Source organism: Gopherus flavomarginatus, chromosome 4 (genome assembly GCF_025201925.1).
Source record: "Gopherus flavomarginatus isolate rGopFla2 chromosome 4, rGopFla2.mat.asm, whole genome shotgun sequence".
In the NCBI taxonomy this organism is placed as follows: Eukaryota; Metazoa; Chordata; order Testudines; family Testudinidae; genus Gopherus; species Gopherus flavomarginatus.
Window position 1 is genome coordinate 167,173,194 of NC_066620.1, and position 72,089 is coordinate 167,245,282.

Here is a 72,089-nt window from a genome sequence, read left to right on the forward strand (position 1 = left end):
AGAATTGTTTCGTATTATTCCTTTACAATTCTTTGATACTTAGTTCCCTTGAGACTGGAAAAAAGGTGTGTTTTTATACAGAGCCATGTAGTGTTCCTTTACATTTTCAGTCATCTTTGTGACATAAGCTCTAATTTAACATTAGAGCTACTTCAAACTTGATTGCTTCCTAAGGGCAAACAAACATTTTATTTGAGAAAGAGTCCTGTGGCACCTTATAGACTAACAGATGTATTGGAGCATAAGCTTTCGTAGGTGAATACACTTTGTCAGATGCATGTCTGTTAGTCTATAAGGTGCCACAGGACTGTCGCTTTTTACAGAGCCAGACTAACACGGCTACCCCTCTGATATTTTAATTGCGTGTCAGCAGCAGCTATTTTGTATGAATGTGTAGTATACATTTATTAATATCTTTTATCTTCTTACAGAAGTGAGAACACTTGGGCCAAGATAAACAAATGGGTGCCTAAAGTTAAGCTCCTGAATCCATATTTAGGATTTCTGATTGAGTACACAGTTAAGTCTTAAAAACCTCTAAATATTTCAGCAGACTCACTAAGTGCATTTCAGTATTTATTTAGATGTTAAAGCTCTCGCACTAGACTTTACAAGCTGGTGAACACTGGCAAAATTATTTCTCCCACAGAACTATAACCACACATTCCCAAGACAGTATAAATATATGGTTGAACTAACATTAGTACACACCACCATTTTATCAATTACATAATAAAACAAATTATCAAGTATCCAAATATTAAGTTACGCAGCTCAAAAGGCAAAATACAAAATATTACAGGTCTGCCCAGTTGATAGCAGAAACTCAAGGGGAAAAACAAAACAAAAATAATCACACTTTCAACAAAGCAATAGTTGGTAAACAACTTTCAAGAGGTACAGTAAAAGAAAATACAAGATCTTCAGAAATTTTATGATTAAGAATTGTTTTTGCTACAATAACTAAGCATTTCTACATTTTAAAAAAATATTTACTAAAGTAAAGTAAAGGGCATATTCTATACTTCCTGCACAAGACAAAGGCAACATTTTACTAGAAATATTAAATAGCCCCTCCCATCTTTTTCAGGCCCTCTGTTAAGTTGCACATGAAGTGCCAAGATTAATTTAAATGTAAGGCTTTTTGTCAGGAGACATTAAAGACTGTGTGCTTCTGTACAATGTAAAGAATTATTTTCTACACGAGTAACCAGAGAATTGATGTATTTGTAAAATGCAGAGGTTTAGATAATGGAAAGAAAGGGTTATCGAAAGACATCAAAAAAGTCACTGTAATCTTAGTAAAAATCAAAGATTGTGCAAATCCTGATATTCTAGTGCGATTGTGGGAGACAAACATACTGTGAGAGCAGGCAGATTACCATATAGGCCCTATCCTCAATATTGAAATGATTGTAGGAAAAAGGACAATGTAAGGTCCAGATAGTTGTAGTTCATGCATCACAAGAACCACCACTGTAATTTACAGAAAAAAATATAGATATTGTGCTGGGTTTTTTTGGCACCTAAACTCTCTACACTTCATATTGAGACAGATTTTATTATTGGGAAATAGATTAATAAGACAACTACATGATTCAAAGATAATTCAGTTGATACAAATTATGACCAAGGAGACATCTCAAAGACAGCATACAGCAAAACATTTACTAGTTCTCCAAACAGGTGGATATTAACCTACAGACAAGTTGCATTTCTGCCATACTTTTAACCTATAAAGACTCCTAAGGAAGCTTCATTTAGCCTATTTATCAGCCCTACTTGTCTTTCTGCAAGTAGTTTCCCTAATTCTAGTTTCCATCCTCTAGCTCCAAAGCAGCAGCTCCAAGGCAGCCTGGCTTTACTGAATACAACAGTTGTTTCGGTGACCATTGGAGTCTTTAAAACGCAGGCGCATTTTGGGACGATATTTCTCCAAATACAGAAGTTGCTTGCTATTAAAGGCTCCACGTCGCTTCCTAAATGACAGAGATAGTTATTAGAAGATCATCTTTAGAAACAAAAGATGATATTTTATTTCAAAAAGTGACATTTCCTGAAATAGGCTGACCAGATAGCAAGCGTGAAAAACTGGGACACAGGGTGGGGGGTAATAGGCACCTATATAAGAGAAAGCCCCAAATATCATAGAATATCAGGGTTGGAAGGGACCTCAGGAGATCATCTAATCCAACCCCCTGCTCAAAGCAGGACAAATCTCCAGAGATTTTTTTATTTAAAAAAAATATCTATCTATCTATCTATCTATATCTAACACACTCCAGTTCCCTAAATGGCCCCCTCAAGGATTGAACTAACAACCCTGGGTTTAGCAGGCCAATGCTCAAACCGCTGAGCTACCTGTCCCTATAAAATCAGGACATCTGGTCACCCTATCCTGAAATAACCTTCATGGGCTGGGGGGGAGAGAAGAATCATTAAAAAAAAACCCAATCTTTAAGATAGTTGAGGGCAAACAATAGTTAATGGCATGGTAACCAAAGCAAGGGAAATTTGTGTATTTCTTTTTAAGGTGTAGTACCAAGTTGCAGTCACTGTACAATATGGTTACATAAGATCAAAAAACTAATCTCCTTTTCAGATGGCATTTGGTGTTTCAGCAGATGTACTCTAAGGCGAGGCTTTTGCACACTGAGCATTCTCCTGCATCTCGGGAAACCCTCAGGAGAAAAGTTTCATGTAGTAGGAGGCACTGTCAAAGCTGTTTTTTACTAAAAGAACATTAACTACACTTGCTTAATATGTCATTGATAAATTCATTCAAAACACAAAGTTATTGGAAAAATCTTTTACTTTGGAAAAAGTGTACTGCATTTGAACCAGAAGATGATAGTAGTGATAACAGCACATTCCGTTTATGCAACCCTACAAAAAAGTTGCCACAAATGTGGCCTTTTAAAGAATTTTGAACATAGTTATTTGGAACCCAACTTTGTCAACCTTCATAGCATGGTTTAAGGCTGACCTATAAAGCTTTTTCCTTGAGGTATACCAGTAGTATTCTGTTTTGTTTTAGGTGAGTACAAACCAGGAAGTTTGTGAAAATGGACACAAGACAGACTCAAATTAAAAATGTACAAACATTAAGCTGTCAGAGTGTTAAGAAAAACCAATTCAAAACTAGACTGAACTGTGGCAACATCTCTCAAGTGTAATTAAGATCAAAAAATTGGTAAGTGAAATCATGTGTCCATATTTACTCTTGAACACTTATGAAAACGAAATTTACAATTCAAGAGGAATTGTTTCCAGCTATCAGTACTACAGACTCAACCAGAGTTCCAAGTGTATTATTTCTCTTGCATACCTGCCACTCTGCAGATATGACTAAGGAAAAGTATGTATTAATGGTGTTCTGTTTGGAAGCTTATCTTTGCAATTATGAAGGCTAAAAAGTTTAAAAACTGAGAGCCTGAAGCTAACATTAACATTTCATATGGCTTATGTAAATACATCACGTAGGTGGGATCTGGCCTATGAGCCACAGGTTTAATGTCACTGATTTAAAACCTTTAATTTTTTTTCATTACTACTTTGGAAATAAAATGTACTGTATGTTTAAATCTCAAAAACAAGTATAATAGCACCATATTCTCTTTATTGTCCAGATTTCTACACAATGCCCTTGTGTATATGGGTTATGTTTGATAGAGCAGTCTCTCCTCACTATCTACCTCAGCCTTAAAAAGAATAAACAGACACTGGTTTAATACTTACTGCCTTATAAATTGCACTGCATCTTCATACTTCATTCCACATTCAATCAGTGCAAGGGCAACTAACACTGGAGCTCTGGAAGAACAAGAGAAATCTTTAAAATGTACATGGCAAAAGTTAAATTTTAAACCTCAGCAGATCCTTTTCAAAGCATATAAAATGGCTTTTCTATATGGATTTAAGTCATTTATGTCTTCTTGATTATGACACAGTATACCAATTGTTTTTGAAACTACTCTAAAAAAATTAGGAGAAGCAATATGTTAATGAGATTGACCAAAAGTGACATTTCAGGAGATGGAGGAATATGGCATGAGTAAAGTGGCTACATTTTTTAGGCGTTCATTTTCAGACTCTGCAATTTTTGCAAAAAATCTCTTTGGAGACCACGTTTTCCTCATTTGAGTCTTCACTGACTAACTGACACTTTCAACCCATTTCCCAACTCAGTTTTGTTTAACAATTGTAATGATCACAACTACTTAGAAACAAAACTTCAAATTTAGTTGGAGATAATTCTTCTCAATGAAATCTATGCTCTAAAGCAAATTTTTAAAAGATGCTGCAAGGTGGAATACCTGGGAAGTCATTACTGGTGAAAGTCAAATTATTTATGCCTGAATATCATTAAACAAGAGACAATTTTTCCTGACTTGCCAAAGTGTTCAGGTTGAGAAGTATGAGATAAATCAGTCCAAACTGAAATGTTTTCACAGTTAAACAGTCAAAAATACAAATTTATAATGGAATATGTAATTATGGCCGAGAAGTCACTTTCGTATCCAAGAAGTTGAATCATAAGTAGTGAAGTCAAACAACTAATATTTGGCATTCCTGTCAAGGCTTGAAAGTCCACTTACATGTCAAAGCTTTATAAGCAATTGCTGTTAACTTCTGCAGAATATGAATTCAATTAAAAAAAAAGTGAAAAAATGAAACTTACAAATGAAATAAGCCTTCAAAGAGAAATAGAATTCTCCACACTGCAGACAGCTCCAATGCTTGCTGATGCTGGATACTATCTTGGGCAGCAGAAAGAAAAACTGACTAGTCTTATCTGTTTTCACTGTTATTCAAAAGACTAGGCAGTAACTGAAGTTGACAAGAATTAGGTCCATTTCACTCTGCTATTGTTTGGGAAGGCTAGAAGCAGCAAACACACATGGGAGCTAGTCACTTGGGAAGACTTAATACCCAGAGGCCTACACAGGAGGAGGAGAACACCAGAGACACCCCCTCATAGCAGTCAGAAAACTTGAGTAGTAGACACGCACAACCAGAAGGCTCTGGGGTGGGAACGGAAAGGGAAAAAGGTACCCCTTCCAGTAGGCCAGAGAAGAAAGTCTTGAAATTTAATCATTTATATGGTAGCCTATGACTAGTAGGAATAAGATGGAGTCCCCAACAAGGATCTAGGGACTGAGCTCTGAGACAAAAAAAATCTCAACACTTACACTCTTTCCCAGCTACCAGTAGGCAGGTGCTTGATTCTCACCAAATGTTATCTCTGGACAGTGCCATCACCCTCCTTCTCACTATCTCACATTCATCTGTGGCTATAGTTATAAGTCCTCTAGCTACTAGGATTCTGGCAATATTTCCAAACAGGAGGAATGGAAAAAGATAACAAAAAAGGCGTGACACTGGGAACAACTCAGATACTTTAAGATCATTACAGAGCCAGAAAGGAAATGACAAGAGCAAGGGACGTAGTTAGTTGAACTAGTCAGATAATACTGTGAATATATTCAATAATTTTCACTGGTATTTTCTGAATAAAGTATTCAACAAGCTTTTTTGTACTGTTTGACCAGTTCTATATGCTGGTCAGGTACTATTCAGCAAATAGACTAAATACATTTAAAAATGCTCTGCTATTTGACCAGCTCTAGTAGCAAGTTAATATATAAAGAAAAAAAAGTTGATAAACAAGGTTAAAGTTAAAGCATATTGCTGTTTTATTCCTTTAAGTATCAAGAAACAGTTGAAAAGGCATGAGAGCACAGGTATTTTCACACTATCTACTAGGTTTAGGGCTTGCCTACCATGGTGTTATTCTAGAATAGCTATTCTGCTTTAAAATTCACATCCTACCTTAATCCAGATTAAGGGCTGGTGTAAACATAAGAACTAATCTCCATCTTCCAGCCTATAAATTCCAGGTAAATTCTGAGGCTTGACTGCTGAGCACTTATATTTCTACAAAGAAACATTTATGCCAAAGAATTGAAAAAGCCTTAGGGCTTGGCTACACTGGTGCTTTACAGTGCTGCAACTTTCGCGCTCAGGGGTGTGAAAAAACACCCCCCTGAGCGCTGCAACATACAGCGCTGTAAAGCCTCAGTGTAATCAGTGCCGCAGCACTGGGAGCGCGGCTCCCAGTGCTGCAAGCTACACCTGTAGAGGATGTGGTTTATGTGCAGCGCGGGGAGAGCTCTCTCCCAGCCCTGGCGCTGCAACCACACTCACGCTTCAAAGTTTCAAGTACAGCCATACCCTTAGCTATCTCTGTTCCAAAGGGTTATGATTGTTTTAAAGTTTCACTTACCTCCCAAGACCAGCAACACAGTGTACAGCAATACAACAACCAGGTTCTTCACGGAATTTAACTTTCAGGAGGTTTAGCCAATCATCAACAATCTGGTTGGATGGTGGAGCACCATCATCGAAGGGCCAATCCTAGAATGAAAGGCAAATTTCTTTCACATAAAGAATCTGATTGTACTGTAACTGGGAACATTAGCCACTATGAGAAAGTAAAGTAGTCTCCTTAATTGTCAATCCATCCCTCAATATAACCCCTTAGACTAAAGATCCTGTCATGAGACTTAATGAAATATAGCTGAAAGGTATGATTTGTATTAGGAGGTAGTTGATTCAATTAAAGACTGACATCTCTCTGTCAAACACAAGTAGCTTTATTCTATGTTTACTTATATTGGTTACTGGAACACAATAAAAAAGTTTCATGCATTATTTTTATTCTCTTGTAACGTACACCATACCCCCCTTCCTCCTTTTTTGGGGGGAAAATCTCATTTTAGTGGCTAATACCCCAGGGACAGTTCTTGACAAGTTGGTAATACAATACCAACAATAAACTAGCTTCAGTGGATATGTATTTAAAGTTTTCTGAACTATCTACTTTTAATAACTAAAGTATATATTTTCTTTTCAAAATTAAGGTAGCTGACTAGCTACCCTGCTCTCCAACTTTGAGATTTGTACATAGTTTCAAGAGTGTACAAAATCAGATGCAAAGAGGGATAAAACAGTGCTGCTAGCTCAGCATAAGCAATAAAGAAAAACAGGCTTTTCAATATGCATACATACGTAATAAGATACACCCTATTTTGAAGTCTACAGTATTATTGTTTGCACAGCAATGCTTCATATGGCCCATCACTGTACTGAGCCATTCTCTGCTGTGCCCCAAACTCACACTGAAGCAATTTAGAGCAATACGTGGGGTTGCTCTGAACTACACCAGCTGGTAACCCCGCCACTCACCAGCTGAGAATAGGCAGAGCATTGTAGCACTCTGAACAGAGGGTAAGAGGGATGTGTGGCCAAATATTCAGTGTTTCCACTGCCTAGAAATCCAAGGACTGCTCCACACTAGGGGAATTCTCAACATGAAGATTAGGTGGCACCTTGGCACTCCTGGAGCAGACATCTGTACTAGCTTTTCTAGTCTCAAGTTTTCACCATTGCTACAATCAGTTCAGTTCCTGCAGTAGCAACAATGGTGCAGTGGTTTTTAACTTTTTTACACAGAGACATACCCCTGCCACCTTTGTAACTAATATCCAACCAGAACTCATCTCCCATTTAGCCATATGGAAGATCTTGACCATCTTGTCCCCAGCATCTGTTCATATCACCACATTAAAAACCCATGCAACAGTGGAAGGGCTAGTGTAGGAAAGTCTCCAAAGTTCAACACTATTATCTAACCATGCTCAGATAGGTCTTAACAGTTCTATGCTTGGCACTGAAGCAGGTGCCAGTGCCTTGTCTACATTAGCACTCCCTACCACTGAACTGCTAGGAAGTTGAACCAGAGTGAGCAATTGCGGGAAATTTTGGCTGTGTGTGTCTCCCCAAATTCTGTCCTCTCCTGTTTTCGTAGCAGAACCACATCAGTTCCAATGTTAGGGGACCCTCTACTTCCACTTACCGTTGCCCCAAAGACATTAGACCAAATTTAGTCCCTAGATAAGTATGATATTCCTATTAAGTTTTTAATGCAAAAAAAGGCTAAACAAGCCCAAATTTCCTGTGTTTATAAGCCAACTTTTGGGAAGGGATAAAGCACTATACTGCAGTGCACACTGGTTATCTGTCCACCCTAAGCACTAAATGTTGCTCCCACCAACTTAGCTGAAATAGTGTTACCAAGTGGATAATTATTCCAGAGTTTCCCTAGCATTGCCTGCAGATTGTTAATTCCTTAGCATAGGCACATTATACTGTTCTATGTTTATTAAGTGCCATCTCCACCTACCAAGTACAGCTACTCAGGAAGCACGCTTGCAGGATGATTTGGGCTTTTAAGTGATATGTCTCACCTTTCAACTCTTAAGTGCCAGGTTCTCCTTCTCCCCCCTGCCAATAAAGTTAAAGTAAGGAAGCTCCAGGAGAAATCTTAAAATTAAAGAGTTTAGGTCATTCATGAACTTGCAGTAGACATTAAGGGCTTGTGAATGTTATATGTCTGATAAAGCCTTAAAATGGGTCTTTTTAAGCCACTCACCAAAACCTGAATGCCTTCTTTTTCCACTGGTGCGGTGTCATACGTGGCTTCACATACTCTTACTACTGTGGTAACGCCGTACTTCTTAAGTTCCTAAGAAGGAAAAAATTACCTCATTTTACAATCATCTGACGTGACTCTCTCAGGCTACGTCTACACTACAGCATAAAATCGAAATTACTAAAACCGGTTTTATAAAACCGATATTATAAAATCGATTTTATGCGTCCACACTACGGCACATTAATTCGGTGGTGTGCGTCCATGGTCCTAGGCTACCATCGATTTCCGGAGCGGTGCACTCTGGGTAGCTACATTAAAGGAATGAGACCAATAACTTCGATTTCCGTCCACACTAACCCTTAATCGATATAGTAATATCGATTTTAGGGTTACTCCTCTCATTGAGGAGGAGTACAGAAATCGATTTTAAGAGCCCTTAAAATCGATTTAAAGTGCCTTGTAGTGTGGACGGGTACAGAGTTAAATCGATTTAACTGTGTAGTGTGGACCAGGCCAGAGTAAGGCAAAGCAAAAGTATTTTTTGTACTTTAACAGTATTAACATCTTTTGGAAGTTTCAAGAAGATTCTCCTCTACCCATCCACCAACTATCTTCCATTTGGTAAACAATGTTTAAAGTGTAGCTCTTGTTATTTTGTTTACTTCATTGTAAATCAGCATCAGATGCTGATCCTTAAAAAAAATTCTCACAATTTAAAGTTTGCGAGTTCCTTAAATTGGTTGTACCTTTGGTAGCACAGAGTTCTAAACAATGCATTGTGTATTACAGTATTAACAAGAGGCTCCAAACACGATCAGGATCCCATTATGCTACACACTGGACAGATTAAGAGATGGCCCCTCCTGTAAAGAGTTTACAGTCTAAACCAGATTAGTTTAAATTTTAAGCAACATATACTTAAAATCTCAACTGGCATTTCCATAGTTAGTTTTAAGACATTACAGGAAACACTGATATGCTTCTCCCTTTGATGCTTTGGGCAAATCACTTAATTTTTGTGACTCAGTGTCCAATCTGAAAAGCAAGCATTTTAAGCACAAGAGAATGAGTATTGACATTAGTGTTACTCCCAACTGGCCACTGCAGGAGTGCTGCTTGCCTACTGCCAGAAGCATTCAGTGTAAAGTTCGTTTTTACTGATCATCAAGTCAGTAATAATCTACAGTGAATGCTTCCAAACTGTCAGAAGGTAAAGAGTTAAATTACTCTAGTCATATTTATTCTTTATGGTACGTTAGGAGCTATGCGAAAAATTGATGCAAAAATAAATCCATATGTTGCCACTGAATGAGAACTGCTGCTGTTATTTTTAAAGTAGTTTTAGGGTTCCCCACTCTAATGTTTTAATCAAATGCAAGTACCTGCATCTCTGGGTTTTTATTATTCAGGAAGCTGTAGTTGGCCTTTCAGCCTTCAGCATTTTAGTTGTCTTTAGTTAAAGCAGGTTTCTGTTTGTAACTGGTCGTTATGGAAGCTTTATCTTGTATTGCTCTACGATAGCTTTTTCTTTGTTAAGTTTCACTGCAATAAATCTTCAGCTGACTCTGTTCTATAAATCACTCCCTGGGTGGCAAAGATTATAACTGCAGATAGGAAAATAGTCTTCATCTAACTAGCTTCAACATCCCCGGTCACTATGTTCAGTACAAAGGAAACTAATGTGAAGAAAACACTAGGAGATATGGTTTTCTATGGAATGCTTAAGTGATAGCTAAACGTTAAGTGATCTGCAATAACTCAGGTACACACATTGTCAGCCTGTGTAACTCCATATTATGTTACCTCTTCTTCCATCCCACTATCGTTTCTTACATTCATCTGTCTTTAAACTGCAAGCTCTTTGGTGGAAGGAACTTGTCTATTCCTTTGTTTGTATAGTGCCTAGTATGACTGGGACTTTTGAACACTGCTGAACTACAAAAGTAATGGACTCATGAATAATCCTGAACTAGAATTCCATGATGAAAACTAAGATAATGAGCAAATTAGTAAAAGAGCCTTAGCTTCATAGTAAAGCAACTGATGTTGCTTGCCTGTTAAGATTATTTCTCTTATATACTCAGGATCTTATTCAGTGATTAAAGCACAGGAATGAGAATCTGATCTTGGTTACATACGTCTGCCAAAAGTTGCTTGCATGATCAGCAAGACTAAACTTTCCTACAATGTAAAACGAAGACAAACACCTACTACACTTTGAACTGAATTGAAACCATGTGACTTTGACCCTTTGGAAGGAAGACACCATTAATTGTATAGAAAGTGCACATACAGTACAGCTTGCAACCACATTGCCCTGGGCTGTGCTGTTACTTATGCAGGGCCAGACTTCCATGGGAAAATCCAAATACTTCAGCTGTGCTAGTAACTTGGTATGTGGCAATTCTCCCTCAATGTCATGAATCAGTGGCAGTGGAGAACTATGCTGCTTAAAATGAGACAAAGCTAGTGCCCTTACTGACTACTCATTAACAACTTTTTCAAACAAGGAGGAGATAACCTAGACACAGTCAGGGTTCTGCATTTCTTCAGTTAGATCACATATTCTCTGCTTCCTGCCTGTTCTGCAACTGTTTGTTGATGACAGCATCACTATGTTTCAATTCAAAAATGGATGAGGAATGATCTCCATATTTATAATCTGAAATTTTTTAAAGCAATGAGGCATGCTTTACACGTTTTTATTTCAGTGGTTTTCAACCTTTTTTCAATTGAGGATGCCCAAACATTTTGAATAGAGATGCAGACCCCTTTGGAAATCTTAGGCAGTCTGCAGACCTCCCAAGGTTGAAAACTGCTCTATATTAATTAAGTCTTAAAGCAATATGAAGAGTAATTAAGAGTTGAGTTTGACAGGTTAAAACAGATTACTATTAAATATGAACTAGTCTAAGCATTACATGTATTGTAAATAAGCATTCCGTCCAACAGACCTTACCTCTATAAATTTGTTTAAGGTTGCATTGGTCGGATTGTGTGTGATAAGAAATCTCATGTTCTTGTAGGTGATTTCCACAGGAGCTGGGCGATTCATTCGTGCCATATTAATTTAGTTAAAAAACATGCAACAAGATTGTGAAAGGGTTAAAAAAATTCTAATACAGAAATGATGTAGTGAAACTGAAGTCTAGTTCAATATACTCCACTTGAAAATTTTCAGTGCTGGCAAGTATGAAATTGGGAGCAATGGGAAATGAAATGAACCTCCTAACAAGAAGCAGCAATTCTTCAATCCAGTAATACTGAGGCAAAAAGGCAGTGCGCTGAGGTTTACCCCATCCAGGTCTGAACTCCTTTGTCAAATGCTCTGCCAATTTCAATTCAACACTTCTTATCCTGGTTAATCGCTCTTAGGGGGGCTTCTTGGTGGAGTAGTAATGAATTTCTACAGTTCACTTGTCTGCATAGAGGTCGTGCTGTGCCTGGCAGTAGTCTCCACTGCCCTTCAGAAACTCCATAAATGTGTGACCAAGAACACCACAGAACTGCTGTAAAGAGAGGAAGGAAACAAAAACAAGAAGTTACTTCTGTCACTGTCTTAAAGTACAAGTTACTAGAAGACACTTTAATAGCTATACAAAAAAGTATTCTCACTTGGAATATCTTACAATCTTGCACAACTAAAGCTGTCAAAGAAATTACTTTTTATTTTTTTTAAAATCCTAAGTATCTCAATAATACAAATGAGTAATATTTGGACTTCAGAATTATACTTGCAAAGATCAGGGTACAGAATCATATAACTGGAAGGAAAGATCATTTATTCCAGTCCCCTGAACTCATGGCAGGACAAAAACGGCATTTCTAACTTAGATAATACACCAACATTTTAAAAGTGCCATAAATGAAAGAGTTCTAACCAAACTTTTATTCAACGGTTGTATTTTCAGAAAAAGGCTACCTTTAAGAGCACCCAGAACAATCTGAAGATATTCTTGTCTTGATTTAAAATCATATCAGAAGCAGACACTGAAATTATATTCATTGGAGATTAGTGACTCTTTAAATCATTAACTTTATCTCGTGCACAATACTTCCAGTTATCTGCTGTATATACTTTCCAGTTTACACAGAACGTCCAACCCCCTAAATGGAATTTACATCCTTTAAAGGATAAGGCAAAAACAGAAGACTTGTTACTATAACATATGTGCTTTGAGTGCAAGCATCACTAATTCCCATTCAGTAGAGCCGTTGTGAAACAGTGCCTATTACATAAACTCAAAACTTCCACGTGTTTCCATATGTAAGAAAACATATGACCCATTAATGTTTCCAGAAATAATATAATATTTTAAAAGATAGGAAAATTAAAGTTGTCTAATGAAGAGTAATGTTGCAAGACGAACATATGCATTTCAACATTACAGATGGAAGTCAGCCAGACTGGGAGTCCATTGAAGAGAGGTCTAAAACTGAAGCAAGGACTTCACGTTAGAATGGATGTACACTGTCTGTTTTGTGGGTACCTGCTGGATTTATGCCTGTGTTAGCAAGTTGTATTAGTCTAACCACCACCACTTTCTTCACTGCCAAATCATTAAACAATGCACAACAGGTCTACTAAAGTAGCATTATTCTTGGCCGCTACACTTGCTTTATGCTTCAAAGTGAAGATACCTTATGGTATATATTGCATTGTTGGGCAGCAAAAAGGGATGTAAGGATACCCTGAATGCTGCTTTCAAGCAAATAAGCACTCATATGCAAGCAGGGATACTTGAAAGATGCAGTAATGTGATTTTAAAAACTTCAGTTACACCACTACCTCGATATAACACCACCTGATATAACATGAATTTGGATAACATGCGATAAAGCAGTGCTCTAGGGGGGCAGGGCTGCACACTCCGGTGGATCAAAGCAAGTTCAATATAACACGGTTTCATCTATAATGTGGTAAGATTTTTTGGCTCCCAAGGACAGCATTGTATTGAGGTAGAGGTGTATTTCATACTTAGTTTACTGTGGAGCCTCATTGCAAGGATCCGCTTAGTGCCTGAACTACAACATTAACAATGCATGTAAGGCTTAATTGACCCCTCTGGAGAACTGTTAAAGAGCTATCATGATTAATGTGACTTTGTCCCTTCTGATCCCGCATAACGCTCTGGGAATTAGAGGAATCCGAGGGAAAGCACACGAGACCATGATATAAGGAAGGCATCTTACAACAAATCCAGTCTCATGCTTCCCCTGGAACAAAAGATTAAGCATTTAGTATTATCCTTGGTGGCCAACAGGCCTACAACAGGATGTCCCCGCAATGGTGGAATGTCAGCTCTATGATGGACTTCTTTGGTGACCATTCATGACTGACTGCCTGCTTAAAGAAGTCTGAGACTGTTGCTGACCCAAGGGAGGTAGAGAACTATGGGGATTATCCCACATTGCTGACACCATGTCCATAGCTTGATGGCTTCTTGACACAGGTTGATGAATGAGTGCCTCTCTACTTGTTCATGTAATACATCGTAAATGTGTTTTCTAAGCTCTGGCCTTCTAAATTTTGTAGCATGGGGTGGAATGTTTGTAGTTCCAGGGCATATATGTTGAGAGCCAGAAGTCCTTTTGAGATAAGGGCTAGATTCGGAAAAGGGAATTATGCATTGTAATACTAAACTTTTAGGTGCCCTACCGCTTAATGGAACTCACAACCCTAAGATAGGCCCCCAGAGCCCCAAGAGAATACCTGGGGAAAGTTGAGCACCTTAAAAAAAGATTCACAGAAGCCATCAAAGGAGCCATCAAAACTAGCCAGCAGGAAATGCAAAGAAGAGGGGTGTGACACAATCTTCACTTCCTTACCACTCAGGATTCACAGCCATGAATCTTCTCCTGGAGCTAGGTGCCTGAATCAAGTCAGCACTTATACTTGCCCTCTGTCCCAATGGTCAGTGCACTCACCCAGGATATAGGTGTTCAGGCATGAGTTAAGTGGCAGTGCACCTGCCCACCAGCAGAAATTTAGACACCCAGAGAACTTCAGCAGTGGAAATGTATGAACCTACAGGGTTAGGCAGCATCTGAACAATGATTTTATGAATACCAGTAGAACCTAAATGTTGGATTTGCATGCAAGTACCCCCCACACCAAGGTACCTTTAAACTAGAAAACTCATGTCTAATCAGTGTCATCCTGAAGGAAGGGTAGAAAAGGGTACCCCTTAGTGAATGTTTTCTGGAACTGTAACAATGAACAGGAATCTAATTTAGTTCTAATTTGCTAGCAAGACAAATCACCACCAGGAGAACACGGCTAGTTATGGGAGCATGACGACACAGACAGTAAGCGCACGTCCAGACTAACCCGCAGCATCGGCGGGTTAAAATCGATTGCTCGGGGATCGATATATCGCGTCTAGTCTGGACGCGATGTATCGATCCCCGAGCGCGCTTACATCGATTCCGGAACTCCATCAATCCGAACGGAGTTCCGGAATCAACACGGAGAGCCGCGGACATCGATGCCGCGCCGTCCAGACGGGTGAGTACCTCGATTTTAGAAATTCGACTTCAGCTACGTTATTCCCGTAGCTGAAGTTGCGTATCTAAAATCGATTTTAATACCTAGTCTGGACGTGGCCTAAGAGGGAAATGAAGAATGGTTATGGCCACCACTAGGAAGAGAGGCATGGGGGACTAAGGCCTGCACCCTCCATGACTGGTCCCAGACATTGCTGTTCAAAAGATTTCAATCTTCATGTAACCAAAGAGAGTTATCCATACTAATGTACATGAAGAAGAGATACTATCCATGCTTTTCAGTCATAAAATTGACCTATTCCTTGGAAGAAAACTTGTCCATATATCACTTCAAGCAGAAGGTTCCCAGTGCCTGGAACACAACATACTATATGCTGGAAATGCTTCAAGGAGGAATGATATTCTTGTGGTTAAAGCGTAGGACTGAGCTGGGAGACTGCCAGACTTCCTGTATGACTGACCGAGACAAGTCATGTAACCTCACAAATAATCTGTTTCATTATCTGTACAGTGACTTCCTACTTCACAGGTAAAGGATGCTTAATTTATTAACATGCAAAAAAAACCCACATACATGTCAACAGTCATTCATTCTCTAATGCTTACAAGACATGCGTCTACTCAGATACTCTCAGAGAAGTTAGTCCCAATTAACTGAAGATGTGAATTTAAAGGGTCTTAAATAAACCCCATTTAATTCTTGCGAGGATGCTCTCATTCAGGCTATGTTAATTCTGAATAAATGTCCACACTGATGTTAAATATGATTTAACTAATCCGTTTCAAATTCACACCTTCAGTTAATTTAGACTAACTTTCCTGAATGCCCCCATGTAATCAAACCCTAATTTTAAGTTACTCCTTTCCTCTTAGTTGTCCAGTGCTTCCTGTCCACTTCTCCAACTGCAAAATTATTCAGGGCAAGGACTGTTTTTTGTCTTGTACAGTATCATCTAAGCATATTATTGATAGTTAAACAGCAAGCCACTAGAATCTTGTTAGCTTAATTAAGCATCTTCCATCCTTTTGAAATGAGAACATGTTACATAGACATGGTGATACATATATTTGCAGATTCATGAACCATAAATCTTTGTAATAGCAAGATTCTGCTTCTCAAGAGTTAAAAAAAAATAGGCAAAAATTCTATCAAATACTGTATTATCTCACTTCTGTTAAATTAATAGTTAAACTGCATATTTGAATACACACACATCGGAGAATTATAAGCATAGCCCTTTAGCAACATGGGCTGCATATGTAATATGTAATTAACTAAATCTTAACTAAAATTTGTATTGCTGATATAACAGGATAACTTGCTTCACTAATTTAGAATTAAGTAATTATCAAAAAAAACCCAAACATTTCCATATATTCAAAGCAGTGCACTATTTAGTGAAGAGCCTGTAACTGGGGCCCATTCTGAAGAGAGGAATGAATTTTGTTTAGTTGTGGTCTGCGGGTCAGAATATAAACTCAGTACTCCCTACATACCTCAATCCACAGCAGATCTCCTTTTGACACCAGAGTGAGCTAGCACAGAGACCAAAGAGAACAGAGCTTTTGTTTTACAACTAAACTTATCTATTTAGTATTTTATTGACACATTCAGCATCACTCACTGAAGAAATATGCTCTCCTTTGGTCTGCTGCTATTTTTCTGCTCTTGGTTTCTCTCTCTTTTACGGCCTTCTCTCTAATTTCCTTCCCTCCCAACCCTTTTCCCGTTCCATCTGCTAAAGGGATCAGCAATGGAATAATTAATGTTGCACCCTAAAGTGTCATCACTGGGCTTCCAAGTTGACAGCCCAATGAGATTAGTAGATGAAACAGGTGGAATTATGACTGCTGAGTCATTGTTTCTGTCAGTGTGCAGATTCAAGTAGACATAACACTGGAAGGCTCCCTCTGGAGCCATGAGAGCTAAAAACACTTGGAAAAAAAATTAGAATCCTAATATGTCACACAAGTCAGAAATTTGACTACTTCTATTGTTTGTAAAAAATACAGCTGGTTCGCTATCAACTGACACATGTGCATAAAGTGTCACTGCTTTGACTTTCAAAAATTACCATCTGCTAGTTGCTTTGTTTAGCTTTTGCCTTCCCCCAAGTACTCCCTCTCTCCCCCCCTTCACAGTCTTTCCTTCTTTATTAGTGATACTTAGTCTCTCATCAGAAGTCTTAATTAATGAATACCTTGTGAAGTAGTAAATATTAAAATATTGTCCATTATACTGATAAGGTAATGGAAGCAGAAAAATTAACTGACTCAGTCACAGTAAAGACAGACAAAGCTCCTGACATTAATCTTTTCATATACTCACAAGACAACCCACCTTGATATCTCTTGATACTAGATACAACTACAACAATAGGACTATAACAGTGTTTAAAAGGGAACTGGATTAATTCATGGTGGCTAAGTCCATAAATGGCTATTAGCCAGGAAAGGTAAAGAATGGTGTCCCTAGCCTCTGTTCATCAGAGGATGGAGATGGATGGCAGGAAAAAGATCTCTTGATCATTGCCTGTTAGCTTCACTCCCTCTGGGGCACCTGGCATTGGCCACTGTCAATAGATAGGTACTGGGCTAGGTGAACCTTTGGTCTGACCTGGTAGGGCCATTCTTATGTTCTTAACTACAACAGTCTCAGTCAAGTTATCTGGTACATTCACAGTAGATGTCTAACTAACATGCTCTGTAATTTTCACTCCATGCATCTGAAGAAGTGGGGGTTTTTTTACCCACAAAACCTTATGCCCAAATAAATTTGTTAGCCTTTAAGGTGCCACAGGACCCCTCTTTGTTTTAACAAACATTGAGCAAGTTGGGTATTTTTGAGTCTGCAAAGAAGCTACTGGAAGTTGACAATGCACTTATGAAAATACCTATATTAATCCGTGTTTAAAACAAGGCTATCTCCACTGACATCCCCTCTCAAACCAAAAGAATACAAATAACAAAGGGGTTCCACAAATCTAGTCGGAAGCAGACTAGCTAGACACTTCAACAGAGAAACAGGCCTCATATTTCTTGGACAAAGGAGTGCTGCACGAGGAGTCTGCGGCTTTGGTCTCCCAGCCTGAGGCAGGTATGTCTCTAACAAAGGCAGTCACTCGTCGTGTCTGAGCGGGGCTATCCATGGGCCTGGCAGTAAGTTGCACACAGCCACGACTCAATCATGACTTTCTAGCGGGGCTCCCCCTCCCGCGTGTAGTGAGTCACTTTCCAGCCCTCGGCTCCCTGCGACACCGCCCGGCCGGCAGACGCCCACGCCTCGTCCTCGGACAAGCCTCGGCTTGTCTCGGCGCTTGCCCAGCCCGGATCAGTGTGACACCCTGGTCAGTCACCCCGCCCTGGTACCTTCCACACCGGGAAGGGCACCAGGGGGGCGGAGGGACTCTCGCCCCCGGCGAATGAAGCGCGCCAGCTGGGCCGCACGAGGCGTCCGGGGACGAGCTGGGTCGATCCCGGGCCTGAATCACGCTTCCGTCAGGCTCCTGACACGAAGCCATTTTGCTGGCGGGGACCGGTCGCCTCCCGGGGCTGCGGGGCGTTGGTTGCGCTCGGCCGTTAGGGACACGGAGAGAAAGCAGCGGCCGGACACGCACCGAGGGGAGGCAGGTGGGGCCGGCTGCAGCCGCGCTCACAAAGCGGCTTTGTGTCGAGCCGCCTCCTTGGCCGGGAAGGGAGCCGGGGGTGGGGGCGACCAAGAACTCCGCCATCTCCCTCCTCTGCGGCCGGCCCGGCTGAGGAGGAGCCGCCGCCCGGCGCGGAAAGGACTCCAGGAGCCGCCGGAGCCGGCAGAACAAAGAGCCAATATGGAGGAGCCGGGAGGAGGCGAAGCGCGGGTGGCCCCGGAGGCCAGAGGCGGGGGCGGCGGGGCCGGTACTCACAGGAATATGGTTACTCATTGAAGACTGTAGCCTGATCATACAGCCGGGGTGCGGGCGCCACCGCCGGGGGCAGGAAGAGCAGAACCAAGAGGAGCTGGAGGCCGGGGAGCTGGCGGAGGGGGTGCGACGGCGGCGGAGCGGCGCTGGACCATACAGCTGCGACGGCGGCAGCAAGCGGGCAGCTCAGCAGAGCGCGGTGCCAACGCGGAGGAAGCTGGAGGGGCGGGGACCCGCCAGCGCCGCCTTCCTCCCGCACAGGCGTTTCGTGACACACACTACTCCGTAACGGGCGTCGCGCGCCACCAATCAGAGCTGTCGCTTGGGCACCAGGGGCGGGGCCTAAAGTGGAGAGGCGGGGGCGGGCGGGTGTCGAGTGACGGAGGCAGCCGGTGAGAACCGGTTAGTGAATGAACCAGCGGTGGCCGGGTTGGGAGCCCAGGAATTGCCTCACAGCAGGGTCAGAGGAGAAGCGGTCACTGCAATGCCTCGTGTCTCCCTCTGACTGGCCGGCCCCAGTGCTCCAGGGGCCAGCGCTATGACGCCTGTACTGGCCTGACCCGCCCCTGGCGGGGGGTTGCGCTTCACCGACACTCATTGGTGGAGGGCTTTTAGCGCCCGTCTGAAAATACCCCCTCTGTCTCCCGTACCTGAGGCGCAGGGTAAATTGGAGCTGACTGGGAGCGGAGGCAGCTCGGGCAGGGGTCAGTGGAAGGGCTGGGAGGGAAACACTGCGCAGGGCGGCAGAAAGGTCACTTTACTTTGGGCCTTTTAGCTAACAAAGGGGTAGTTACAGTCCCTGCGCAGCCCACTGGGTGCCAGAGTCCTGATTTTTGTTAACAAGCCTGTGCTGATCCCGTATGTGAAGAACCACAGATCTGCAGGTGCGAGGAGAACATCCTGCATTTCTATAGCTCCTTTACTCCCGGAGGAACCCCAAAACCGCTAATGAACTAATAAACTACACAGAGAGAGATGGCTTCATGAAGCATTGAAAAGCAGCCATCTCTCCCGTGATATTGTGGGAAATACCTTTAGAGAGACAAGATGGATAAGGTAGTATCTTTTAATTGACCAACTGTGGCATCATTAAATCATGTTACTGATAGAGGAATGTGTAGCACAATCCGTAGCTAAATACTACCAAGCAGGGAAAACACCTTAACATATATACCTTTTTGTGTGCCAGCTCCACCTTTATACATAATTGCCTATTTTAGCTTCATGGTCGCTTCTCATACTGTTCCAGGTTAAACTAGTTCAGCCCTCCCTCATCTGTAATATGAAGGTGTGACCTGCATAGATTCCCAACATATATGAAGCTTCATTTTGGACTAAGAAACCAGACTGCTCAGATTTGTGTTTAAAACTCAGTATTTTCCACTGCATTATCCAACAACTCAGTTGTTTTGCCACATTTTCCCTATGTCACGGGTCGGCAACCTCTGGCACGTGGTTTGGCGGGGTAAGTAGCTCCCACTGGCCATGGTTCACCATCCCAGGCCAATGGGAGTGGCGGGTAAGTAGCTCCCTCTGTCCGTGCCGCTTCCCACAGCCCTAGCGAGCCACGTGCCAGAGGTTGCCAACATCTGCGCTATGTTGTACTGTCACCTGTGATGCTCTACCAGTGAGAACATTAGTACAGAGAAGGCTTTGGTGGCCCCTGGCACTTTAAAAACTGTGTCATATAGACCTGTTCAGACCAGGGTTAGACAACGTGATGATTAAAAGGCCAGCGTCCACCTGAAACACTCCCCCACTGTAGCCACTCCACTCCATTGGTGGTAGTTACAGTTGAAAATTTTAGGGGGAAAAGATTGGAATAGACACAGACACTCTATATCTTGGGTAAAAATGAGGAATTCAAAGTAGAGTCCTGGGAAGGATCAAACAGGCCCTATCCTATGCTGTTTTTCCTCTAACAATACAGGCTTTTGTTTACTGTTTTCACTGCACATTAGACTGATCAGGGCTTTAGGGATCAAGTTACTTTCTTCCTTAGTATGTTCCAGCACCATTATGGTATTATGGTAGCTTATACAATAGGTAACGGTCACTGGCTATTCCTTTGAAAATCCCTAATTCCCAAAGTAGGAAGAGGTTAACCCACACAAACATCTACTGTTGGAACTATTATTATGTATTATTTTTGTTATAGTGCTAGTCATGGACCAGGATACCATTGTGCTAGATGCTGTACAAACACAGAACAAAAAGACAGCCCCTAGATTTTAGCATTTTGGCAAAAGATGGATTGTGCTATTTTAAAAATGAATTATTTGTGTAGAATAGCACCTAGAGGCCTCAGTCAGGATGGGGTTTCTGTTGTATTATGCACTACATAAACAGACAGCTACAATCTGTGTTCCAAGTACGATCTGAAGTCTGATCTACATTTAAAAGATTGGCATAGATACAGTGCTCAGGTCTGTGAAAAATTTACATTCATAAGAGCTGTAGCTATGCTGACCTAACCCCCAGTACAGATATGGCCTAGGAATGCTTCTGTCAACGAAGCTACTTCCAGGCCTGGAGGTGGATTATCTATAGTGAGGGGAAAAACCCTTCTCCTCACAGTAGGAAGCATCTAATGGCTTTCTAAAAAATAATGAAATAAAAACATCTCACTATACCTGGCTTTTCCTGAGCCTGTACTTTCTTGTTGATGTTGCAGAAGAGGTGGATCGTGGAGGGATTTGAATTAGAAGACAGTTTGGGAAGTGCATTTCATGCATATTCATAGCATAGAGGAAGGTGCAGAAATACTTTTTGGAGGATGCAAGTGACCACAGCTAATATAATTTATGGAACAAAGCAAGTGTAGAAGGGGTGACACAAAAAGAAATAGAGAAGATAAGTACAGAGGGGCAGAGCTCTGAGGGCTTTGAAGGTGAAAAGAGGGATTCAGAGGAGGGTGACATGGTTGGAATGACAGGCAAGGATCTCTGCAGCTGCGTTTGAGTGAACTGAAGTGTAGACAATGTGGATATCAGAACGGGCAGTGAGAAAAAGGTTATAGTTATGGTATTCAAAGACAGGAAATGATGAAGGCCTAGACAAAAGTTTGATTAGATTTTAGAGATATTATGGATAGGGCCTTACCAAATTCATGGTCCATTTTGGTCAATTTCACGGCCATAGGGTTTTAAAAATAGTAAATTTCATGATTTCAGCTAATCTGAAATTTCACAGTATTATAATTGTACTTGATGCATTAACTTCATGAAAACTACTGAAAAAATTGTTTGCTATTACATTACCTTTTATATTGTGTATATCCCTGTAATTAAGTTACCTATCAAACACAATTGGAGCCTTGGAAATGTAGATGAAGAAGAGTGCTAAACTCAAAGCAAGGGCCACTCTGTTTGACAATGGAAATTCACTGGCCCACATGGATGAAGACATCATTCAGATTTTCTTCTATGAGCAGAAACTACAAATACTGATTCAAAGGAATAATCCTTATCTCTGACTGTTTGAATTTTTATAGGGAAGATACCAAATTAAAGTGGAGATCCCCAGAAACATCTGTATTCCCTGAAAAGACTTTAGGGAAACTGAGAGATTACTACATCTTTGCTATCATTTTGGATTTATGAACTTTGACTCACCTGTTAATGTAGTTTACCTGCTTTACCCTTTCAATAACTCTCATTTCTTTTCATAGCTAATAAATCTTTAGTTAATTTATTAGAGAATTGGCTGCCAGTGTTGTTTTTGATGTGAAATCCAGAGGACCAAATTGATCCGGAGTAAGTGACTGATCCTTTGGAATTGGGACTAACCTGATGTGGTGTGATTTTTGGTTTACATAGCCTTTTATCACCAAGTTCAGTTTTCTGGGTGGCAAGATAGGCTGGAGGATCTAAGGGGACTGTCTGTGACTCCAAAGTAAGACTTGTATAGTGATCCAGGAGTTTACATTTGTTACTAGCTTGGTGAAATATAAGTCTGCCCTGAGATAGACACTCAGTTATTAGCCACTTCAGGCAGCATGACATTGGTATTCCTATATATATATATATATATACACACAAGTTATACCAGTATATTTCGGCATGCAGACAAGACCTTATTATTTACTGTAGGATTCCCATTCAAGACAGATTCCTTTTCAAGACTCAAACATTTTACAATTATATTATTATATTTTGAGGACAGATTGATTTTTTTCTCACTCTGAGAGGTGGAAGTCCAAAGCATGCTTCTTGCTTCATCCCTGCAGCACAGAATGATGAGGGAGAAAACTGTAGGATGTCAAGATTACTAACATTATCAAACAATGCTGAGGAAGTTCACCTATTTCTGTGCACTACGTGGCTGCTGCTCGTTTCTGTAATAATGTGTAGTGAAATGTAAATTGGACCTTTATAATAAGAGTAATTGACCACAGTTGATGGGGAAATTTAGGATTTTCTTGCATAATGAAAACTGTTTCGGTTGACGATGACGGTGACTTAATAGTATGATGATATATATTGTAATAGACTATTTCCTCTCCTCCCATCAGAGACACTGGGCCTCTTTTGGGTTAAGCATTGTATAAAAGCATCTAAACACAGAGCTGAGGAACCTTTATGATACCCTCAAATGAAAAAACAAAGAGGTTGAGCACATATTAAATATACAGAGGATAAGTAGATTGGGTTGTCATTTATTCAAGATCAAAGTACAAGCACCCCCAAAAATAACAGCACTTCTATCCAGTTTTTTTGTTTTTACTGTTAACATTTGATAAACATGTCTGGTTTGATAAATTTAAGTAGTTTCATTAAGTTTAATAAAATCATTAGAAACAACACATTCTGGATGGTGGAAAGAGGTTCATTCAGTAATATGGTAACACCCTGTTAAATAGAGGATTTGATTATTGTTATATTACTCCATAATATTTCTTAAACCAAAAAGTAAGCTTATTATTTCAATTATTATAATTTTGTTTCTGATATTTACATAGCAATTATTTCTAAACTTGTTGTAATATCCTAAATAAATAGTTTTGGGGCTTTTTGAAAAAAGAAGAGATAGTATATATGTCAACTTCTTTATCCATTTTAACCATACAGGGCCTGATCCTACAAGCCCTCTGTATGTAGAATTCCAGTTGAAATCAGTGGGAGTTCCTCAGCATCATATGAACTTTACACCAGTGTTGTCAGTGTAGCTGTCATAAACTACAGCATCTCCTTCCATTGCTCTTCACAGTGAGAAAAGGAACCAAGAATTGTATAGTCTACGATAACTGGTTTTGAGCTCCATTAAATGTACTTTAAATATAGTACATATGTTTATTTCAGGACACTTTTGAAATTTTGGCCTTAAAATGATATGCCCAAATTCACACAGCAAGTCAGTGGTAGACCCTATCCTCTAAAAGAACACAGCTGAAATTTTCTCTGCTGTAACAATGTCAAGGTGGATGATACATTTTGTTAAGAACACTTTAGAATGTCTTGCTGAGAAACTTGACAATGAGATTTGTAATACAAGAAGGCCAGGGAGCAGTGGTAGAGTGTGAGAGGGGAAATATATAAGCCCAGGCTAATTAAGGTGTGGTTCCCTGGAGACTAGGGTGTGTGGCTACAGGTTAATTGGAGCACCTGCAGTCAATTAAGGTCCTGTCAGGAACCTAATAAAACCCTCTGCTCCAAGCAGTTGGAGAGAGGACTGGAGCTTGGAGGTGTGCTGTTAGACTTGAAAGATCAGAGAACTGAAATAAGGGAGACTCCTTCCTCCAGCATCTAAGGACCAAAGGTACCCTACCTAAGGGGGAAGAAGGTAAGAATCTGCAGGGGTTGAGAGGGGCTGGGGCTGGGGCTGGGGCTCAAAGTGAGGAGCAAACCCAGACCCCTCCCCCTGCTTCTCTCCTTTACCACCTTCCTAGGCCACTAGCAGGGCCTTCAGTGTCCCAGGAGCAGGGGGTGGCATTTTAGGCCCTGCCAAGAAAGTGCAGGACCCACCATACTAACATTGGCCATCTTGTCACAGTGTTTATTGCAGGCCTACAAAAACCTGTATTGGTTGAAAAGTGTCTTCTGTATATTAGCTCTTGGAACTCTTGTTCTCTGTAAACTAAGCAAATCCAAAGATTCATATATTTCTCCTTGAAGACTGATTTCCATACAGGTACCCAGTCTAATTCTTTTCTTGCTGTTTAACCCCTCATGTACCTCAGTGCTCTCCAGAGTGCTGGATGTAGCCACATTTTCTCCTTCTAGACAAATGGTTTAACCCAAAACTACACAGTTGGGTAACTCTCTCAATATAGCAAATGCCCTGGCATGATCTTCCTCTTGAAGCATTCAGAGTCCCTTGCTATCTCCTCATGATGAATTCTAGAGCTTAATCCTTCCTCACAACTGTCAAACTCTGATATAGTTCACAATAAGGAATTCAGAAAATCCAAGATTATGTTCACAACAAAGGCAAGAAGGATGAAACAGCTCTCACTGACTTCAGTAAGGACAAAATTTCATCTAATCTCTCAGCCTGTTGTAGATAATTGACACACCAAAAGAAATTCAACATAGGTTTTCTAGATACGTACAGGAAAGAAAGTCACAATACAGACTAGATTAATTTCAACTTCTTAGATGCAAATAAATAGAAAAGTAAGTCCACAGTCCTTCAGAGTAACAAAAAAAGTGACACAGGCACATGTGTTAATTCCAGAACACATCTAAGAAACATGCCACAACTTAAGAGTCAATTTTGTGACAGGAGACATACCGAAAATATCAGAAATCTACACAAACTACGGTCTGAGAACAACTTGCATGACAAACTTTGACAGGAAAGGATTTGAAAGCAGACACATCATGTTGTTCAGTGGACACACAATCAGAACAAAGCCTAGAACTCTTTGCCATCAATGTTTATGCTACCATAAAGAAATCCATGAGCCATACAATTCAGGAAGCCGCTTTTCAAAACTCTATAACAATTCAGCAAGTCCAGCCTTCAGTAGAAACTTCCAGAACCAGTAACCTATGAACAGGACAAAAAGGTACAACAAAACATCTCCAGCTTTAATAAACCACAGCAAATGATAACTATGAACATCTGAGTTTCCAATACTGTGTTTTACAAAACTTGCTGCAAATACTGTTTTGTGTTTTCACATGTTTGGAGAACCACCTCATTTTCTACTTTTGATGTGCTGTTGCTACCCTTATTAATAAAACAGCATATTTCTTATTTTAACACTATTCATTTCAGGCCACATCCTGAGGTCCTTATCTAGTTTTTACTCAGGCAAATTCTTCATTATGTCCAAATAAATCCAGTTCATTTGATGAGAATCTGCCTGAATAATGACTGAGTAAAAACTTCAGGAGCTGGCTTTTAGACAATTTAAAAGATTATGGGTAAAGTTTTCAAAAAGTACCTAAGTGACTTAAGAGCCTAAATCCTATTTTCAAAAGTGAGTTAGGTTTAGACACTTCGGAGTGGGATTTTTGAACATTTTATCCCATGGATATTTATAACATTTCTGAGCAAATCCTGTACCTTCTGCTGTTGATGCTGATAGCCCATCAGGCAGTGGGAATGATGCAGTTCTGCTGTGTCTGGCAGGATCCAGGATGTGGAGAGCCCCTACAGAGTGTGCAGACTCTTTACATGCTGTAGAGCTGTGCTTCATGGGAGAACCTTCTGTCCTGCTAGAGAAGGGAGTAAGCTATTTGGGAGTGTGGCATAGGAGGGGTAGGGGCCCGGCAATGGAATCATGACCATGTGGATCTCCTGACTGAATTCTTCACAGAAGGCCAGGGTGTAAAGTATACATGGAGTCACTCCATTACAGCACAGTGGCCTTAGAAGAAAGATTCTCTCACCACCACCAGCACAGTATATCACCCCAACATTCAGTTACTTGGGTTTGTCTCTTATTCTTTAAAGTCTGTTACAAATTTGAAAGAACATTAAAAAGTAATTTATCACAGTTGTGAGCAGGTATAATAAAGAGTGCCTGTTTTTTTCAAGCAATGATAGAAAATGACTGAGGGTGAGACTGTGACCATTATGCTTAATCTTAAATCCAGTGCCTGGAGCACACCCTCTTCTTTTCTTCTAAAGAGAAGGCTGGTCTTGTGCTCCAGGTGCTGAACTCAGATTCTAGATCCATCTCAAGTACAATTCCCAGCTCTCTCCCTGACAGCCTAGAAGACCTTGGGTGAGTTACTGAATTTCTATGTACCTCAGTTCCCCAGCTGTAAAATGGAGACATTTCCTCTCTCTCACCATTGGTCTGTCTTGTCTATTAGACTTTAAACTCTTTGGTGCAAGGAAATCTCTTTTTACGTGTTTATATGGCACCTACTGTAGTAAAGCCCTGACCTCTGTTAGGGCCTTTTGCCCCACTGTAATAAAGGTAATCAGTAACTTCTTGATCCTTTGGTCAATATTTTACAGCTATTGCTCTCAAAACCAGATATGTAATTAAGAAAAATGTTTAATATAAGGCCAACATGAAGTCAATGGGACTCTGCACAGGTGCAGGGATCTGTGCCAACAGATCCACAGGCAGGATTAGGACCAATAAGGAGTGAATTTGAAACACAACCACAATCAAAGAACAAAAACAGTGGTGAAGAAAATAAATATATACAGTTGCTACTAGTGTCAGTTCTTGGACTATAAAAACAACTAATTTTGTAATTTAAAAATTATTCTGAGCCCTGTGTTCCTCCAAACTTGCTGAACACTGGGGAGGGAGAGCGCACCCTTGGGTAAAACAGTGGTGGGGTCATGAAGAGAGAGGAAAAGTGGTTGCACATGAGATTGTGGAGGGGAGACAAGTATCTGTATAGAAATGAACAAAGTGCCCATGTAGCAGATAGGTGAAAGAGAATGTGACCAGGGAAAGGGGAAATGGCTGCTTTGCACAACATTTTCCCATACAACTACTTTCCAGCCTGAGCAGAAAGAGGAATATTAAGTTCCACTACTTGGAAGGAAACTGCTTGTGAGTCACACGGTGGAATGTATATGTGGATAACTGTTCAAACAAAAAGCAGTTATTTACCTGTATAGCAACTGTTTCTTGATGTGTTTTGCACATATACATTCCATGACCCTCTTGGAGTTAGGCACCTAAGCCAGATCAGTGTTATTTCAAGAAAAATATGAGGTGATGTACCCCACCCCACCCCCGAGCCCAGTTTAGGGCACTCACCTAGGTTCATGTCTACTCTCCACCCCACCCCCGACATGGAGCAGGGACTTTAACCCAGGTTTTGACTTCTCAGGTGTGTGCTATAAGCACTGGAGTATTCTGGGATGGGTTTCTCTGTTTTGCTTGTTGAAGGTGTTTCACTTTGAATATTCATTGCCCAAGAACAAGTGAGACTGATTTAGTCCAGTGGTTAGGGCACTCACCTAGGATATGTGGAACCCAAGTTCAAGTCCCTGGTGTAATGTATATTTAAGTATTTGACACAAAGGGGAACAGCTTCAAGAGGAGAGCTTGAGAGGATACCCATTGCAGGGTACTCAGCTGGTATTCAAGTGCCTGGTCCACATCAGGCAGAGTGGAAATCTGAAGTGGGGACTCCCACATCCTGTGTGAATGCACTAACTACCAAGCTACCGGATGCAAGGAAAGCACCATCACCTCTGGTGGCTGTTCTTTCTTTGTGCATGGCCTGATCTAGTAGACATGCTTTTTGGCAGCCTCTGAGCATTTTTATCAAATCGGAGCCCCCTCAGGAGGCAAGCAGGGGAAAGCCTAGCTTGTGAATCCCACTGGGACTTTGGGACGAATTAGGCACCAAACTTCTCAGTAATGTCAGGACTGAGGCAGTTGTGCATATGCCCACTGGCAGACATTTAGGTGCCAGAAAGACTTTACCAATGGAAACTTAAGCACCTACAAGACTAGCAGCTGAGCAAACATTTGAAGCATCTACATTTTGTATGTATGCGCCTGATACTTTAAGCACTGAAGTCCTTTTGTGAATCCCACCATATGTGTTTGCTATACCATACATCCCTCCTCCCCTGAGTCTTTGGGCACCTTTTTTATATCAGGTTGTCTTTTAGACTTCTTGTTTTTAGCAGACCTTGCATAATGCAAAGTTGGTGGGATGACAGAATAATAGTTCCTACAATACAGTTCCCTAAGGCAATGGCAGACAGTTGCTACAGAGACAGGATTCTAGTAAATTTTATTTTGTTGCACATAATAGTGTGGAGAAGCCGGAAGAGATGGCACAAGAAAGAGGGTACAGGAAGGACTAGCATATACATGGTAGGGTAGGAGAAAATAGCTTAGGTCCAGAGAAGATGTAAAGATAAACTATAAAATAAACAAGGAAGAAACACACAGACTATCCAGAAGGGAAGAAGATGAAATAAACTGTTTTTATGACTAAATGTAAAACTGAGGTCCTGACCACTCTGAACAAAAATTGGCTATAGTAAATGTGTCCCTTCAGTTTCTGAGACTGAAAGAAGTGAATCTTGAGAAATGACCTGAAGAAGATTGAGGTTGTCTCATGCACAGGATCAGGGAGAATATTGTAGACAAAGAATAATGTGAGTAATGTGCAGACACTTGTGGAAAAAGGAAACCAAAAGATGAGCAAGTTGACAATGTCTAGGGCTGAAGAAAGGAAATGGTGGAAAGAGAAAGAGGAGATTGAGGAAAAGACAAAGCTATGCAGATCCTTGAAACTGATAATGAGGAGTAAGAATATGAAGTGGAAAGAGTTTTTGGAGTCAGTATAAATGTTAAGTGGGTGGGAAGATGACATTGCAAACAATGAAGATCAGATGTCTCATAATGAATGGACTTGAGTGGTGCAATGTGAGAATTGGGGAAGTTACCTTGGAGGACTGCAGTAGTCAAGCCTCCCTCACTTCTGCATGCTCATGGTAAATGAGGGCTTTATTAGTAGGAATGGAAATGGTGGAACAGATTTTGTATTCAAGCAGTATTAACCTCAGGTTATTTGAAAAGGGACTGCATCAGCAACATGCTGAAGTTTACATCAACTCAGGAAGCTCGAGTAATTGTGTAATCTGGAGAAGGTACATACCGACAACCACATTGTTGCTTTACAAATGTCCACTATATGTGTGTTACTGAATAAGGCTATCAAAGTGGAATGAATCTCAGTAGATTGGGCTGTTATCCTTAGAGGTGGAGGAGACTATAACTAGATCATAGCAGAGATTGATACAGTCAGAAATCCATTGTGATATATACTGAACTGTAACAGGTTGCCTTTTAATCCTTTCACCACAGTCTACAAGAAAAAACATCTAGGAGATGACCTGAAAGAATTTTGACAGTCTGGGTAAAAAGGATAAAGCCCTTTGAACATCCAAGGTATGAAGTTTCTCCTCAGCCTCATTGAGAGTGAGGTTTCAGAAAGAACACTGGAAGATATATGGTTGGACTGAGGTGGAAACAACCTTAGGCATACACTTAGCGTGTGGCTTGAGAGAGACTTTGCCTTTATGAAATACACTTGTAAGGAGTGTCAGTGCTTAGAGACTGAAGTTCTCACACCCTTTTCACAGAAGTACTCTTTTTTTTTTAAACCAAAAATGCTGTTTTTATTAATACCAATGGCAAAGATGCTGTTGCCAAAGGTTCAAAGATGGAATCAATTAAGAGTGACAATACCACATCTGATCCCATGATGGAAATGGATTGAACATAGAGTAAATATATATAAGTCCCTTTAGAAATCTAGTTGCCAAAGGATGTGAAAAGATTGAGAAATCCATCCACAGGCAGGTGTAATGCTGAAATTGCTGATAGGTGAACTCACTGAGTTAACTGAGACTCCAGAAGATTTGAAATGTAATATGTAGTTTGATATGCATCTCTCACTGTGACAATATGATTACTGATGCAATTCAGCCCAGATCGAAAACATTGTCCATTTCACCTCATAAATGGCTCTAATGGGGACCTTTCTGCTGTTGGCCAAAATGGTTTGGAATCTTGAGAGCAGATTTATTTTCAGAATTACTCATCGAGAGATCATCCAAGCCTTAAAATGGAGAAATTGCAGGTTGAGGTGCAGTGACTTGCCTTGGTTGTGAGATAAAAGGCTCTCAATTAGAGACAGACATAGGACTGGTCAAACTGAGAATTGAATTAGGTCCATGTATTAATATTGCCTTGGCTAGGCAGATGCTATGAAGGTCATGGTTCCTTTGTCTCTTCACCTCCCTGATTTCCTTTGGCGTTAGTGGAACTAGAAGGAATGCATATAGTAGATGAGTTGACCAGAAAGATATCAGTTATGGAGCCCAGGCTATCAGTCCTGCAGCAGAACCTGCATTTGTTATTTGTTTGCTGAAAAAAGGTTTGTTACCAGGAGTCCCAATTCATGGGAAATACCTTGTAGAATTCTTGTTTAAACCATCATAAGTAGTCTATAAAGTGTCTGCTGAGAGAGTCCACCATAGTATTTTTCAGCACTGGAAACTAAAATGCTTTTAGAAAAATATTATTTCTTATGCAGAAATTCCACAATCAAATTGTTTCTTGGCAATGCTGAGTTGACCTCCAACCCCCTTTCTTGGTTAGATAAAACATAGCAGTTGCTGTTTGTAGGAACTTGAACCATTTGATTTCTTGATGATAGTAATAAATATCTTGCAAACCTGAAAAGTGGCTCAAAGATTGACTATATTATGGAGAGTAGCCACCTGTGTTGATCATAACACCTAATCTTCATAACACCTAATCTTGACTATCTCCAAGATGAGCATCCCAGCCCATGGTGGAGACATCTGCTGGAAGAGTCATGGTCTGGTTCCGGTTGTGCTGATGTTCTGGGGATCCATCCACCAATTCAGAGACTCGAGCACCTGAGAAGCTATTCAAATCAGTGTATCCAGTGTTTACTTGGACAGTATACTGAGTGAAGTCAGGCCTGCAGACAGCTGATACTCCTGGGGGAATCTGGTGCCACTGTGTGTGCACAGAATTCATGTCCCCCACAGATTTCTTTGCTTCCCTGCAGAAAAATGACTTTTCGACAGGGAAGCAAATGGAAGCTGCAAGAGTGGTCATGCACCCCTCCCTAACAGCACAGGTATGCTGTTTTAGGCACCTGAGCAGTTGGTGGAGAGGTAAATCACTGCAGAGTTGGGGACACCCCAGCTGATGGCTCATACTCTGCTAGTCCCAGCTGACCTGGAGGCAGGAAAGAATGAGGCTTTCTTTTCCTCTACAAGGAATGGCTGGGACTGTGTCAGACCAACCCCCAGAAACCTCTCCCAGCTGCAGGAGCTCAGCGTCCTCCCCTGCTTCCTGCCCCTATTGCTCCTCAACTGTGGGGGGAGAAGTCACTGTACAAGTACCTGCTCCCCCATCTGCTCAACCACCATGCATCCAGACCTCTCATATCTGCCCCCCCACCAAACCTCACCCTGTGCACCTAACCTCCCGCCCCCAGCCCTCCATACCCATACACCACCCCACTGAACCTCAACCCCTGCATCTGGAGTCCCCCTGTACCCAGACCCCCAACTCTACCCTCCACTGAGCTCCCTGCATTCAAAGCCCCACCTGGATGGGCCCCATTCCTCTGCACCATGCTGAACCTCAACATCCAGACCTCCACCCCACTGATCCTCAACTAGCTGCACCAAGACCCCCACTCCCAAAGCCTCACTCCCCCAGCATGCCCTTCTGAGCCCCACTCACCTTCACCTGGAAGCCCCTTAAAGTCCTGTTGCCCATGCACCTGGAACCTCTCCAACAAGCTTCTGTGCCCTCACATCTAGACTCCCCACTGAGCTGCCTGCACTCAGATTGTCCCACACAGAACCCTCTCACCCCACACCTGGATCCCCCCCACACTGAGCCCCTCCACATTTGAATCCTGTCAGGTTGACCTGCCTGCTGCACACTTGGTGCACCTGTCACAGAGGGGCAGGGCCCCAGCGTATTTCTGGGGCAGGCCCAGCCCTTGTGATGTTTCAGGATCAGGTGCATCATCATCACTAAGTCTATGTTCTGGGAAAGGAGAGGGACTTCAGGGTGATCTCTCACTTCATACAGCCAGTGGCCTGTGCTCCCCACTGCCATGTTGGGGCCTCTAAATTTATTTATTGACAAAACTTGCAGAATTTTAAAATATTGTTCACAGAACTTTTAATTTTTCTGTGCAGAATTTTTAATTTTTTGGCGCAGAATTCCCTCACGAGTACATACAAGGTGAAGTTTGGCTTGCTGAGTTATGTATATGAAGGAGACCGTGTCCCAAGAGCTGGAGGCTAGGATACACTGATGTCTTCATATCTGACTTGAGGTTTTCACAAAGGGTGACTATGGATTCAAACCTGTCCATTGGGAGGTAAATCTATTCATTGTGGCATTGAAACCTGCCCTTATGAATCTTATTCATTGTGTTGGTAGTAATGTAGATTTCACTGCATTTAATTTCTGTCTCTGAGAGAAAAAAATCTCAAATGCTGCTGGTGCTGTGTCAGACATGATCTTTTGATGTTCCTTGGACTAACCAATCATCCAGGTAAGGAAAATTTGAATGCTGGAACAACAGAGATGGGCATTGCTGCCCATACTGACATACACTCGGAGAACACCCTTGGGACTGAAGATAGACCAAAAGGCAATACTATAGCACATGTTCCTAACAATGAATCAAAGGTATTTTCTGGGACCAGGATTTACCACCTCATGAAAGTATGTAAATCAAGGGCAGCATACCAGTTTCCAGGTGAGGTAAAATAGACATGAGGGTCATCCTAAATTTGATTTTCTTGATGAGCATGTTCCAAAGCAGGTGTGAGACCACCTTTTTTGGGTAATTAGGAAATAACCCTTTCAGGGGCTGGAGTCTGCAGAATGTCTAAGAGTTTGTGCAGATTGTCCTGCACAAACTTCCAGCACACCTGGCAAAGTGGCAACCCTTCTTATAGTATCTTGAAAGATATTAAATTCTTCTGGAGGAGGTGAAAATGACTCTGGTGTTACAGCCATATCGGGGGAAGATGAAGGAATGTGGGGAGGTAGATCTGTAGATTCCTCCCTGGTTACTCTTTGTCAGTTGGTCCCAATGTAGGGGGTGGCTGATGGACTGAGAGGGAGTCTTCCCTGACAGGAGCAGAGGCTGAAGATGCTGACTTTTTTTCTTGACTGTGCTGCAGATGGAGATCTAGAAGTTCTGAGAGCAGTCCACAGTGCTTATTATGGACAGGGTGGGTAGCCCAACCTCTATACTCCTTACAATGGTGGATACCAAACTGGAACATCACTATAAGGGTAATCCTTTTGCTCTATACCACAGGTCTGAGCAGTATCCCTAGAATGTGGTGATTAAGGTGACCTGAAAGACTCTGCAAGAGAAATTGGATTCGGAGTATGTCCAATGTAAGAAGAAGAGATATAGTTCTCTTCCAAAAACAGAGGAGCTCTTCCAGTGGGTGTTGGTAGAGGCCTTGTCACTGATGCATGCTAATCCACCATTAGTACTGACAGTATTGAAGTTGGCTCTATCAGCCAGATGGAGGCTGCTGCAGAGGACAAAATGACGACTGGTATCCAGACTATGCTGACAAAGCAGGCAAGGTAGATGGTGCCAGTGTTGATGAGCTCACTGCTATCAGACAGTGAAATAATGGTGACTCAGGATAGAAAGGCACAATAAGTCTTTGTTTGCAAAGAATATCATTGTCAATTATACCAAAATAGAGGTTAAGTGCTTCGTAGACAGTACAAGTGGTATTGGACCCAATGGTGCCAGAGTTGAAGTAGGTTTCAGAGTGGTAGCCATGTTAGTCTGTATCAGCAAAATCAACGAGAAGTCCTGGTTCTCCACCTCGTTTGTTTATTTATTAGCGTTGAAGTAGTTGACCAATAAAAAAGATGAAGGCAACAGTCTTGACAGCACCATCAGAGCTGAAGTCAGTGGTGCCACTTTAGTATCAATGAACATGTTTATGACCAAACTTTGACTCTGTACTAGAGGACTTTTTAGATGATTTGTGTAGGAAGAAGTACTATCAGCCTCAGAGGATGAAGAAACGTTTTCAGCATCAAGAAGGCAACAGGAGAAGAACAGATCTCTTTTCTCCAGGTATAGGTTTTGGGGCCGGAGCATAGAAGTACTCTCTATCCTCATGTGGTCATGGTCAGATTCTGAAGAAGGACATATTGCCTTCTCTAGCAAACAGACTCTACCATGGAATTCCCTTGACTTCTTTGGCCTTTCTGGGAAAGAAATATGTATGGGGCATTTGTCCCTAATTTGTTTCCTTCCCAAAACAAATCAGATACTTTGAGTGTCTATCACACACTGGTATCACAACCCGGCAAGTGGCACACTGTTTAAATTTTGAGGATCTGTGCATGGAGAGAGAGACTTGCAGAGCACAAAGCATAAAACTATCTAATCAAGCTACAACAATACTAAGTATGAAACTATGTACCACTTTTATTTTTAAAGCTGGTTAGTCAAGAAAACCAAAGCTCTAGAGCATTGTTTCCCAAACTTGGGATGGCCCTTGTGTAGGGAAAGCCCCTGGCAGGCCTGGCCAGTTTGTTTACCTGTCACGTATGCAAGTCCGGCTGATTGCGGCTCCCAGTGGCCGCAGTTCACCACTCCAGGCCAATGGGGACTGCAGGAAGTGATGGCCAGTACGTCCCTGGGCTCACACCACTTCCAGGAGCCCCCATTGGCCTGGAGTCATGAACCGCAGCCAATGGGAGCTGCAGTCGGCCGAACCTGCAGATGCGGCAGGTAAACAAACCAGCCCGGCCCGCCAGGGACTTTCTCTACACAAGTGGCATCCCAAGTTTGGGAAACACTGCTTTAGAGCAACAAGGAGCTCCTGCTCTTTCTGAGAGTGGTAAGAAGGAACGGAAAGAGAGGCAATGGCAACATCCCTTTTATACTCTGCTCCGTGCACAAGGATAGCTGGGGCACATTTGCTGCACACTAGTACTGCTGGGCAAGATTCTATTGCATTGGCACACATACAACTACAATGGAATGTAAATGGTGCACAATCACCTAAAGGAGAAATAAGATTTCTATACAAATTTGTAATACTTGCTATCTGTTTTGTGTTGGTGTATCAGATAGCTGACTATTAGCGCTAACGATTCCACATCCACACATTTTGAGACCAATATGATGATGATGATCAGGAGCACCACCAGCTTTTTTGCCATCCTAGGCAGTGAAGTTCCCGCCCCTGAAATGCTGCCCCTGACAGAGGCGGCAGAGGGTCCGGATGCTGCAGTCGCCACCCCCCAAATGTTAGTGCCTTAGGCGACTGCCTAGATCACCTAATGGGTTGTGCTGACCTTGGATATCATGGGCAATCTGAAATTTTCTTTCATGGTAACAACTGACCAATGCAAACAGCACTGAAAATAAAACAAAAATTGTAAAATAAGCACAATAATGCCTTTCATCACAAATTATACCCACTCTGAAATGCAGCTCCTGGTAGAAAATGAGGAACACTGTAATCTGTTGAAACTAGAATTTTAGGTAAACAAAATGTCCTTATCCAATTTGCCAGCACACCAGGAATTACACTCCTACTTTTGTCATAAACTAAAGTGCCATTGTCCTGTTCGTCATTATCAGTGGTTAGCACCTTGCTTTTATATCTTATCTGAAAGACAGCATCCCAGTACCATCTAACATCATATTGGGAGACTGAGTCAGAACTGAACATCTGAGTACTAACCAGACCTACCTCCATTTAGCTAGTGAGTTTTTGATGGGGTCACAGCACAGTGATATGGCTGTAGCTGCATATATTCTCTTCAGAGAGAAGGTGGATGTAATGTATGTGAATTTCTAGAGAGCACAGTAATTCTCCCTCCCACCTTGTACGACTTCAACACTTTATAGTTGATGGCATTTATGACCTTAATAACTTCACATGTACATTAATTTGAGGGCCTAAGAAAATATTGGGCACATACGTTTGAAAATTCAGGCCTAAGTTAGACACATGTATCTGTATTTCTTTTCATTAATGAGACTTGTGCTCTTTAATCCCTAAGTATCAGAGGGGTAGCCATGTTAGTCTGGATCTGTAAAAGCAGCAAAGAAGCCTGTGGCACTTTATAGACTAAAAGACATTTTGGAGCATGAGCTTTCGTGGGTGAATACCCACTTCGTCAGATGCATGCATGTATTCACCCATGAAAGCTCATGCTCCAAAACGTCTTAGTCTATAAGGTGCCACAGGATTAATCCCTAAGTTACATTTGAAAATCTCTCCTATCCAGATCTCCTGAGACTCAGTTTGGTATCTTAATCATGAGACCACCTTATTCACTTAAATGGAAAGCATTAGTGTTCAGCATCTCTGAAAACCAGGCCACTTATTTAGGTGTCCAAGTATGGGCTACCATCAGGCATTCAAGTTTGAAAATTTGACCCAAGGCAGCCATTACCTTTGGACATATGTATCTGACTAGTTCATTTGTCACATAAAAAGGAATAGGATTCTGAATTATTTAAAAATGGCTTATTTCTTATCTTATATGGTTGTATTGTTGGTTCGACTCACTTATCTTACTTAAATAAAAACAATATTTAAAAAAGAAAATGCAGAGACAGAGTTGTGGGTCTCTGCTACCATTTGCTTGTACATCAGTGACAATAAAATCTCCCACTAGCAATGTGACAGAGGACATGCTTCCTCAATCATCTTGTCTGTGTAGACAAGTGAAATCCTAAAACTTTCATTTTGCTAGTGCAAAATCATTGTATAATCAATCTCTGCTACCTCTAAGCCCAGAACACTAAGGTTCATTTCAAGCCTAATTTTGATTTTGTCAAAATCACAGTGACAATATTTAGTGGGCACATTTATTTGCATGTGAATATCCAAGGGTATTTTCAATTTTCTTTATTTTTGCCATATCCTCAGTCGATCAGTTAACTAAGTTGTACAACTTCCAGGTCTGAACAAGAATCCTCAGTGCCGGAAGTGGAAAAGAGTTGATACTTTAAAAATCAAACATCAAATTAGTCAAGTGCAAACAGCACAAGAGAGTTTAAAAAAGCTTCTGACTTACCTCTTGATTTCTGCCCCTAAGCAGACACCAATCTTTGTTTGCTCTCTGTCCCACAACTACTTTTGGGCTTGATTTTTCCACTTCTTCTCATGCTGTGTAGGCATTTACACCTGTGCATTGTGAATGCAAAATGGGTGAAACTGTGACCTAATTAGAATAGGTATCACTTTATACCTATTATCCACAAGTGTAAATATATACAAAAGATGCAAAGATGTGGAAAATCAGGCCTTTGGAGTCCAATTAATCTTCCAGTGAAGTAAATGAGACCTCCTTTAACTGAGCATTTACAAATCCCAGGCTTCAAAGGCCTAGACATAATTTTTTTTATCAACCCATTCTTTTTGGCTAACATTTTTAGAAATAGGTATCTCTCAAATTATTATTTCTATCTTATAGAACTGGAAGGGACCCTGAAAGGTCATTGAGTCCAGACCTCTGCCTTCACTAGTAGGACCAAGTACTGATTTTTGCCCCAGATCCCTGGGTGGCCCCCTCAAGGATTAAACTCACAACTGTGGGTTTAGCAGGCCAATGCTCAAACCACTGAGCTATGCCTCCCGTTCTTGTTGCTGAATCAGTAAGAATGAGGAACAGTAGCAATCCAGTATTTCAACAAGATATGTAGAATAACAAAAGAATAAAATGCAAAAGGGTTAGAAATTCTGTTAATTTCAGAGGAAAGAGGGACTAGTCTTGGAGCTGAAGTCCTGCAGCCACAGGTTTTTATTTTTTATTTATTTATTTTTACTGTAGTTGTGAGGAGGACTCTGTGTTCTGGCTATTGGCAGACTGCACCCAGCAGAAGGCAATCTGAACATTTGTGCTTCCTGGCTTCTGCTCTTAAAGGGCAAAACCCAAATTCTAAAATGCTCCTTTAAAAAAAAAAAAGAGCATTTCCAACCCTACATGACTTTCAAAGGGATATTACATGTGGGTTTAAAGTAATTTGGTTTACACTTTTTAGTCCTCTTTGAAGTGTATTTTAAAACTGAAATACAGGTGTAGACCACCATTTTCTTTCCCAAGATTTCCAGTTCTTTGATGATATAGGGAGATAATGGAATACTGCTTATTGATTAGTAACTTTTGATATCTCCCTCTCTTTTAATGTAAACTTTTTTGCTGCCTTTTGCTGTAAGTAGACAAAATATAACGTTTTCTGATTTCTATTTAGGGTCTTTTAAAATCAGCTGTCCATATTTAAATATAACATTTAAAAAACAAGTTTAAAGTAAGTATTGACAGATAAATTAGGTTGATTAAATAGCTTCTTGTCAACATCCATATCTGTTGGACTCAGATGCATTTGGACTCTGCTTACTTCTTGCATCCTATTGTTGGCAGTACTCGACCACCTGTTTGGTTAACGATCTAGGCTTGCTGCCTTGGAGACTTAGTTTTCAAGGCACAGTGCTCCATTTTTTTTCCAGGATAAAATATTAGGTTGTTTCTGAAAGTTCTTTCAGTTTAAAATTAATTTTAAATTACTACATTATCTTTACCTTGTTTCACATACGTTTTCACTTACTTACATTATGTACAGATTTGCCATTGAAATCAATGAGATTACTCACTATTGTAAACTACTGTGATCCAGGGACCTCTTGGTGCCAACAGACAGAGGGGACAGGGGTATTACAGGGATCTCCTGCATCTGGTATCTACATACAAGTTTGCCAGAGATTGTCAGGTAAAGTCTCTGCTGAAAGTGGATGTCACACTTGTCCCCACTGTGAAATGTATGGATGGATATTATATAATAGTGATGTACATACACTGAAAATTATGTTCTTAATATCTGTGACTTGGGGATTGTCACCAAAACAGGAGATGCAAGTTTCTTTCAGGTAAGAGATGTTTATCCGTCTGGCTAAATGTAAATTGAGTATTGTATGGTTCACAATGAATGCCCATTTACAATCTGAGCCAAATGCTAATGAAGGGACTGTGAAATCTTCCAGAAAGGGAATTTACAGGAAGAAATCAACCCGGAGGTGATAGTCCTGTTTACAAGTGAAGACAATGGATTTTTTGGACTGTAACTAGAGGTACAAAGCTTCATCCTTTACTGAGGGGACAAGCTGAGAGTGTGGCATATGAAATGGAAAAAGATTGAAAAAATGCTGATGAGAAACTAGGTTCTGGAATGTGTGTGAATGTTTGTTTGTTTTTATGTAACCATTTGGTTCCAGATATTCTATTTGCTTCTTCTAAAGTCTCTGTTCTTTGTTAAACAAATTTCTTGTTTTTACTATAAACATCTCTGGGAGTTGAGCAGAGTGGTGATCCTGACACTAAACTGGTGTGTACTATTACTTTGGGAGTAAAGGATATGTGAAATCTATGATTGCCCAGTGGAATGGGGGCTGGGCATGCTCGGAGGACTTGGGAGTTGGAGTGTTCCTATCATTAACCTGGAAAGAGAAAGAAGGCAATGGTTGTATTGCCAGAGGCTGGTAGAGTTGGGATACTGACCCACAGCAGACACAGTCAAAGCAACCTCATGCTAAGGGCAGGTGGTAGCAAGATACCTCCAACCCTGGGTACCCCCAGGGAGCATCACAGCTAGAACATGGTGTGACGATGCAGTTCTGGCAGGACCCAACTGAGAATGCTAATTCAGGACAAATCGCTTAAAACGGGGCAGTTACAGCCCAAGGCTGGGGATTTTTCACCTCTAAGGCAAACCAAACCAGCCAGCCAAAGAGGACTTTAGTCTCTCCCCACTGGCTAATCACAAGTCACACAAGCAATTCCCGTAGACACTCCAGTTTCCTAGTATCACCACCAGTGCCACTCATCCTGGGGATGAATGGTTATGAAAACCAACACCCCAATAAAAGAACAAGGTTTTCTCGATCCCAAAGAATCAAACCTCAGATCAGGTCAATATACAAATCAGTGTGATTTGTGGGTAAAATCTGTTGCCAATCCTTTAGAATCTAAAGGTTTATTCATAACAGGAAAAAGATATAGATGAGAGTTAGAATTGGTTAAATGGAATCAATTACATACAGTAATGGCAAAGTTCTTAGTTCAGGCTTGTAGCAGTGATAGAGTAAACTGCAGGTTCAAATCAAGTCCCTGGAGTACATCCCCTGCTGGGATGTGTCATTCAGTCCTTTGTTCAGAGCTTCAGTTTGTAGCAAAGTTCCTCCAGAGGTAAGAAACAGGATTGAAGACCAGATAGAGATGAGGCATCAGCCTTTTATAGTCTCTTCCAGGTGTAAGAACACTTTTGTTCTTACTGTGGAAAATTACAGCAAAATGGAGTCTAGAGTCACATGGTGTCTTAAACAGATAAGTAAGAGTTAATAGAACAGAAGTACTTCATGTCTCTTTTGCCTTTAAAGGGTTAACAAGATCAGTGAGCCTGGCTGTCACCTGACCAGAGGACCAATCAGGGGACAGGATACTTTCAAATCTTGAGGGAAGGAAGTTTTTGTGTGTGCTGTTAGTGTTTGGTTGGTGTTCACTCTGGGGGCTCAGAGGGACCAGACGTGCAACCAGGTTTCTCTCCAATCTCTTTGATACAGTCTCTTATATGTCCAGAATAGTGAGTACTAGGTAGATAAGGCGAGTTAGGCTTATGTTTGTTTTTTCTTTACTTGCAAATGTGTATTTGGCTGGAAGGAGTTCAAATGTGTATTTTGCGGAAGGATTTTAATTTGTACTTGTATATTTAGGCTGGGAGGGTATTCCCAGTGTCTATAGCTGAAAGACCCTGTAACATATTCCATCTTAAATTTACAAAGATAATTTTTACTGTTTTTCTTGCTTTAATTAAAAGCTTTTCTTGTTCAAGAACCTGATTGTTTTTTTATTCTGGTGAGACCCCAGGGGACTGGGTCTGGATTCACCAGGGAATTGGTGGGGAGAAAGGAGGGAAGGGGGAGAGAGAGGTTAATTTTCTCTGTGTTAGGGAGAGTTTGAGAAGGAGGGGGGAAAGGTGGATTTTCCTCTCTGTTTTAAGATTCAAGGAGTTTGAATCACAGTGATCTTCCAGGGTAATCCAGGGAGGGGAAGCCTGGGAGAGGCAACGGTGGGGGAAAGGGTTTACTTTCCTTGTGTTAAGATCCAGAGGGTCTGGGTCTTGGGGGTACCCAGGCAAAGTTTTTTGGGGGGACCAGAGTGTACTAGGCACTGGAATTCCTGGTTAGTGGCAGTGCTACAAGTGCTAAGCTGGTAATTGAGCTTAGAGGAATTCATGCTGGTACCCCATCTTTTGGACGCTAAGGTTCAGAGTGGGGGGTTATACCATGACACATGGGCAAGTTCCTGAATACTTCACTGAATTACAAGGCATATCTGCCTTCTCTCAATGGGTCAATTGTATAGCTGATGGTCCTTAATGGGCCATCAAGCAGGCTAGGCAGAGCTAACACCAACTGGTCCGGGATGTCACCCAGAAGCATAGCATAATTTTGAAGTACAGACAGTATAGAGCCAATAATTCATAACTTCCACTAAAAAATGATACATGCATACAGACAGCATAACCAGCAACCCATAACCTGATCTCAGACACCTTATATGACTCCCTTTACATAAGATTTGGTACCACTACAGGACCTTGGTTCTATATGGTCCTAAATTATATCAATAATGTCACACATGGGGGGGGGGGGGGAAGAAGAGGCGTGGTAGTCATTCCTCTCTAGTCTCAGATGAGGTCATATCCCAGAAACAAAAATGTTTGAGTACCTCCATATGACCTGTGAGGCAAAGGACAAAAGAAACCTAGACTCCTAGTGTCTATAGATAACCAGCTCAAGACTTTGTTTTCTAGAGCAACTATTAGACCTCTGCTCATCATGGTGTTGAAATTCCCTATGTTTGTCATCCACAGCAGGATTTCACATAGACAATACCCAGGATGCAATAGGAATCAATCAACTACCACCCACATGGAAACCATAGATTTCATACATGCCACCTCTGTACTAACACACCATGAGGACTAGAAATTTTGATTTAAAAAGTAAGCTGAGATTCTTACAAAATAAAATGACTTTGGAACCTAGTGCTTTAAGAAAAACACCAAACAGCAAAAAATTTGCTTTGAAATTGTAACAGCTGGCAACACTGATCTTCATGCATGACCAGTCAAGAAAGTCTTCTGAGACAACACAGTTACAAAGTGTGAGACAGAGTGCATGAAAGGTGGCCATAAAACATTTTTAGTCCAGAAAGTTCCACCTCTGGAATGGTGCAGGAGCAGCAGCTACATGGCCAAGGCATGCTGAGACCACTTGGAGGAATTCTTCTTAGAGATCTTGCTGTGCTAGTGTGATAGCCCAGATAGCCTCTGAAGGCAATATGGTGGCATAAGCAGTCAGGAAAAGAACCTGGCTCTTAGTCCTGTGCACCATTCTTAAATCTGCATAGCACAGAGGTAGGCATAATTCCTCTAGATCTGATCTGAGAGAACGAGCTCACAGGTGGTCCATGCTACACCTTTGGAAAAGATGTCTTGTGCTCCCCCACTAATACCAAGAAGGGAAGATCCACAATTATTCCTTCATTCTGGTCAAATATGCCCCCTCTATAGCACTCAACAATGCCAGCCCTGTGAGCACCCCTAGAGGAGTGCATGCAGTCATATGCCTTCTTCATGAGTGAGAGTGCTTGGGCAGGGAAAGGATTCCATTTTCCTCCTCTAGCATACCTGCACTGGGAAGCAATAATTTGTCTCAGATGATGAGCAATCTGAAGAATATCAATGTCACCCTTGTAGTTTATTGATTAGTAAACGAACTACTCCACTATTTTGAATGAGAGAAAAAATAAACAAGGGAAAACTTGCCACTTGTACTGCACTGTCTGTCTGTGACAGATTAACAGTTATGTCCTGAATGCTCCTGTTAACTCAGTTTGGAGTCTGAATGACTCACATCACAGTTAGAATTCATCTGAATGTGTACTAAATTCTGCTTATTTCTGTACAGTCAACATTGATGCAAAAAAGATAGCCATTACATTCTCCCACCCTCTGTTTGCTCTTGCCACTGTGATTCATTCAGACTTCACCAGACACACAGGCATTGCACTTGTAAACACAAAACTCTTCCTCTCACTAAAGTGGTAGTGAAATGTATGTGATGAATGATTGATAACAAGTATTTGTGTCAAACACTTGATGGACAGGCATAAATGAAGAGAGCTTTGCTCACAGGAACTGGCTACAGCAACTGCATCCTGATGGTCATTATGAGGATTGTGTAGGTTAAGCAGTCATTTTTCTAAATGAGGATGTGCAGGAAAGCCAAACAGGACTTTGGAGAGTTTCTTCATCTTATAGAACTAGTGGACAGTAATGGTTCGTTAATAGCCATGTCCACTTGAGTTAGTCCATCCTTAGCATGGTGGACATCGGACTCCATGCTTTCACACTGTATGGTTTTAGGCTAAGGGTTTCCCAAGCAAGAATACAGGGGCACACAGGAACAAACAGTAGGCTGAGAACCCCTGGGCCAATAAGGCAATGCTGTCTATGCACAGGACTGGACCTACTGGAGTCTTCATCAGGCTATTTGCAGGTGGAATTGTCTGGGTGTAGCTTTGCTTTCCATTTTTGCCATCTCTGTGTAAGGTAAACAGGACTTGTATTGTGAATAAAAATAGAATAGGAGAAAAAAAGATACACAGTTTCTTGCAACAGGAAATTGATGTACTGCAAAGTTCTAAAATCTGCTGCTGTTTGGCCAAGGGACAACACCATGTTTAGACTTTTAAGATCAGTGTTACATACACAACTCTCTATCCCACAGATGTTGGCAAAATAATATCTAATTTGGTAGCACTTCTCCTCAGGGATGTCAGATCACATGCAATATTTACATTCTATGAGCCAGATTCTGGATCCAAGAATGTGTCTTTGTGTTTCTCCCCTGGTGTAGGATCAACACCTCCTATCACCCCCGACCTTAGGGACACTGTGTCCCCAGGGGAAGCAGGAATAGCATAATACCTGTTCCTTTGCTCCCCAGAGTACACGGACAGTAATTCTGTTTGGCTTTTATTTGGGCCATAGGTGTGGGGAAAGTCCCACATCCTCCACTACCCACTAGGTACCAATGTACAGATCAGAAAGAATTTTCCCTGTAAAAACCTAAATGCCACTTTAAGGGAAAGCTAAACAAGATTCTTTTGAAATCTCAAGGGTTCTGGGCTGAATATACCTTAATCTGATTCTAATTTTACATTAACGGTTAACAAATCATGACCGCAAAATCCTGGACAAGTGGAAAAAGACACAGTTTACATGTAAAGCATATACTTTGAATGCTACTGCCACATAAATGATAATTACAGCCCATAAATCAAGCAGGATAGTTCTTATTACCAGTGCCATCCTGTTAGCTTTACGGTCTTTTACCTGCTTTGGACAGAACACTACAAGTGTTTATAAACTGGAAGTTGAGCACAAGGAGAGCTTTGTGTTCTCCACATATAATTATAGTCTCAAGGACAGCAATCCTGTACTTAAAGTGGAGGTGGAATTTATAAAGCCCTATTTTCATTTATTCTTAATGGTTTCAGTTATTTTGGGGATTGAAATATCTCATGTGATTTCTTCCAACTTGTCCCCCTCAAAATAAAAGGTTTTAGAAAGTCTGATTATTTTTGAGAGAAGCAAACTTGGAACTGGTCAAAAGTTGGATAGGAGATGCACAGTGAGAAAAAGAAGTCTTTAGGGGCACAAATATATTTTAATATATCATGTTATGGGCCAAGGTCTGCTCTTAGTGAGACCAGTCTAAATCTGAGTATTTCTTTTCACTTCAGTAGAATTGCTCCAGATTTAGACTGATGCCCCTGAGAGCAGAATCTGGTCTAGCCATAATTCTATCACCTGTGGAAACTTCCATTTCTTCCTTGTCTCTCAGTCTTTTGTTGTTTATAGTTTTTATGGGTCTGATCTTTCAGGTGTTACTCAGGCAAATAGGGTCATGCTTATTTCTTTTAAAATATTATATGCAAGAGTTCTTTTAATATAATATTAAGTTTAAGATTTTAACTTCACAAGTCAGTACCTACAGAGCTAATAGTTTACAATGCATTCTGAAAGTTGAACTACGAATAGGGTCTGACTAGCCCACAGTGCTTCAGATGCTGAAAGCTCCCCAGTCAGTCTGGTAAGTGGCCTGACGATTTGCTTAGCTGAGCACTTTTAAAATTGTACCTGTGTACAGTTAGTCAAAAGCACAGGCCATTTACCAGATGGGTGAAGAGGCCAAAGGGAGAATCTTGCACTGTTGACAGTTGAGTTCGGCTGGTGGGTTTGAGTTCATGTGTAAATCTGCACTAGAGGAGAAAACACATCTGCTGGGTCTGTGCTTATAGCATAGCATCCTGGACTGTTATCCAGTCAGTCCACCTCTGACTGCACATATAATTCCCAAACTTCTGTTTGTTTCCCTTAGGGAAGAAGACTTTCAAGCAGCGGAATGAACTAACTCCAAATATCAGATCTGATTCACTGTTTGCCCTGCTAGGAGGGCATGATTCCAAGACTTTGTGGATGAAAGTTCTTCTGTGGAACATTTGCCATCGGTGCCTGCTGTTTCAAGTGGAATAATGGGTTTGTGGCAGAGCTGGGTTCTTGGAATCATTATCAGGTGTATGCTGACTTCTAAGAAGCAAAGTGACATAAGAAACCTTAGTTGTTTAGTAATTGATGAAATTTTGCCATACTGTTAAAGCTTTTCTGGATATACTAGGGAAACATGCTACAGAAAACTAGAAGTGAAGCTATAGACTTTCACACTGACCTGTGACTGAACAGTCAGATTCTGCCACTCAGGCAAAAAATTGCAGCCTGATGTATCATATGCATTTGCCAAGTTGGCATTAAGGAACAGAATATTACAGGACTTCTTGGATTTTCTAAGAAAACAATGTTTTAAATCAGCCAGAGAAATCCTTCAGAGTTGGCAGGGCATTGCCTCTCTCATTTTGAAAGGACTGACAATGTAGGACAAGGACATGCTTTATTCTCTTCTCAAAAAAGTCACAAGGAAAGTTTGCTGCCTCTATATACAATCACTTGGAGGTGGCATTCAATCCAGAGTGCTGCTTGCCACTCCATAGGAAAAATGTCTTTAAAGCCCAGTATTTGTTTTCACTATACGCAGATGTCTTAAAAAAGATAGTGGGAGATTAGTCATCATGGCTCAAAATCCAGGAATGTGGAATAAATGACCAAAAAAGAGTTGGAGTAATTACAGTATAACAACATTTCACATGGAAACCCTTCAAAACAGAGTAAGATAAAGATAACTTCTAAAGTTCCCACAAAATTATTAATAATAAAGGCACTTAGAGTGCTTTTAAAATTCAAAGCAATTATATTCAATTCCTAATTAACTATTCATTATCACCATCTTAGTGACAGGGAAACTGAAACAGAAGGGTAAGGTGTCTTGATTGTATTCTCTGGTTCACTACGTCCACTTTGTGCTGATTGTGCCAGCTGCTCCCTGCACTTGGGAGAAAGGAAAGCAGGTACATGTTGGCAGCATGGCAGAGTGGATCCCCCCTATACCCAGTGCTCCAGTGTTGTAAGGTCACCTTGTGTCAGCGGCATGAGTTACAGCTGTTTTTCAGCAGTTCTAGCTTATGCCAAGGCACAGGATTAAGGGGTTGCAGCCAGCTCCCTGATGGCTTCCCACATCACCATATCCAAGTTCTAGAGGCAGATGAGAATTTGGTCCCTTTGTATCTTGTACTGGCATTTTGTTATTTTTTCCTGCTATGACTCTTTCTTTTGTTCTGACTCTAACATATTTTCAGCTACTTCAGCACAGTCTTTAGTTCTTAGTCTTTGCTCTATTTTCAATAGCCTTGAAATGGGTTTAGATGTTATCTAAAGTGAATCAGAACAGGCGAGGGTATAGTACACACTAACCACATCCACTGACTGTTAGTCTCCTCCATTCTCAGGGTTACCTATATGGAAATGTAGTGTATGACAGGGATAGTCTATTTTTTATCAAGGTCCAAATTTCTTGGTCAAGGTATAGTCAAGGTCCAGACGCCAGAGAAACATTTTCTCCACTGTAATAACAATAATAGTAAGGGCAAGTATACTCTACAAAATTAAGTCAACCTAAGTTAGGTCAATGTACAGCCACTGCAGTAATTTCTGCAGTTTTTCATGTCCACGTTATGCTCCCTCTGTCGGCAATGTGTGTCGTCACCACAAATGCTTCCACTGATTTAACTGACAATGTGGGGCATTGTGGGGAGCATTGTGGGTCAGCCCCAGGCTCACATCCTTGTTGCTGCCTTTGACAGCCTGAGCTGCCAGCTCAGGCTGTCAAAGGCAACAACAGGCAACGTAAGCATAGGTAAATAAAAAGATTTTGCAATCCCTTCAAAAGCGTCTGGCAGTCTGAATTTGGCATGCGTCTGCCTATTGACTACCCCTGTTCTGTGATTTTCTCTTTTCCACAGTCATTGTGTTTTCTCATTTTGTTTGGCTTAAAGTATAGATTGCTAACTCAGCTGTATTTACCAATCTCTCTTTAGAAGTATATTTTAATTTCAGGTACCAGAGGGGTAGTTGTGTTAGTCTGTATCCACAAAAACAACGAGGAGTCCAAATAAATATGCCCAAATAAAACTTTAAGGTGCCACTGGACTCCTTGTTGTTTTAATTTCATTTCCTTAACTGTAATGTTGTTGTTAGGAACAGATCTTTATTTCTCCACTTTTTTGTGTTGCTTCTTGAGTTTTATGGTTTTGTAAAAATATGAATAAAAATTAAGGGAAAGCTAGAAAAATAAAGGGTAACAAAAAAAATTCTACGAATATATTAGCAGCAAGGGGAATACCAAGGACAGAGCAGGCCTATTGCTGTGTGTGTGTGTGTGTGTGTGTGTGTGTAATAATAATAATAGAAAATGTGGAAATGGCAGAAGTGTTTAAATTACTTTTTTGTTTCAGTTTTCACCAAAAAGTTTAGTAGCAATTGGACATCTAGCTTAATGAATGCCAGTGAAAATGATTTAGGATCAGAGGCTAAAATAGGGAAAGAACAAGTTAAAAATTACTTAGATAAATTAGATGTCTTCAAGTCACTAGGGCTCGACTGAGGAGATATCTGAGCCATTAGCGATTATCTTCAAAAAGTCATGGGAGATAGAAGAAATTCCAGAGGACTGGAAAAGCGCAAATATAATGCCAAGCTATAAAAAGGGGAAGAATAACAACCTGGGAAATAAGAGACCAGTAAGATTAATTTCAGTTCCAAGAAAGATAATGGAGCAAACACTTAAGCAATCAACTTGGAGACACTAGAACAGTGTTTTTCAAACTTTGGGTTGCGACCCAGTACTGAGTCATGGAATGCAAGGCATTGGGTTGTCTTGCTCAGCACTCAGGGACCCTGGCGACCCTACCTATTCTGAAATCTCACTGCGCCCCGGAAGCAGCCAGCAGCAGGTCTGGCTCCTAGGCAGGGGGGCCACAGGGCTCCGTGCACTGCCTCTGCCCCAAGCACTGGCTCCACACTCCCATTGTCCAGGAACCAGCCAATGGGAGTTGGGGGGGTGCCTGCAGGCGAGAGCCAGCTGGAGCCACTTGCTTGTCTCCGCATAGGAGCTGGACCTGCTGCTGGCCACTTCCAGGGCGTAGCACTGTCCACGGTGCCAGGACAGGTAGGAAGCCTGTCTCTGTGCCATGGCTGTGCCGCTGACCGGGAGCCACCAGAGGTAAGCCTGCATCCCAATATCCACAAACTCAGAGCCCCTCCTGCACCCCAAACCCCTCATCCCCGTTCCCACCCCAGAACCTGCATCCCCAGCCCAGAGACCTGACCCTCTTCCCACACTCCAACACGCCCTGAGCCCCTTCCCACACCTTGAACCCCTCATTCCTGGCCCCACCCCACAGGCCTCACCCCCACATCCCAACCCTCTTCCCTAGCCCTGAGCCCCTTCCCACATCCCAAGCCCCTCATCCCCAGCTCCGTGGGGTCACAGGCATCAACAATTTTCTTCAACTGGGTCATCAGAAAAAAAATTGAAAACCGCTGACCTAAAAGATAATTAAGGTGTTGAGTAACAGTCAGCACAGATTTGTCAAGAACAGATCATGTCAAACCAACCTAACACCTTTCTTTGACAGGGTAACAACCCTTGTGGATGGGGGGAAGCAGTAGATGTGGTATATCTTGACTTTAGTAAGACTTTTGATACTGTTTTGCATAAACAAATTAGGGCAATACAACCAGATGGTGGGTGCATAACTAATTGGAAAATCATTCTCAGAGAGTTATCAGTGATTCACAATCAAGAAGGATATCAAGTAGGGTCTTGCAGGGATAAATCTGAGTCTGTTTATTATCTTCATCAGTGATGTAATTGATGGCATATAGAGTACACTTATGAAGTCTGCAGATGATATCCAGCTGATGGGGGGGGTTTGCAAGTGCTTTGGAGGATAGGGTTAAAATTCAAAATGATCTGAAAAAACTGTAGAAATGGTCTGAAGTAAACAGGATGCAATTCAACAAGGACAAATGCAAAGTACTCCACTTAGGAAGGAACAATCAGTTTCATACATACAAAATGGGAAATGACTGCCTTGGAAGAATTACTGCAGAAGAGAATTTGGGGGTTCTAGTGGATCACAAATTAAATATGAGTCAACAATGTAGTACTTTTGTAAAAATAAAAGCGCCATTCTCGAACGTATTAGCAGAAGTGTTGTAAGCAAGACATGAGAAGTAATTCTTCCACTCTATTACATGCTGATTAGGTCTCAGCTGGAGTGTTGTGTCCAGTTCTGGGCACCACATTTCAGGAAAGATGTGGACAAATTGGAGAAAGTCCAGAGAAGAGCAACAAAAATGATTAAAGATCTAGAAAACATTACCTATGAGGGAAGATTGAAAAAAAACAGGTTTGTTTAGGTTGGAGAAGAGAAGACTGAGCAGGGACATAAGTTTTCAAGTACATAAAAGGTTGTTACAAGGAGCAGGGAGAAAATTTATTCTCTTTAAACTCTGAGGACAGGACAAGAAGCAATGGGCTTATATAGCAGCAAAGGTGGTTTAGGTTGGACATTAGGAAAAACATTCCAACTGTCAGGGTGGTTAAGCAGTGGAATAAATTGCCTAGGAAGGTTGTGGAATCTCCCTAATTGGGGATTTTTCAGAGCAGGTTAGACAAACACCTGTCAGAGATGGTCTAGATCAGGGATCGGCAACCTTTGGCATATGGCTCGCCAGGGTAAGCACGCTGGTAGGCCAGGCCTGTTTGTTTACCTGCTGCGTCCACAGGTTTGGCCGATCGCGGCTCCCACTGGCCACGGTTCACTGCTCTAGGCCAATGGGGGCAGCGGGAAGCGGTGGGCAGCACATCCTTCGGCCCGCACCACTTCCCACCGTCCCCATTAGCCTAAAGTGGCGAACCACAGCCAGTGGGAGCTGTGATCGGCTGAACCTGCGGACGCCGCAGGTAAACAAACTGGCCTGGCCCGCCAGGGTACTTACCCTGGTGAGCTGTGTGCCAAAGGTTGCCAATCTCTGGTCTAGATATTACTTAGTCTTGCCTTGAGTGCAGGGGACTGTACTAGAAGACCTCTTGAGGTCCCTTCCAGTCCCACCATTCTATGATTCTAAGAGAAATCACTGAAAGCAATATCAGTTGTTAACAATGGGTAAGTAAAAAAAGTTATCATAAATATTCCTGCAAACATTAATGCAACTGGATTTTATTGGCACAAATGATCAAGGAAAGTGAACTTCAAAATCACATGCTCAGTATATGCTGACTCTAAATTTTGAATTCACTTGTTAAAGTATTTGGGCCTTCAGCTAATTATGGGAAAGAAAATCATGTGATTTATGTGACTAATCACAAATGATCAACACATATTAACCAAGAAATATTGATATTCACAGAGAACCTTTTTCATTCAACCCTTAGAGTAAAAAAAACTTCAAAATACTGACAATTTTGAATTATGAACACATTTAAAGAAATTACAATCTGATTGCAAATATTCAGTGAACAGAGGAAGAGGCTAGAGTCAGCAGGTAACCTATTTGTTGTTAATTATTTAATGAACTGTAGATATATTGAGAGAGAAGAGGAATGTGTGCATATACTTCTGCTGTGCAATATTGCACTGTTGAGGCTGATATCAGTTTTTCCCACTTGCTAAAGGGAAATCCATTAAAGATATTGATGTGAGTTGTTATATACAAAATATTCTAATAGTTTTGCAATCATTTCTCCCTGTAATTTTGTTGGTACACACACAAATGGTGATGTAGCTCAGGGCTCTGTCTAGCTGTAGCAAAGACCTCATAAAATCTTGTGATAACGGATGAGACCAGTGGACAGTACAATTGGATATAGGGCCTAATCAATTGAAGTCGATTGGGAATTTTCCTGTTGACCTCAATGGGCATTGGATTATGCTGTATGTCACAGAGTTTTCTGAAGTACTGGAGGCACATATGCTCTGTTTTTCAAGAAGCCAGTAGTTATTAACTTAAATCTTTAAAATCACTTCTAAAGCAGTGTAATATTCAGCCGGTAGCATAGCACCAACATTTTGCTATATCTGTGGCAAAGCTGTTTCTGCCTGCTCCAACATGTCGTCTGTATTACAGAGTCTCTCATGAGTAGTTCCATTTTGTGGTTCATATTGAAGCTAAGTGGCTCTCCTAAACCTTAATGACCCAACTATGAAGAAACTTTCTAAATATAACACTTTTGAGTGCCACATAAATTGACTATAAAAACAAGAAGGTCGACATTAAAACAAAACATATATTGCAAATAAAATATTCCTACCCCATGCAGTCAACAACAGAAAATTCAGGGCAGGATTCAGGCAGGATCCCTGTATCCTTTGGATCCAGGTCTTGCAGGTGGAGTGGACATGAGCAGTAGAAAGTTGGTAAGCAAGAGATGTCGGTCTATTGCAGCTGACTGTGCACCAAACCACTTCCTGCTATTTTAGGACCCAGAATAAGTATGCACCCCTACATCCTTGTTCCCTGCTCAATACCTCAGAGTAGGTTACCAGGGGAGAGGGAAAAGGCAGGCAGAAGCTTGGTGTCATGTAGCCTACATTTGTACTCACTACATAACTGCTTTCTCTTTGAGTGATGGCAAAGAATCATTTAAACGTGTGACAGGAGCAAATACTGGTAGATTTAAAACCAATATAATCTTAATCCCTTTTAGATTCTTGACCACCATTTTGAATAATCAAAGGTGAGACTTCCTCCAGAGAATCCATTAAAGACTTCCTCCAGGGAATCCATTTCTACTGAACTCACTGTTTACCAGAACAGGATTTTGGAAGTTAATCTGTACTATGTAAATACAGTGAGCAGTAAAGCTCAGAGTATATGTGCCTCACCGTCAATGCTCAGTGCTATGATTTAAGGAACTCCCCAGTAACCAGGGACATAAGAAAACCTGTCCTTACTAGCACCCATTCCTGTTCATGAGTCATCTGAATTCAACCTCCTGGTCCCCTAATCTGATTGACTGAATGTGAGTTAGTGATTTATAGTTAAAAAGGAAATGTTGCTTTGTTCTACATCAGGGATTGGCAACCTTTGGCATGTGGCTCACCAGGGTAAGCCCCCTGGTGGGCCAGGCCGGTTTGTTTACCTGCTGCATCCGCAGGTTCGGCCAATCATGGCTCCAGACCAATAGGGCGATGGGAAGCGGTGGCCAGCACATCCCTCAACCCACGCAACTTCCCACAGCCCCCATTGACCTGGAGCGGTGAACCGCAGCCAGTGGGAACTGTGATTAGCTGAACCTGTGGATGCAGCAGGTAAACAAACTGGCCTGGCCCTCCAGGGGGCTTACCCTGGTGGGCCACGTGCCAAAGGTTGCCAATCCTGGAGAATGATAATGCTCATGACTGGGATTTTCAAAAGTTTTTAAGGGAACTCCCTTCAGTTCAGTGGGAGTTGGTCTTCTAGCTCTCTATGGCTGGGTATGTCTACGCTGCAATTAGAAACCTGGGGCTGACCTGTGTCATCTGGCTCAGGCTTGAGCTCAGGCTTAGGGGCTGTTTAATTGAAGTGTAGACATTTGGGCTTGGGCTGAAGCCTGGACTGTAGCCTGAGCCCAAATGTCTACACTGCAGTTAAACAGCCTCTTAGCCCAAGCCCAAGTCAGCTGGCGTGGGCCAGCCACCAATGTGTAATTGCTGTGCAGGCCTACGCTCAGGCTCCTCTGAAAAATCCCAGTCCTTGTAATTAAATTACTGGCTCGGACTAAGGAGATCTAGGGGGCAGATCTTTAGGTGGTGTAAATCAACAGTTTACACCATTAGAGGATCTTGCCCGGTCACAGACTTCCTGTGAGACCCTGGGAAAATCAATTCATCTCTGTGCATTACCTCAAAGGGATGGTTGTGAGAATAAAAATCATGTGGGGCCATGTATGTACATAGATAGAAATAAAGCATATTCTTGCTCATAATAAAAGATGTAACATTCCTGTTGATAAACAATTAGTGCTTTGGAACAAGTTTCTTTTTATATAAGAGTGTCATCTCAATCACAATCCTTGCAAGAAAAATGCAATCTCTGCTTCAAGGTCCTTTGGCACATACAGATAGAGCATGAAAACTTATAGTACATACATAGCAAGATAGCTGGTACTTGTCCTATGATTCTAAGACATGCAGGTAGTCTCATGAATACTAGTAATCTGCTCTAAAACATTATTACAACACTGGCTAAAGTATTTTCAGTGCGTTTCTTTTTTCTTTGTTTAAAAAGCAAACAAAGAAAAAAGGAGAAATTGGGGAAACACCTGATGAAGTTTCTTCAAATTCCATTCTGACCCTTGTTAGCACTCTTAGGGTATGTCTACACTATGAAATGAGGTTGATTTTATAGAAGTCCATTTTTTAGAATTACATTTTATACAGTCTACTGCGTATGTCCACACTAAGCTCATTAAGTCAGCAGAGTGCATCCTCAGTACCACGGCTAGCATTGACTTACAGAGTGGTGCACTGTGGGTAGCTATCCCACAGTCTCCACTGCCCACTGGAATTGTGGGTTAGGCTCCCAATGCCTGATGGGGCAAAAACTTTGTCGCAGTTTTGGATACATGTTGTCAGGCCCCCCTCCCTCCCTTCTTCCATGAAAGCAACGGCAGACAATCATTTCACACCTTTTTTCCAGGGTCCTGTCCACCGGACCCACTCAGCCCACTGCCTGCCTGGATGATCGGAACCCCAGGCAGGCAGCAGGCTGAGTGGGGCTGACAGACAGTGCCCCAGACCGGTAGCAAACTGAGTGGCTCAACCCGCTGTCGGTCTGAGGGCTCCATCCGCTGGCTCCTGCCATCCGGGGTCCTGCTCAGCCCTGCTCAGCTGGCAGACCTTGGTGAGGTCAATCAGGGGTGCCTGGACAGACATGGCTATCCTCCTCTTAGAGCACCGAATGGGAGTGACTCCAGGTCATTCTCTTCTTTAAATTTCATCTCATGGAGATTCAGTCCTGCCTGGAATATCATGCGAACTGGAGGCTTCTGCCTCAGGCTGCTCTCCCAGTCGGCATTACCGCATGGTCGCACCTACCCCAGCCTGCCCCTTGCTCCAATGGCTCATAAAGCCTGGACAGTAGTACGGAGCAGTTTAACTTGTGGAATGACAAATCCAGAATGAAGGATTGCACTCTATGGGCCATGTTAAGATTATTTCAGAGTCCTAGATAGCATTTAGTCCCTATAAAAGTCTTCATGAAAATTTTCCCCCTCCCCCAACAAAAATGTTAATTTATCAGAGCAGATGAAAGGGTAAGGAACCTAGGACTATAACATAGAGAGATCTTCCATATTATTTAACTCATAACTGATATAATTCAAAGTAAAATTTCACAGCGCAGTCCATTCTAAGACTAAAAATGCAGGAGGTGAAATCAGAAAAAGGAAAGGTGACCTGTTTCTGACTGGTTTCAAACTGGGAATGTTTCACATGTTAGGTGAATGTGATAACCACTGCCCTGCAGGGCTTCTCTTTTTTTGCCACAGATTTTGCCAAATGCACAGGACTGTTTTCTCTAGCTACAGAAGCTACCTAATGCAATATCTATATCTATGGCCTTCCTGCTCACAAAGCAGTCATGCCCCTGTCCAAGGCTGACACAGCGCTGAGTGCATGTGACTCAGTGACCTGGCTCAGGCAGGATTGCTAGCGAGGCATGATACTTTTGCCGTTAAGAAAACACACCAATCTTTCCTGGCCTCTGCCACTGAATGCCTCCATGCATTACACTGCCCTATCGGTGCTGGAGGACTGTATGAGCTCAGAAAACATGTAATCGCGAGTGCGTTTTTTTTCACCTTCTAATCTGCGATAACCACAAGAAGTAATTCTTCCACCCCACTCCACACTGATAAGTCCTCAACTGGAGTATTCTGTCCAGTTCTGGGCACCACACTTTGGGAAAGATGTGGAAAAATTGGAGAGTCCAAAGGAGAGCAACAAAAGTGATTAAAGGCCTAGAAAACATGATTCGTGAGGAAAGATTGAAAAAGTTGGGTTTGTTTAGTCTGGAGAAGAGAAGATTAAGGTCTTCAAGTATGCAAAAAAGTTGTTACAAAAGAGGAGGTTGATAAGCTGTTCCCCTTAACTACTAAGGGTAGGACAAGAAGTAATGGGCTGAAATTGCAGCAAGGGATATTTAGGTTAGACATCAGAAAAAACTTTTTCACTTGTAAGGGCAGATAAGCAGTGGAACAAATCACCTAGGGAGATTGTGGACTCTCCTTCATTGGAGGTTTTTAAGAAATGGACAGATACACACCTGCCAGGGACAGACTGTCGACTTAAAGGGCTCTTAAAATCTATTTCTGTACTCCTCCCTGACGAGGGAATTAGCACTGAAATTAACATCTCCCTGTCTCACAGGCATCCAGTGAAATCTGCAGTGAGCACAGAGAGGACTTTGATAAATATACACGTTTACACAATAACAGAGGGACTGTCCAGAGGTGTTGGACAGATGTGACAGGATTACAGACTGATGAGACGTTTGTCACACTCAGTGGAAATCTGATTTGATCTAATTCAGAACAGAGAAATGGAATTATACATAAGTAAAATCAGAATATGATTTTGTAATACCCTCTATCTACCAGGTTACCTCCTTTAGTACCAATCTCCTTATGGGTTCTTCTGAATCTGCCTCCTTCTCAGCAGGGTTTTAAGTTTTTTTTCTTCTTCCCATATCAATATATTTGGTGGTGCTCCCAACCACCCTCTCCCCTTCCTGGTATCATCACCAGGGCAGGTTGGGAGGAAAATTCTAACCACAGGGTAACCCCCACTTACTTGCCAAATAGTTGGAGACTTGCAAGAAATAACATAAACATGTATAATATATTTAACACAGTAATTAGATTAAATAGGAGATAAATATGACATAACATGATAAAACACTATTCTCAGGATCACCTTTGTCCATGATGATAAGCGAATTTCCTTAGTCACATGATCTGATATAGCAAACATAAAAATTAGTCTTGGTGGTATGTGTACTTTGTAGGGGCCCTTGAAGACCTGTGACCTCAATATCTTCCATGCAGCACTTAGCAGGTTGGGTGACTAGATTCAGTATAGTGCAAAAACACCCACAAGTGGGATAAGGTGGTAAATTCCTCCACAGGTTTAATAGGCAGCAGGTAATTAAATCTGCAAACTCTTAACCCCTGGACTGAGGTCACAGTTCAGGGAGTAAGGGGATCTCCCAAACAATTTCCCTATCTAACTAAAAGATGGTGCACTTGCAACTCCATGGTGTTTTAATGCTGTGCTAGCATCTTAAATTGCTGTTAATCTTAATAGCACCTTAATTTTATTAAGGATAAAACTGCAGTAGCAACATGGATACAGCAGAGAGAAATCACCAATTATTTTTCTGGAAAAAAAATCTAATAATAACTTTCATTTGTGAAACAAACTCAGACTGAATAGTGGCTAGAATGCAAGCTCTCTGGAACAATGACCATGTCTCCATATGTGTTTTGGACAATTTTACTACAATGGGGCCTTAAGTCTGATTGAAGCCTCTGGGTGCTACTATAATATAAATATTAAATAAAAATGATATCTGGTTATCCCTGATCTTTCAGTTAATTTAAAGCTTTCTGATTTTTAGTTTAATTTTTAACATTTAAATTTAAAGCAAGGACTGTATTTAAAATTTACCTTACATAAGTTGCAGCGTTAGTTGAAGTTGTTTTTGTTCCCCAATACTATGCATTATTTTCTCCCTCCTGTTTTTAATTTTGTTGCTAGTTTATCATTGGAGACAGTAATCTGATGGTGTAAAATTGATATACTGTAGTGAATTTCTCCTGCTGCTATTTTAATCTTTGTTGATCTGGATTTACCTTGACCTCTTTGAAAAACTGTTTCAACTAACCAGCCTTTTTCAGATGGGTGAAAGGATTGCTTCAGCTAGTATGAGTTTTGCTTCCCCTTCTGGTTCAGTTTTCATCTTCAGGATTATTTAGCTCTCTCTGTGTTGTACTGCTTGAGGTGCTGTTTTCTTGATGACCTTACTGGCCTTCACCATGTCTATACCTTGCCAGTTTGTTTGCCCTTCTTTTGGATGGACACACTGTCTTCCCTGTTTGATCAGTGATCTACTCTTCAGAATAGAAACTATCTTTTATTTTCAGATTGTCAAATTATTTTTTTTTTTGCAACAGACTAACTCTCTCAATACTTTTATACCTTGGTTATCACCATGGTATTAGAGTGTATAGAACAATCATTTCATCTTTGCCAAGAAGTTTACTGACAAAGACAATTTCAATTTTATTCATGGTTTAAAAAAAATCGAAGTGCGGTTTTACTCTGAAAAGCGATTATATACAAAAATGGCACCTTCTTACTTAACAAATCTGTTCCTTGTGTGAATTCAGAGACATATCTGCTAGAGTAAGCCAGAGCAGAACATAGTGAAACATATACCCGCCCAGCCTCACCCTGCTCCTCTTCACACCCAGTGCAACACCAGAAGAAAGTTTTTATGCAGCTGATTCACAACTGGTGTAAGAGAGATGAGAATCAGGCTCAGCAACCTATAGCACAGAAAATTACTAGAACTGTCTAACCCACTTCAAAGTTGGATGATCCTGAACTAGTACAGAAACTAGCAATAATGTAATTACTTCTATAGCAGAATCAGAACAAGAAGTGGTAAAATGTCATCTGCTTTGTAGTTCATTCATCTGATTTCATAACCTTTTGGCAAAAGTTTGGGAGTAAACATTTTGTCCTATACTATATCAGTAAGTTTATTTCACATTATGGTCTATAATTACAGATCTAAAATAGTTAGAAACAAAGCTCTCTACATCAGCCCTGATTTCAGTGAGCATGCTGCAGGCTGACAAGGGACATCATCTCCACAGTAACTCATTAAGTCTCATAGGATTTAATTTATAAACATACAAAGCATGCAATGAAAAAAAAAACAAGATCAACCAAAACCACAATAGTCAATAATAGGATAATAATAAGGACTAACAAATGTGCATATCATAAACAAGTTCCCTTGCTTACTGAGGTTCTAGAATTTGCCATCAGCCATGTAATTAAGATGCTGCTGACGCAGAATTCCCTGTTTTTTAAGATTACACACAAAAAAGTGTTTTAAAAGAACATTAAGTTTGCAAAGTCAAGTGCTCAAGCATTAGAAATTGCCTGTGCAACTTAATTCAACCCCCTTATGCCTGTGCATTGTGACACAAATTTTAATTACATGATTGCATACTATTTTTTCCACAGGCCTCCTGCCTCATTCAGTACAGGACGGACAAGAGTCATTTAATGAGTGGCTATTTGATATTGCTTTATCCTTATTGAACAGTGTGTGGTACTAGGCATAGGCGCTGACTCCGTGGGTGCTCCAGGGCTGGAACACCTACGGGGAAAAATTAGTGGGTGCTCTGCACCCACCAGCAGCCAAGCTCCCCTCACCCTCCACTCCACCTCCTCCTCCTCCCCTGAGTGCGCTGCATCCCCGCTCCTCCACCTACCTTCCAGCGCTTCCCACCCAGCCACTGCCAAACAGCTGTTTGGCAGCTTTAGCACGCTCTAGGAGGAGGAGGAGGACTGGGAACATGGCGCGCTCAGAGGAGGAGGTGGGGCTGGGGCAGAGATTTGGGGAAGGAGTTGGAATAGGGACAGGGAGGGGGCAGAGTTGGGGCAGAGACTTTGGGAAATGGGTTGGAATGGGGGCAGGGCAGAGGTTCAAAGAGGCAGGGTAGGAGCAGGGCTCATGGAATTGGTGGAATGGGGGTGGGGCAATGGCAGAGCAGAGGTCGAGCAAGTGGGGGAGGGGTTTCGGTGCCTATGGTACTAGGGCATATTTAATGTATTTTATTCAAACCTTGCTCTGAAGACAGAATTATTAGTTTCCTGCTGGGCTCTTCTATGGGACTCATCACTATAATAGCCAAGTACTATCAGTTCGGTGAGCTCAGGAGGCGGTATTATCCCCATTTTACAGATAGGGAGCTGAGGCACAGAGAAATTAAGGTCAAACATATCCACTAATTTTGGGTACCCAATTTGAGAAACCTGGAACCAAAGTGTCAGAGTGCTTACCGTTTTATAGTACTTAATGTATTCAAAGCTCAGCTCCCACTGACTTCAGTTGCAGTTGCGTGCAACACTTCTGCAAATCAGGCCCAGGGTCTCAAGTTGAGCACCAAGAAAATTAGAAACACACAATGACCGCCTGTCACAACCAAGATATGGGTAGTCTGACCTAGTGGTCATAGAGTCACAGAGTCATAGACTTTAAGGTCAGAAGGGACCAATATGATCATCTAGTCTGACCTCCTGCACAACGCAGGCCACAGAATCTCACCCACCCACTCCTGCAACAAACCCCTAACCTATGTCTGAGCCATTTAAGTCCTGAAATCATGGTTTAAAGACTTCAAGGTGCAGAGAATCCTCCAGCAAGTGACCCATGCCCCACACTGCAGAGGAAGATGAAAAACCCCCAGGGCCTCTGCCAATCTGCCTTGGAGGAAAATTCCTTCCCAAACCCAAATATGGTGATCAGTTAAACCCTGAGCATGTGGACAAGACTCACCAGCCAGATACCCAGGAAAGAATTCTCTGTAGTAACTCAGATCCCACCCCATCTAACAACCCATCACAGGCCATTGGTCATAACAGATACCAGGAGATCAGAGTTTGAAACAGGCTGGAGGGCAAACTAAAAGTTGAGTGTAAGGAAGCAGGTAGGGTCACATTACCAAGAGATCAGAAGCTGGAGACAAACTTGAAGCAGAACCACAAATCATTATCCAGAGTCAGGCCATGTCAGGAGACCAGGAGGTCAAGCCAGGGAGCAGGAGCAAGAAGTGCAAGACACAGTCTAGAGCAAAGTGAATCCCAGTTGCATGCAGTGGTACTGGACCGAGGGGCACTGGACCCCTGGTTTGAAGTAGTAATAACAAACACCAAATACATGATTTCCATCATCAGCACCCCCACTATAAAAATTGTTCCAGCTCCACTGGTTGCATGGACAATTTCCTGTTCCTGTGCTGGGTTTATACAGAAGTTGTGAACCAATCTGGACCCCTGGCATTCTGCCAATCAGATTCCTGGACTGGAGTCCCCTGCTGGGGGTTACACCAGTGTAAGAATGGTATAAGTGAGAGGAAAATCATTCTCACTTCTACAGAATTACTCTGGATTTACACTGATAGAAGAGAAATCGACCTATTATCAGTAAAACAAGTGTCCCTTTCACCAGAGGGCAAGGTGGGCAAATTTTAATATTTACCAATATTTAGTGGATGCTAATGAAAAGGAGGCGAATAGTGGAATATGAAGAAATGTTTGTGACTGTTACAGTCTATCAATACCAGTGATACTTGTCGTCAGTGTTTCAGGAGCCAAATTAGTGACCAACATTACCCAAAAGAGCCACAGCAGTGTGAATTCATTGTATATTATTCTCACAGCAAAATGACTGACTAAGTATTCTACAATTGGTTAATAACATAGTAAAAGCATCCTGATTGGCTAGTAATTAAATCACGTGGTATTTTAAAACATGTGATGCAAAGAGCCATGGGAGACACATTGAAGCGCCACTTGCAGCTCCCAAACCTCAATCTGAGTATCACTGATCTGTACATTTACTGATGGTTGGTCAAACTGTACATAAGAGCGGCCGTACTGGGTCAGACCAAAGGTCCATCTAGCCCAGTATCCTGTTTTCCAACAGTGGCCAATGCCAGGTGCCCCAGAGGGAGTGAACAGAACAGATAATCATCAAGTGATACATCCGCTGTTACCCATTTCCAGCTTCTGGCAAACAGAGGCTAGGGACACCATCCCTGTCCATCCTGGCTAATAGCCATTGATAGACCTATTCTCCATGAACTTATCTAGTTCTTTATTGAGCCCTGTTATAGTCTTGGCCTTCACAACATTCTCTGGCAAGGAGTTCCACAGGTTGACTGCTTGATCCAAATGGAGGTATTCTAACTTTCAAGCCTTACACTGATGTTTATATACCCTGAAGCTTTCTTTTACTCTGACACAATGGCATGAGTGGTTAAATGTACATGAATGTGTTGAATCCCTAACATAATGGCACTTACCAACTAAGCCACTATTATAAACATCCTTAGACCAGACCATGACATTTGCCTTACAATTGATGTAATAGAGACACTGGTAACTAAGCACAATGATGACTAGTATCCTGTTTATGTTGCCTTTTAGTTTCTTGCTTATTAGGCTGTCCGGAGTATCAGATGACAGGCTGTGACTTTGAACAGATCTGGAGCTGAGTCAGAGGTCTCACACACATACACTAATGACTTTACATCATGCCACCATTTGACATTCTTTCCCAACACCCTTTCCTTCAGTCGTGATTTTTCATTTATTGTTCTCTCAAGCAAAATCCTGATTTATGTTTTCCTCTCTTTTGCACATAAGTCAAGGATATGCTGATTTTGAACTTTAATAATCATCATACTTATCCACTGCAGGCATCACATAAGTTAAACAAAGGTTTATTTTTAAGTGCATTGTTACTTCTACAATAACAAATGGACACAGTGTATAAACTTTCATATTTCTGCAGTGTTTGTTATAACACAGCATGTTGTGCACCTGTGTAGTCACCGTTATCAATACGTTTAAGGAGCCCATCATCACATTATCTAGGCACCATTATATAATTGTAGAAAAGTAGCAATTCCTTCTCAGAAAAGAACCAAAGGTCTCTTCCCTCCCACTGATTTAAAGACCGTTGACTGGGTAAGATCAAAGGCCCACCACCCTTTTTAAATTTTTTAAACATAATAAAGATCTGCAGGAAGAAGATGTCTTATAATTTTCCCTGGGTTACAAGTAAAGGTGGTATAAAAAATGTTTTAAAAGTGGCCTTTCTCTAAACAAGGAAAAACTGTGAAAAATGTTAATTTTAAAAGTGTCCTTTTTTCCCTGAAACACCAAATTAAATACAAATTTGTTTTCTCCTTTTCCCTGAAGTTGAAGAAAAGTTTGAGGTGGAGGGGGGGAGGGAATAGAAGAGAAAAAAGCTAAAAATAAATAAAAGAAACTGAAAATTTGATTTAAAAAAATCACAAAAAAGTTTCAAATAAAACTTAAAATTATTCTTTTTCAAAACCTGTAGAATGAAAATTATTTCAAAAATTGAAAAACTATTCATGAAGAGTCTTGCACATTTTGACAAACTCTAGTTACAAGACTTAGGCTCAGCGTGATCTCTGCTAATAACGAGTTCCATATCTGGGGGTTGCCTATCGATAGGAATGACCTACCCCTAGGCCCCACAAATGAGATCCTCAGCCCCACTCCAGCCCCTATACACTGGATAAAAGGCTAGAGAAGTATAAAGAGGCCCTAAAAGCCCCATATCTGCCTTGAAAGGCATTGCAGAAGACAGCTATAAAACTGCTTTCCGAGAACTTTTGCACAATCCCTGGCATAGGGGTGGGAGGAGTATATTAGGATGGGTGGGGCCACAGCACTATCAAGATTTTGGGTAGCCAGTGAAGGCTAGCAAATTTACGCCCTTAAACTATCTAAATTATGCTCCAGATGCTGGAACAGTCCAGGATTGGAGGGCACAAACATGACTTAAAGCTCACAGGGTTTGTCCACTCAGCAGCTGGGAGGTGTAATTCCCAGTTTGGGTAGATGTGCACATACTAGCTTGTGCTAAAATAATAGTGTAGGTGCAGTGGCATAGGTGGCAGCTCAGGCTAACTGCTTGAGTACTCACCCAGGGGTCAGCCAGGATTGTACTCAGATGACTAGTTTGAACTGTCATCCATGCCATCATGGCCACATTGCTATTTTGTAGCACACTAGCTCAAGCAGAGCTAACAGTGTTATATCGACCCAAACTGGGAATTAAACCTCTCAGCTGCTGTGTAGACATACCCTTAGAGATGCATCATGGAATCTCTGTGAGTTCAATCCTCAGCTCTGGCAGATATAGCGGAGCTGCTGCAGTGGAATATATAGGGAAAGGAAGTAGCCACAACCTAACACACAGATTAGGAGCAAGACCTTGAAGTAGGCTCAGGACCGGTAACTCATGCAGAATGTCACTTTCTCTCCTAGTAGTCTTCCATACATGTTGATTAGGAAAGGCAATAGGATTGAGGCTGCAGTATTTAGAATAGTTCTAGCTCAATCTTTTGTTTTCTTAGGAGGGTGAGACATCAGAACATTCTTGCATCTATTATTAACGTCATGGATGTTCCATTACATTAAATTGCTCATGAGGCCTGTGTCTGCGCTGACTGATGGGATTTTCATTGGGAAAAAAAAGTCATAAGTAAAAACTGTTTTACACCTGGCTTTGACTGCTCCTCTGTTAAAAGAAAAAATCAGGCCAAATATCCATCAAAAACTACTGTCTGATTTGTTCACCTCTTTCTGCCAAGTAACTATACTCACCTTCATAAGACCAAAAATGAAAAAAGAATCCCATCCCCAGTCCCATTTGTATTGTCAACCCAATGACAACAGTGGCAAGTCCAAACTTTCACATAACAGTGTCACAGAGTTTAAGGCCAGAAGGGACCATTAGATCACCTGGTCTGACCTCTTATATGTCACAGGCCACCAAACACCACACAGACATCCCCCCAACCAACCCCAATAACCAGAACTAAACCAAAGTACTACACCCCTTAGTAGACTAAACTATCAAGGACAGGTAGAGAACGTGAGGGACCAGGGTGCACCAATCAATGCCCAAGGACTCTGCAATGGCAGAGAATTCATTAAGTGAGATATACCTAGGTGATCCTAGCAAGTGACTTATGCCCCACACCATAGAGCAGTGGTTCTCAACATTTTGGGGCTCAGGACCCATTGTAAATGTCTATGGCCTGTTGTGACCCAGTAAATAGTTTGGGGATTGAAGCACTTGGGTGGTTTTGATAATGTCCTGCCCCCCAGAGGTGTTGGTCCTGCCCAGCACTCACCCACAGTGGTGGCTCCTACAGCTTCTGTGCTGTGGGGCTGGCTGGGCTTGGCTCTCAGCTCTGAGTATTGCATCCTCCAGGGTTGCAGTGCCGGTCAGGCTAGGCCCCACCCTCCTGCCTGGATCAAATTTGTGAAAGTGGAGTTGTGACCTGGCTTATAGAGTTGCAGTGCCACTTACCAACATTTGGCCTACTTGGACTCCCGTCATCATGATGGCTACACCAAACCTGAGTGACATTGGGACCCTAGGTGTTGCAGTGCAGTGCAGTGTTGCAGTGTTGCAGAGAGGCAAGCCCAGCCAGCCCTGTGGAAAAGGAGTCAAACATTCTGGTGACCTAATTTTGGGTCACGACCCATGGGTTAAGAAAACCTGCTGTAGAGGAAGGTGACTCCTCCTCACTTCCCCCAAGGTCACTGCCAATCTCAGCTGGGGGAAAATTCCTTCCTGACCTTGCAATACCCACCAACCAAGATTCTGAGAAAGAATTCTCAATACTATCTCAGAGCACTGCCCCCCACCCCATCTAGTGTCCCATCTTCAGCTGCGGCCAGCTCTGATGCTTCAGAGAAGGAGACAAAGTGATCAAAAATACAATTTCCAATTAATCACTGATGCAACCACTATAGCAGGAGAGATTTTTAGGTTATTTTCCCAGACCTATTGAGTTTGTTCTCCGGCCTCTATACTCATTCATAATAAATTGTACAATTAATTACAAGAGTCACAATCATGCTATAATTTCCCCCCGGTTTCCTTTGGTAGGTTACAGTTGTATGACATAATGGTTGATATCAAACTGCCAAAGAGCTGACCTGTTCTTATTCTGAATGGCCATCTGAGTAAAGTTCCAGGTCTCCACTGAAAATGAGAAAACTTTACTGTGAAATACCACTTTACTCCCAACCAAGGCAGAAACATAGTGCATTCAATATTTTCCTCCTGTGCTGTTTCCTTTTTCTCCTTGGAGTTGCACTGTACATGTTTCAGTTCTTAGATGAATTCACAGAAGGGGTCAATTACTGAATTATAACAGGTCTCTGTGATATTGCATACTCATTGAAGGTTAAGATTTCTTTCCCTGGACACTCATGACTGTTTTTCAGAAGTGCCGAGTGCCTACACGTTTTATGGAAGTCAGAAAGACCTGCAAGTGCACAGCACACTTAAATATCAGGCCATAACCATTTAAAAATAATGCACATTGCATGTGCCTCTGGTGGAGACCGAACATGCCTGCAGAACTACTGTAGAGTAGTATTTAGCCGGATGTCTTTTTTCCTTATTTGTAGGATACCTTGCAGCATTATCTTCTAGCAATTTCATTAGATCATCAAAATTTATATCTTCTGGAAGGGTAACTGGTCGCACTCAGCCCTGTTGGACCTATTCACCATGTAATCCAGTTTTCTGAAGCTGTTAGTGGATTCTTTTATACTGGATTCAAGCTATTTACATTTATTTTCCGGACCACTAATGTGCTTTTCTGCTTAGGCCATGTGCCTCTGTCTTTCTTCATATAGCATTTAACTTGAATAATTTCTTAAATGGTAGTTGTGGCTCTTTTCCCCTGATTCTCTCTCCGCCCTTAATAGCGGCCACAATACCTTTCAGGACCATTGAATCTGGTGTCTATATCACCCTTCATATCTGTCACAGTAGCCAGAGTCTGTCAATTTGTATTTCTGCCACTTTAATTTAATCTCTTAAATTCTCCTGGGCCCATGAACTCCTGATCTGCCCTGCTTTTTGTTTTTCTTTTTGCTTAGAGGAGTTGAGAGCTCTCACTTTGCAATTTATACTATCTGAAATTCAATTTGGGGCATTTTTTCTTGTTAATCTGTAGCTTCCTTTCTGTATGAAATGCAGGATTATTGTTCCACGGACATAGCTCAGCCACAGCATATCCACCTACTCAGTTTGGCTCACCAAAAGCCTCCACGACTTCTCTTGAAAAATAATTATATTTGAAAAGGTGCATTTTTAAAATATGAAAAACATGAAGACACTTCAAAACTCCAATTTTACAGGTGTAGTCAAGTAGGTAGCATTTCATGATAACATGTATGCTTGCAAAACTGAAAGCTTTTATAAAAAATAAATATCTAGAGCAAACTGATTTGTTGTGAAAATATTCCTAGCTTTTATTCTCCCTTCTTGGCACCCTGCTGCATACATAGAAGTTACAGCAGTTTAACAGTTACATCTTTAGTTGAAACAGTACAAGTTTGGGCTCAGTAAGTATGGCCTACATTCTTTGTTCCTAGGTGTACACAGTTACACTGAGCTGTATTAAAACACATCTTGTTTGCTTGCGCCCAGTTTACCAAGTGATCTAGATCCTCTATTATTTACCGCTCCTTCAGTTTTTCTGCTATCTGCATATCCTTGATGGTTTTATCTTTCTTTAAGATCATCAATGAAAATGTTAAATAGCATAGGGCCAAGAAGCAATCCTTGCAGGACCTCACTGGAAACACACCCATTCAATGATTATTCCCCATTTACAATAACATTTTGAGACCTATCAGCCAGTCTTTAATCCATTTAACGTATGCTTTGGTAATTATATATTGTGTTAGTTTTTTAAGCAAAATATTATGGCTGCCTCAGGCAGAATTCCTCTAGGAGGGGAGTGCCACTACCTTTGTGTTAAATATCTCATGTCCTTTCCTGGTGCTGGTTGGCTGATGAAGAGGAGGTGGGACTATGACTCTGCCCTTAATGTATCACTAGCATTATATTAGTGCACTACTCAGTGGGACTGTAGCTGTCTCCTTGGGCCATCTCTGACCCCTCTCTCATTATACAAAGCCAGACACAGTCTTGCCTTTAGTGAACAGATATTGTACTCAAATCATTTTGAAAATATTTATTTATTGCATCCTGTTGGCAGTCTCAAATGTCAAGGCTTCCACTTCAGTGCAGCAGTTTTAAGGCTCTACCTATCATTGGCAGAACACAAAAGCAGAAGCCTTGGCATTCAAGACTAATCTTTTATTGGATTAAGCACAAATTTTGAATACAGTAGCTCTAAATCAGCTTCTATAGAACAATTAACCCAAAGTGCCTTGTTTAGCCCCAGTAATATATTTCAGAGCTGCTCTATTTACTTTCAGACTAGTTTTCTTACAAAGTAAGCAAAATAGAATATTTTATACAATGGCAACAAATCTATTGCACAGTTGTCAGGAGGCAGAGGTAGTGTAGCTCTCATAAGGGAATGTCTGGGTTAGACGTACCTGTCTCCTGTCCCTTTAAGGAATGAAGGGGTGCTAAAAGGGGATAGCTCTGGTTGCAGCAGCAGAGCTGTGTGTGCTGTTAAATGATTGAGCAACAATGGAGTGGGTACAAGCTGTGGTTGTTTGTTTGTCTGTTGATTTTTATACTGAGTTTAATGAAATTACTGTTTGAAAACTGTCCTTGGTCTGGGAGTGTAACATTTGGCAAGCACAGGCAGGAGAGGCTGAATTGCCATGATCTCATCTCTCTGAGAGATGAACCTATCTAGAAGCTGCCATTGACTGTTCCAGGAAAAGCTGCCAGGGAAAATTTAATAGTTTGTGAACAATATGGCTGGGAGAGAGTTAGAGGACCTTCATGCTGAGGTACAAGGCCTTTTCTGTCAGCAAAGGGATGGCCATTTAAGAGAAGTCTGTGACTCTCTAGGCGTTTCTGACACAAATTGCAGTGGAACTGCAGCAAAAAGCCATTTTCCTTTAATCATATGTATAAGAAACCACTTAAATAATGAAGAGCAGAAAGAGTTGGAAGACCAGGGATTATTTATGTTGCTGGCATTAAAAGATACGATTTTACCCCTCGCTGTTATAATAAAAGAGGAACAAACTGAAATCACAGAATCAGAGAGACAATTCAGAAAACAGAATAAATTTTAAATAAAAACTTCAAAATAACAGGACAGATTGGGAACTCCAACTAAAAGGACAGTTAAGCCTAAGCAGTCTGGCTCATTAAATTGAAAGTGGGATTTGAAAGGGGTACAGCGAGGCAGAGATAACAAGAACTGTAATCAGGGCAATTTGCCCAGGACTGAGCCTCAGGAGCTATTTGGAGGGAAAAACTAATATGAGCCTGCCAAAACTGAGGTAACAGGAGGGATCACAAAATCAAAGTGATCCTAGTCTTCACCAGTGGTATGTGTCTGAAAAAGAGATGGTAGTCTAAGTTTCTGCATATACTATCAGGAATTGAATTAAAAACCCCACATCAGACAGACAACCCATCCCTTGAATCCAAGATGTTCTGAATGGATTAGGAGGTACATTCTGTTTTAGATCAGGGGAAGGCCTGCTGTTAAGGTTTCATGGTTAAACAAAGCCATTGCCTCAAAGCCTCCATGGCACTCGTATGAATGGGTTAGAATCCTATTTGGGCTTACAAATGCACCTGCTGCTTTCCAGCAGTGTATGGAAGAGTGCCTTACAGAATTTAGGGATGAGGTGTATGTTCCATACTGGGATGATATCCTCGTGCAATGTGACACTTTTGAAGAAAACATGAGAATATAAGGAGAGTTTTGCAACAGTTACAGAAACATGAAATTAAGCTGAAAACTACCAAATGTGACCTCTTTAAGAGACAAGTACATTTCTTGGGGAATGGTGATTGTCACGCTGTCTGGAATGGTTCACAACTATAAGTGCCAACCTCAAGGCAGACTGTCAAGAAGCAAGACAGAGACTCCAAACTGGCTGTATATTCTATAATTAGATTTCACTAACCCAGTAACAAGCGTGAACTTCTAAAGCACTATAACAGTCTTACCATGGAGTCACAGACAATCCCCTTGGGCATTCCAATCTATCTTGCTACTCAGGCCTGCTGGAGTTAGTGATAGTTGTTTATTTACACCAAAAAATCACACCAAAATTCAGGTTACTTCTAGTTCCAAGGGACCAGTCACCTATCCCATGTTAATTGCTATCTTAGATCCCACACCAAAGGCAACACTTGAAGGCAATCCTGTAGCAACCTAATTAAGGATTTACTACCTAGGAAAAATAAATAAGAGAGTTATTTACAGCCAGGTTAAAGCAGGCAAACATGTATACATAAATAAGTTATGGTCTATGGTTCTGAAAGGTGACAGAGTTGTAGTACTCTGTCAGCACTGAATGTCTTTTCAGGGTAACCCACAGGATCTCTGCTTCTGTTTCATAACTCCAGCTCTGTGAGAGTTTTAACAGCAAAAGTGATGGAAAATTTTCTTGTCAGATATTTTTCTTCCTTTCTTCCAGAGTTTAAGATGATGGGATGAGCCCTTTTACATGTAAATCATTCATGGGTGTGAAAGGGCAATTAAAGACTTTGTGTTATGATGTCCCACAATGGCCCATTTGGTTTTGTTAGAACTTGATGAGCAGGGGAAAATCCCTCCTGACAGGTTCACAGTTCCAGAGAAAACATTTTTTTAAAGTTATAAAGCAAAAACTTTAAGATTATCTTATAGCATATGATGAAGATATTATAAATGTGATTATCGCATGCTGCAATTTAGAAGTATTCCATAAAGTCTAAACATTAAACACATTGTTATAAGTCCAGTACCCATCTTAACCATACTAACAGAGGTGACCTGGATGGACACTGGTTGCCAGCAATGAATCTGTCAGTATTCGGTTGATACCTAAAGACTTGGCAGAAGATGGCAACTGGTTTGTCAGCATCACAGTAATATTTGCTGATGTTTATAAGACAGATTCAGCTGACGCAATGGCTGTTTGTGGTCTTGCAGAGAAATCACCAATCAGCACAGAGGAACTTCACAAGATTCTAGACTTCCTTACCTACTATCAAAGGAACATTCAAGACTTTTCCTAAATTCCAGAGCCCTTGTATGACTTATTGACTGTTCCAATGGTACCAGACAAATAACACGATCAAGTGGACTCAGACAAAGAAGAAAACCAAAGGCCAGGAAAGGGATCTGGACAGTTACCCTCTAAACAGCCAGTTATGTGGAATGGCTACAAAAAGTTTTAATGTTTGTAGATGATACAAAAATTGGGAGAATGGTAATTAATGAAGAGGATAGGTCACTAATTGAGAGTGATTTAGGTTGTTTGATAAACTGGACACCAAACAAACAATCTGCATTTTAATATGGCTAAATGTAGACACATACATCTAGGAACAAAGAATGTAGGCCATATTAATAGGCTGGGGGATTCTATCCTGGGAAGCAGTGTCTGAAAAAAAAATTGGGGGTCATGACAGATAATCATCTGAACATGAGCTCCCAGTGTGATGCTGTGTCCAAATGAACTAATACAATCCTGGGAGGCATACACAGGGGAATCTCGAGTAGAAATAGAGAGGGTTTTTTACCTCCATATTTGGTACTAGTGCAAAGACTGCTGGAATACTTTGTCCAGTTCTAGTGTCCACAGTTCAAGGGGAATGTTGATGAATTGGAGGGGGAAGGGATAGCTCAGTGGTTTGCGCATTAGCCTGCTAAACCCAGTACAGTGAGCTCAATCCTTGAGAGGGCCACTTAGGGATCTGGGGCAAAAATCAGTACTTGGTCCTGCTAGTGAAGGCAGGGTCCCTTCTATGAGATAGGTATATCTCCATATATTATATTATTTTTTATATTAGAGG

General features: G+C 41.3%; 1 protein-coding gene across 2 annotated transcripts; it reads right to left on the reverse strand.

The window, feature by feature from the left end:
- Positions 1-563: 563 nt before the first annotated feature.
- Positions 564-19,144, reverse strand: PTP4A1 (protein tyrosine phosphatase 4A1). Of its 2 annotated transcripts, none has more exons than XM_050951056.1 (6): positions 18,907-19,144; positions 11,457-12,003; positions 8,495-8,587; positions 6,287-6,417; positions 3,739-3,813; positions 564-1,979 (listed from the first exon to the last, which is right to left on the reverse strand). In XM_050951056.1, exons 2-6 carry the CDS (start codon positions 11,559-11,561, stop codon positions 1,862-1,864), a joined length of 522 nt encoding a protein of 173 aa, XP_050807013.1. In that variant the 5' UTR covers positions 11,562-12,003; positions 18,907-19,144; the 3' UTR covers positions 564-1,861. The 2 variants fall into 2 exon arrangements, with proteins under 2 accessions (XP_050807013.1, XP_050807012.1); XM_050951055.1 differs by having other exon boundaries at positions 11,457-12,006.
- Positions 19,145-72,089: the final 52,945 nt, after the last annotated feature.

Bases quoted from the DNA above. Each gene is read 5' to 3' on its own strand.
- PTP4A1 (XM_050951056.1), bottom strand. From the start codon at position 11,561: ATGGCACGAATGAATCGCCCAGCTCCTGTGGAAATCACCTACAAGAAC. The intron at 8,588-11,456 runs GTAAGGTCTGTT...TTTCCTTCTTAG, and splicing joins CCTTAAACAAATTTATAGAG to GAACTTAAGAAGTACGGCGT. The intron at 6,418-8,494 runs GTGAGTGGCTTA...CTTTCATTCTAG, and splicing joins AAGAAGGCATTCAGGTTTTG to GATTGGCCCTTCGATGATGG.